The sequence below is a fragment of the Aristolochia californica genome, unplaced genomic scaffold, assembly GCF_029961685.1.
Source record: "Aristolochia californica isolate CCGP_79_NKW_82.1479 unplaced genomic scaffold, dmAriCali1.0.hap1 SCAF_6, whole genome shotgun sequence".
Lineage (NCBI taxonomy): Eukaryota > Viridiplantae > Streptophyta > Magnoliopsida > Piperales > Aristolochiaceae > Aristolochia > Aristolochia californica.
Window position 1 is genome coordinate 45,075,714 of NW_027182257.1, and position 71,294 is coordinate 45,147,007.

Consider the following 71,294-nt stretch of genomic DNA (forward strand, 5'->3'; position numbering starts at 1 on the left):
CTCCCTGTCTGATACAAAAGGCCGCACTTTCACTACTCTCCTTAGCCCTTCTTCCCCCGTTTATCTTCTCTGGTTTCAAGCTTCCTCGTCACTTCCATTTTCGCTTTTCCCCCTTTCTCTGCTTCAGGCGCTGAATCGCTCATACCTCCTCTTCCCTCTCGTTTCACTCTTGCATTTCACTTTTTTCTTTTTTCTGCTCTGTTGATCGGCATCTCTTTGGGACTTCATAATTGGTATGTTCTCTTCTTCTTTTGCTTATCTTGTTTTTTATCGTCTTGTTCATCCACCCACTCCAGCTTGTACATCAAACTGCAAAAGTTCTGATTTCTTTGCCCCTCTTTTTTTCTTTTTTCTTTTCTTTGTTCTCTTTTTCTTTGTTTCTTGCAGAGACAGTGTCTATCTTTTGATTCTGCTAGTAGCAAGACAAGACAACCCGGATAAATTTTGAATCTTCTTCCTTCACAACCAAGATTTTCTTGTTGTTATCAAAACTTTCTCTTTTTCTTTGCAGCTTCGTTGTGAAATCCCAAATCCCCCGTGATTGGGGCTGCTCACTATGTTCTCGACCCCGTTTGTGCTCTCATACACGCTCCTCCTCTCTTTGCCACTCCTTTTTCTCTTGGCTCCGCGCATACTCCCCCCTCGCAATCTCCCGATCTCGATCCCGGACGAGCTGGACGACCTCGCCCTCTTCCGCCGCGCTGCAATCTCCGCTTCTAACCGCCCTTATCGTCCCTCCTCCCCGACCCCCAAGATCGCCTTCCTCTTCCTCACCAACTCCGACCTTTCCTTCACTCCTCTCTGGGACCGCTTCTTCGACGGCCACGAACGCCTCTTCAACATCTACGTTCATGCCGACCCCACCGTTCCTATCTCCCCTCTCACTGGAGTCTTCCGCAACCGTCTCATCGCCGCCAAACGCACCCAGCGGGCTTCTCCGACACTCATATCTGCGGCCCGTCGCCTCCTCGCGGCCGCGCTGCTTGACGACCCGGCCAATGCCTTCTTTGCCCTCGTTTCACAGCATTGCATTCCGCTTCATTCCTTCCATTTCGTCTATCACTCCCTCTTTGCGCAGCATCTGTTACCTCCTGCAGCTGCTTCTTCTTCGGAGTCTTGGACGGGGGCTGTGGGAGAAGGCGGGGGGCGGCGAGAAGAGCGCCGGCGGAGGTACCTCAGCTTCATTGAGATCCTTGCGGACGAACCGGGGCTGTGGGAGCGGTACACTGCGCGTGGGGATAATGTGATGCTGCCGGAGGTGCCTTTCTCCCGTTTCCGGGTGGGATCGCAGTTCTTCATCCTCACTCGGAGTCACGCGCTGCTGGTCATAAGAGACCGGCGGCTGTGGAAAAAGTTCCGGCTGCCATGCCGGAAGAGAGAATCTTGCTACCCGGAAGAGCACTACTTCCCCACACTACTATCCATGGAGGATCCAATGGGCTGCACCCACTTCACACTCACGCGTGTCAACTGGACGGGGAGCACGGGCGGGCATCCTCACACCTACGGTCCGGCGGAGGTGTCGCCAGAGCTAATCACCCGCCTCCGGAAATCCAATTCAACCTACTCGTTTCTCTTCGCGCGGAAATTCGCGCCTGCTTGTTTGAAGCCCCTGTTGGAGATCACGGAGACGGTGCTTTTCCGAGATTGATGCGGATGATTTATGCTACCAAGGTTAGACCCATCGATTGATTCATCACCCCCGTGAAATGATTTATATCCCAGTTGCAGGAATCTGTAACTAATAACGGGTGTAAAATGGTCACTGAATCTATTTCTCAAGCGAATGAATTGATTGATTCCATCGTTAGCCGTTGAGTTGGATTCTGCATCGCTTGCTATCATCGCAAATTTTTTATGATTCAAAGTTTTATAGGATATTGGAGAATGTCTGTGAATCTACTCACTGTCCTACTAAATGTCTAACTTAGTCTGTCCTTCCTCTGTGGCACTTCTTATTTGCAGGAGTTTTTCAGAACAAATGTCACCTGGGTTGTGAAGTAATTCCGAGCTTACAATTACAAATGTACAATTACAACTTGTGTTGGGCTGAGTCTTTTAACTTTATACGATTGTTTGGAGGTGAGAATGAGACTAGTGTACCAAACTCCATTGGAGACGGAAAGGAAGCTGATGGTTATGGACTAAACTCGACCTGACTCTCGATATGGGCGAGTGGCAACCACTCAGAGATGGGGAGATACAAAGGTGCAGACAGGCATTCCGTCTGCACTGTTATGAAATCTTGGCTCGCTATGTACCAGAAAACTGGCTTCCAACTCGCAATGTGCATATACATACATACATGTAAATGAATTAGAAAGAAGAGAGATCTGAGTACCTTTCTTATCCTACCGCAAAAGCGAGAAAGAAAAGATGGGTGTTGCTTTTTTCTTCTCGTCTTTTTGTTTCATTCTCATTTCTCCCTCATCGGATTTACCTGGGGTATTGGATCCTGTTGCTTGGAAAAGAGAAAGCGCTCTCCAAGAATCATGCTTTCACCACCTCTGCTCAGTTGTCAATCCCCTTTCCGCAGCTGCTCTTTTTGTACAGCCCCAATGGGACGATGCCAATCTCATGTACCTCCGGTAACATATCTGCTCTTGCCAGCTTCATCTCGTGCCAAGATTACTAATAATTGATTACTTTTAGCTCTTGCCCAGCTGAAACTTGGTTATCTAACGATTCCTAGATCTATAAGAGATATTACATCGTTCATAGATGTATTGTTTCTGAGTCAAAGATGTCTTTGAAAACTGAGACCCGGCCCCTAATAGAATACGACCACCTACATGAAAACAACATGGAATGGGGCAGGAAACTGAACAGAACGAGGCAGCGCCACAATTGGTTTTCCAATTGCTAAACTGTCAAGCTTATGGGTCCCGCCTCAACCACATACCAAAGATCAGTCTTCATCAGTAATGATTGAAATCGTCGGTGAATCACCGAGAGAATCTCCTGCATCTGTTTAATCTTTATTCACTTTAGCCTCTTGAAAAACAGGTCATGTTTTGTTAATATGAGGACTCCAATAGGCCTTGTTTAATTGTTCAAAAGAGTAAAAATTAGATAAAAACAATGGTCTAGTGCAGTATATTTGAACTAGGGAAACATTTTATTTTTTTTCTACTTATTTTTTAATCAAATTGGGTTAAAACCCAAAACCGCATGGGTCGGATCAGGGTTTACTTTTTAAACCCGTTTAGTAAATGGGTCAAATTTGGGTCAATTTGTTTAAGAACAATTCAACGTATATAAGTTAACTCAATCTAGACCTGAACCAAACCCCATCCATTGGGTTCAACTGCATAAGGTTTCCATTCTAGGTTGTATTACTCAAAAACTCGAGAAACAGCAAAAAACTGGTTCAGTCAACTAGGTTGCTTGTTTGGATTGACTGATCAATCAAGGGAATTTTTTTATTTTTTAGAAATATTAATTATTATACCATCAACATTGATTCAGTAAAACCCGGTTAAACCGGGTTGGACCGAACTTGATCACCTCATCGGTGAGTGTCGTGGTACCGGGTACCGTTTTTATGACATTCCTTGGTTTAGGGTAGGAAGGGAAAAGAAAACACCGGGAGTAGGCTCGACCTCGAACATACCTTCTCGAAACTTCTCTCTTTGCTGCTGTTGAGCATCCAACGGAGTGCCGACCTTCCCTCATTTCTGCCCTGTCGAGGAGCTTTGCTCAGGGTCCCGAACTTACCACGTTGTTGAAAAGCTTCCCTCTCTACACGATCGTGCGTACAGTCACTGGCTTAGAGGTACTTTTCTCTCACTTCCGGACGTTGTTCTCCACTAATGTTACTCCGTTTCTCTTCTATCCTTGTTACTGTGTTTGCGCGGAGGTTTTCCTCGTTCATTATTTTTCTGGAACTTTGTGAATGTTATCGGGATGCCTCTTAATATTTATCGCGTATCAGACTATAGGTACGCCAAACCATGAGAACAAAAATCTCTGTTTCTAATATCCTCTCAAACTCGTTTCTTTGGATCCGAAAGAGACCTGCTGCTCTCTAACAGTAAGATACAAAGTCGAACACTACGTCCTGACCAACCTACCGGATAACTGTCCTCTGTGCAAGGCTCTTTTGCCTACGCACATAACGTTATACCTCACTTTACAAGATGTGAAAGGAGGGGGACGAGCTGTCAAGAGTTTGAAGTTTGACAGAATATACTTAAATAGTTTTCTGATTGCATTGTCTACTGAGAGACCTAGGAGATGGAATTTTGAAAAAGGCGAAAAGGTCTCACATGACAGTGGAGAAATTTGAAGACGAGTTTTTATGTGAGAGGGGAAGTATTCTTAACTTATTACTTGGATCTAGTCTTCCATGAAAGAACCTAATAAGTTGTGAAGGCTCAATCTTACATATCTGTTCTGAAATCTTAAGAAGGTAAGAGCACCGTCCCTACAAAAGGATTTCACCTCAGATATTGGCTTATACTTTGTTGTGGTGCCTGTTTAAAATGAGATGGTGAAACGCTGAACATTAGGAAGAGAGTAAGGAAATTCTTGAATCAGCTTTCCGTGGTTGGACCTTTTTTTCTTTTGACAGGTGGGAGGACCCTTTTGTTGTACAAAAGAAAGAGAAAGATGGGAGAATTTATGTTGAAGAAATGTATCACTATCCCATTGATTCCCCATTCTCAAGTGTCAATGAGTTCTGTTAATCCTTGTGGTAAAGATTTTACTGGTTTGGACTTGAAACTTCGAAGAAATTTCACGCATAACAGAACTACCATATTACACTAAGCAAACTAAATCAATTAGTAGCACTGGGACCGGTCCAAGCAATAGGCTAATCGTCGAGGTCTCTTTGAACAGGCAGAAAGCCCCTGGTAGGAGTTCAAACCAAGTTACCCTTTCCGGCTTCTATAATTTTTTGGTTCCCACGACAATGAGATGTCAGACTAACTGCAATCTGAAAAGCCCCAGCATGTTCTCTTGTCCTGGTTTCTCGTCATTTCACTTGTTGTGTTGCTTACAATTCTTTTGTTAGCTTCAGACAATCAATGTTTGAATGTTTTATGATATCTTGGCTGGTCTTTTCCTTTGTCGGACATTTGGTGAGGATCTGAAGGCTTTTATCAAATGTTTCCTTTTAGCAACAGTATTTGGTGTTGTGGGGTGTCAGTTGCCACACACATGTTGTTCTTCTTCATGTCACTATTTTGGTCTATTATAGTGTGAAGGCATCCCCCTTAATTAGAAATGTTTGTTGGCGATAATGAACATTTTCCTTTGATCTGCATCCGATAATTTTGCTGTTTAGCATAAATCATGCTGAAGTTCTCATCTTTTCTTCTTGACTGATCTGTAGAAATTGTCACCCTAAGTCCCTCCAACTTTTTTGAGGACAAAAAAATTTGAGCTACCGGGAGCTGGTTGTAGGTTTGCTTGTTGTTAACATGGTGGTAAGTACTTTCTTTTTCTTTGAAATTTCTTTTACTGGTAGCAGTCCTACTTCTCTTGCTGAGTAGGATATGAATTTTGTATATTCCATTTTTTTGCAGATTGAGAAAATTTTTAAGGATGAAGCTACAGAAGAGAAAGGAGAACGGGCCAGAATGGTGTGTATCTCATGTGCTGTTTTATTTCCTCGTGTTTTTTTTTTTTTTGGAAAGAGAGCGAAGATTTCCTTCTAGTTTTGATACTGGATGCTGCAAGTATGCATGAATTTTTGTGATTAGTGCTGAACTATGGTTTTTTTACTCCCCATCTTTTATCAACTTCTTTATTGTGTGCTTCCAAGAGTTGTAAGATCTTTTGTTTTTGTTTAGGCTTCTTTTGTTGGTGCAATGGCAATTGCAGATTTGCTAAAGACCACGTTAGGTCCAAAAGGAATGGTAAAATTCTATTTGTTTCTATTTTTTAAAAACCTGTATCTTTTTTCTTTTTATTGTTTAGTTTAGAAGATTGATGTTGGTATTGGAATGTCTTTGTAGGATAAAATCCTACAGTCAACTGGCAGAGGACGAAATGTTACAGTGACAAATGATGGTGCCACCATCTTGAAATCCCTTCACATTGACAATCCTGCTGCTAAAGTTCTAGTTGGTATCCTTCATATTTCTGATAAGTTTGGGGCACTTAATCTTTCCAGCAGTATGTGTAGTGTCTGTCTTAGATATTCTTTCTCTTTCTGATGCAAACTTGTGTATTATATCCTTAAGGTGGAGGGAGGAGGGATGGATTTAAATCAATTTCAATCCTGAATGCCTGAAACATTTTTTTGGCTACATGAATTTGAATTGGTAGTGTTTGAACTGATTTTTTTAAAGCATGATTCTGTTACGAGTTGTGATCTAAAAAGCTAGTTTTGACTATTATATACTGTGTACTTCTTTCTATTCTTTAATTTGAGAATCAGACATTTCAAAAGTACAAGATGATGAGGTTGGTGATGGGACAACATCTGTCGTTGTGTTGGCTGGGGAGCTGTTAAGAGAAGCAGAAAAACTTGTAAATGCAAAGATTCATCCAATGACAATTATTGCTGGTAGGATATTATCTTTCATTTCAATTTTATCTTATTATGATTTATTTTCCTCCTTTATTTATACTTTTCATGCCTGTATCTTACCTATGGTTAGCATTTTCCAGCTTCTGAATTTAATCTTCCTGCCATGATATAAGGATTTTTTTTCTTTCAAAGTAAGTTAATTCATTAGAAGGTAAAGAGTAATCTTGAAACAAGCTTCCTTCTCCACTAGCTTTAAGGCAGGGTTAGTGCATAGAGGAAGTAGCTCATCTAGATAAAGAGAGTAAAAGTTTGTTCTATGATTTTCAGAAATCATTTTCACGGTGCCCTTCACGTTGAGGATGACTCCATATCCATCATCAGCTGGTGCTGTGGCAATAGCAAGCCTCCTTGGAGGCACTGGTCTTGCTTTCATGACATCCTCTAGCTTGCCGACTCTTTTGTTTGTAAATAGAGTGTTGTTCCTAGGGCCACCAATTGTTTGGATGATGCCCTTGCCAAGGAAGGGGTCTCCCTCCAATGGCTCATTGTTAGTAACCCTTCCAGTTTGTAGTTTTTGCCTTTTGGCTTAATAAATTTCTCCATTCTCAAAAACAAAAAGAGTAAAAGTTTGTTCTAGTGCAATCTACTGTCTCTAGATAGTGTATTTTGTTTGCTAGTGTGGACATATGAAAGTAAAATGGAAACTTTTGGGACGCCTTATTTAAACCTAAGATTGACATTGAATGACATGATGTTACCTTATTTTGCTTGATCTGTCTGTATTTTGTTTTCCAAAATGTTGTTACAATTTTGAAATTCATTTCTTGGATGCAGAAACTCATAGTTTGCGGAATATGCCTTATCTGATCATTATTTATGAATGTGATAGGGTACCGGATGTCGGCAGAATGTGCACGTAATGCTTTGTTGAAGAAGGTTGTTGACAACAAAGAGGACTCTGGTATGAGAAAAAGTGCAATAGTATAGTCTATCACTTTGTTTTCTTGTGTATATTGTTAATCACTTTGTTTTCTTGTGTATATTGTTAATCACTTTGTTTTCTTGCGTATATTGTTAGCGGTTATCTATTTTTATTATTTTAAGGGTGTGCATCATCTTGTAAAAGACATTTTTTATCGCTCCTTCCTCAGGAATGCATATTACATAAAATTATTTATGTACACATGTCAGTATTTTTTTTTAAAAGGTATGTCAGTATGTTTTGTTACAAGCTTAATATTTTCTTTTGCTCTTTTTCTGAGGAAATAGAGAAATTCAAGGCAGACTTGATGAATATTGCCAGGACAACATTAAGTTCTAAAATTCTCTCCCAAGATAAGGAACATTTTGCCAAACTTGCTGTAGATGCAGTTCTGAGGCTTAAGGTGAGTGTCAAGTGATCATTCATATACGTTGGATTCTTCTGAATTTCATTTTTACTGCTTTTATGTATTAGCGTATTATGTGCATTTGCTATTTAGCAAAACTGGTGTGGATTCTCACAAGGCTCGTATGATTTACTTCTACTCTTTAATTGATGGCAGGGTAGTACAAATTTGGAAGCTATTCAAATCATTAAGAAACCTGGTGGATCTTTGACGGATTCGTTTTTGGATGAAGGGTATGGAAGTCACTTTGCCAACCTACATCTAAAGCATTTGGTTATGTACAATTTTATATGTATATATATCTTGGTAATGGTGAGAAAAGATGAATCCATTGAAGAGGTCCTGGGTGAGCAGAGAGTATAACGACTGAGAGCTATAATACAAGACACAGGAACCTAAGGAAGAGAAAAATGGGGAGAGGCCAATGGGGAAGAGGTGATCCTCACATTGGGCCATATAGCACCGTTTATCATCAGAGGAGTGAAGGTTAATTGGGGAGACTTGTGAATATCAGCTTTGTACATGTTATAACCGATTGGGAATAGTGATGAATATATCGTAGTTATATAATAATAGAGTATGTATTGTCTCTCTAAGCATAATTTCCTTGCAACATATTAGCTAAATGAACTGATATATCTGTTCGTCTATTATTTTGTCCTTTCATCCTTTATGCTAAGGCTTCTTCTATGCAGGTTTATACTTGACAAAAAAATAGGTGTTGGCCAGCCAAAGCCCATAGAAAATGCAAAAATCTTGGTGGCAAACACAGCTATGGACACTGACAAAGTGAAAATTTATGGGGCTCGTGTTCGTGTTGACTCCATGTCAAGGGTTGCCCAGATAGAGTCTGCAGAGAAGGAGAAAATGAAGGAAAAAGTGCAAAAGATAATTGCTCATGGCATTAACTGTTTCGTGAATAGGCAGTTGATTTACAATTTTCCTGAGGAACTCTTTGCAGATGCTGGGATACTTGCAATTGAGCATGCTGATTTTGATGGGATTGAGCGCCTTGCCCTTGTAACTGGAGGTGAAATAGCATCTACTTTTGACAATCCTGAGTCAGTTAAGTTGGGCCATTGCAAACTCATTGAGGAAATCATGATTGGAGAGGATAAGTTGATCCATTTTTCGGGGGTTGAAATGGGCCAGGCATGCACGATTGTTTTAAGAGGAGCCAGGTTTGTGCTTTGTCTATCTTTCTCTATCATAATCTGATGCCACTTAAAAGTAGAGTCATTAGTGGCTTCAAGAGGCAGTGCTTTTTTCTCTTAATTATTGTCTCACTATTAAAAAAAATAGTGCTTTTTCAAAAAAAAAAAAAAAGGGTTAATGGTTTCAAGAGGTAGTTTCAATGATTACTTTCAAGTGCACATTCTAAGTTTATATCTAAAGCTATGTAAAGTCATATATTTTTATAGCTTATGCTCCAAGTGCTGGCTTGCATTCACAGCTGTATCTAGATATTTAAATCTATGTTTTTTTTGTTTTTTGTACATTGTGTAAAATTTCATAAACAAAAAGAATAGGCGGAGAGCCGTACAAAAGTTAATGAAAAAAGAGAGGAAAAAAATCTTAAGATACAATAATTCCATGGGTTCCTCATTACTTGTTGACATGAGATCCCTTCTTTAGTGAGTGAATCAGCCAAATTTTTTGCTGTACAGAGTACATAACTCCATGAGTGCTGAATGGTCTTGTTATGTCCTTGGTATAGGCATGCTTATTTTTCAGCAGTCATATTATAGTCTTTTGCTTATTTTTAGAAAGTCAGTGCAGATAAGATTTCTACAGCTGTTTTTCTACTTTTAAGGTTAAGAAGCAGGCTTTTTTGAACACTTGAAATAGGTTTCAGCTGGTGCTTAATGAAAGAAGGTTGTCTATATAATATCAACTGAAATGTATAACATACAATTTCTTATTAATTAAGTATTAACAGGTTGCAAGCTCAAATCTAGCCAGGGAACAGAACTCTCTGAATCTGCTAACTCAAGCAGGTTACCTGTTTCTCAGACATATAGTGTATTGGGTGAGACATCTCAAATTTTCTAGAAGGCTGTATAAAGAGATTTTACATGGGGCATCTCTGTTGAGATATAACATGTCTTGGCTGATGTGTCATAGAAAACTGAGATGCCTGCTATGAGCTCAATCCAGCTATTCTGAATGGAATCAGAATGGATATTCTGTGAGGTGGGTGTATCTAGAACTTCATACAATGTTGTCATGAAACTTAACTGCCAGCAACAGCCTCCCTGCTCCATTGTTTGGGAAATCCCTGCCATGCACAAAATTATGTGTTCTGTCTGGTCTGGCATGTGGTCCAATGCAAAGCCCTCACTTTTGACCAGCTTTATTCTTAAAAAACCTTTTTAATCTCATCCTCTTTTGAGTACGCAAAATTCTCCAGTTCCAAACACCTTTTGGGATCTGAGACACTTGGAAGATTGTGGGCGCTTTAATGGATTTGACAATATGGAAGCCTCATGAGTGTATGTGTCCTTAATGATGGGTGGATGAGCTCAACTTTGATGGTAGCTATAGGTAGGGAAATGTGGCCTTATGGGAGATGGGAGTTTAGTCGTGTTTCTAAGGTTTTGATTAATCTGTTTTCTCTCCCCCATTTGGCATATTGACTATATAGAGGCCAAGGTGGGACCCTCGGAGCCCTCATGCATGGACATAAGCTGTTCAGAAATTCTCTCTGGTCCTCTAGCAACTGGGGTAATGCATGTTGGGGTGATCAGCTGGTGACTTGGCCTTTTGGCATATTGACTCTATAGTGGCCAAGGTGAGAGCCCTCGTGCATGGACATAAGCTGTTCAGAAATTCTCTCTGGTCCTCTAGCAGCTGGGATAATGCATGTTGGGGTGATCTGCTGGTCATTTGGTGCTCTTCTCCCTTGGATGCTTCACTTTTATATTTTATGATTGGGGAGTTTTTCAGCTTCTCTAGATGTTACCTATTGCTACATACCAAGGGATACCAACCTGTTGATGGATACCCTTGCCTGTGGCTTCTCTCATTGACACCTGTTGATCTTAGCCCGGGGTAGTGGGTTTAAGGTTCTGGGAAGTTTTTGCTTTTTCTCATCTTCATTTCTTTTCTTTCTTACTTTCTTTCTCTCCTATGTGCTCCACTTTCATTCTTTGATCTCTTTAGTGGAATTCTTTCATTTTATTTTTAAAAATTAGTTTCAATTGGTCGCATGACTTGAAGTCCATGAATTATTGTTGTGTTGTTGTTACCAATGTTTTACAAGATTGGGAAACAGCTGAGCAAAAAAGGAAAATTGAATCACAATGTGGCCTAAGAGTCTATGGGAAATGAATGATTTTGGGATGCAGAAACATTATATGATTCATTACACAGGCTGAAATCCCTGAATTGTTTTTGCTGGGCTGCTACAAATGGTTTACAAGATTTAGAAAACGACTGAAGCAAAGAAAAAAATAAAGGACTTAAAGATTTGGCTTCCAAAAACCATATCCTTAAACAATAGCAAAAGTGAAAAAAGAAGCAACGGAAAATGAAGAGGGAATTTAGGAATAGATAGAAATTTTGATAATATTGGGTGAATGAGTAAGAATTGTTTGTTAGAGAAATTTCAAATTATACAAAGTTGTTGTGAGAAGCCTTCTTACATTATTATTCAGAAGCTTATGAAAACACTGATGAGTTAGTAAATAGTGAAATAGAGATATGAATTCTTCATTGTTATGTATCTGTTTGACTAAAATTGATTTTTTGAGAAAGGCGAGCTTTATTTAAAAGCCAAAAGGCAAGAAACAACACCATGCATGGGCCTCCATCATGAGAGATTGGAGGAAGACTCCTTGCTTAGCCAGAGAATCAGCTAGCTGATTAGATGATCTCAGAACTTGACTCCAAACAATTAATTAACTCTCAGGGTTGGTGTTTTATCTGTTTTCTGTAACTTTTATCCTACTACAAATGACGGCTAGTTGTGTATTAGGGCCACTTTCCAGCTTTGGAAGACTTAAGTTACTTTTTATTCATGCTACACATTGAATGCTTGGTATTTGCAGAAAGAGCAGCAAGTTGCTTTGAGGCCGTACACACACACACACAAAAAAAAAAAAACGATTAGTATTTAGGAACAGCTTGAGTCCTCTCAGAAGCAAGCAGAGGAGTGAGTGCTAACATTACTGTCCTAAGCCCTTTCTGGTTGGACAAGTCCCCGCCTTCTGCTATGGTTGAGAGTGGTGATTGAACCTGTAGCAGATTACTTTTCATGTTGAGTTTTCCTACTTCTGAACATTTTGTACTGACGTGTTTTGTCATTTCTCTTTTCATGCCGATGTGATGAAATTGGTATATTATTTCTCCACTCTCTTTGCTTTTCAGAAAAAAAAAACATTTTCTCTCTTATTCTCGTTTGTTATGAAATGTTACTCAGTATTTGTGATATTTGTTGTTAATGTTGTATCTTAAAGAGATTATGCTTATCTATTGTTAATCGTCAGCATTAGACTGAGCTTGTATTAAGTTTTTGAAATTTATAATTCAAAAAAAGAAAATTCTTGAAATTTGTTATTTATGACTTCAGCATTATTTTTTTTGCAGTTTTCATGTGCTTGATGAAGCTGAAAGGTCCCTCCACGATGCATTATGTGTGCTATCCCAGACCGTGAATGATAGCAGAGTTTTGTTTGGAGGTGGTTGGCCTGAAATGGTGATGGCAAAAGAAGTTGATGAACTTGCTCGTAAGACTCCTGGAAAGAAATCTCATGCCATTGAGGCTTTCTCACGTGCGCTACTTGCCATACCCACCACTATAGCTGATAATGCCGGCTTAGATAGTGCAGAGCTTATCTCTCAGCTTCGTGCAGAGCATCACAAGGAGCAAACAAATGCAGGGATAGATGTCATAACTGGGACGGTAAGTAAACTGTTACCATCCTTTTTTTTTAATATATATATATATATATTTAATGATCTACCATAATTCTTGTATTTTGAATAACCTCAACGAAAACTGCCAAATCTGTATATGTGGATAAGTCAGATCCATCTGATCACATGAAAGTTTTCATAGTTAATCCCTTTCCACATTCTTATATGTGCATATTAACAAACCACTGGGTCTCTGGTTCCTGTTTCCAGGTCGGTGATATGAAAAAACTTGGGATATCAGAGGCCTTCAAAGTGAAGCAAGCGGTACTTCTTTCTGCTACTGAGGCAGCTGAGATGATTCTCAGAGTCGATGAGATAATTACCTGTGCTCCAAGAAAGAGAGAGGATAGAATGTGAACAATGGAAATGCAGATGATAACCCTAATTTTGTTGAAGGATGCGAATGGTGATTGTTGAGCTTTCTTTCCAAAATTTTGTTTTGAAAGAATGATGATTGTATTGATGTGTTAGCAACTCTGAATTTTGTTGAGTGAGTTAAATGGTGGTAAACCTTGCTTGCTGCACCAAACATCATAATCATTCATGGTACTGCCCCATGAGAGTGATGAATCCCATTTCAGCCATATGCTAATGTTATAAGAACTAGATTTAAAACGGTGGTTGGGAATTGGACGAGATTACAAGTATCTATAAAACTAACAAATATTTAAATTCAAGATGTGTTCGAGGGAGGGGAGAGCCTTGTTTCTTGTGTAGTCAACAAAGCGGTGGTAGTTTGGTGGCCAAATACGTGTAACCAGAAGCTACCAAACTGAGTTTATTTTCGGAATGGTCTCCGTGGTTTATCCCGGAGCTCAGTTAGGTTTCGTCATAGACGTCACTAGTGGCTTTACGTTTGGGTATCTGACCTGCGGCTACCTCAATAATACCCTTAAAGAATGCTCTTCTAATTATTTTATCTTCAATCTTTGGTTGGTTCCTGTGCTTTTTGCAGAAATGGTCCACAGACAGATCCTAACTCAGGGACAGAGAGGGAGCCAGAGGGATTTGATTCAAGGTGCAATAGTTTTTTTAAGTGGGGAATTCAGTGGATATATCTTCTTCTCCTGCAAAGAAAATAAAAAAACTTGTGGTGATACGAGTCTGTTATAAATCTCTCAATCCCACTGATGAATGAAAAAGCATTGGAGGATTTGCAGATCCACACTAAACGAGTTAGTGGGAGGCAGTTACGCTGTAGAATAATCCAGTAATCTGAGTAACAAAGTTTGAAGTAGACAAAAAAGAAAAAGAAAAATATGAATGCTTATGTTAGCCACCACTGGGGAGTAGGCGCATTGCGGGCTTTCCTCCGAGGACGAACGCAACTCTGCAAGTTTTCTCTGTCTTACTCTATATTTCTCCCCTCGTGCAAATTTCATTTATGTAAGAGACCCGAGCAAGCAAAGAAAAGATAGAGAATATCAATTCGGATTTTGAGTTCAGTTGGATCTGGTGCGTCAGTTGCATCTCCAGTGGCCAATGAAAGACACTTGGCCAGATCATTCTCAATAAGCAAAAGGAAACAGGATAGCTTTGCCTTCCCTGTGCTTGCTTTTGATGATGAAAATACGATTGCTTTTTCCTTTTCTTTTTTCCACTAGAGGAAAGAAGATAAGCATATGAGAATGAGAGAAGGGAGGGGGAACGGATGAAACCCTTGTGTTAATCGCCTCGCCAGTAACCATATCAATCTTCCGTGACCGCCAACACCTTCCTACACAGAGTACACATATGTGTTTGTTGTGGAAGAGGCGACGAGTGAGGGGAGTGTTCAACTATATAACAAGTAATAGTCGACTTAGACGTGCTCTGAGAGTTTACATATGATTTTATACTTAAATCGTCTTCCTTGTGTTCCTTGAGTGTTCTGTTTTGGTTTCATAGAATTCTAAACCATGCCTACTGGACTTTAGGGGGTACAGTCTTAAAAGACAGTTTATAGAGAAGGATATTTGATGCCCGATCGGATTGATCTGCTGTAGAGAAGGATATTTTTGTTGTTCTTACTCTTTTCTACTAGAGTATAAGAAAAGAACGTCTTCTTACATAATGGATACTTTGCTTTAAAGAACACTTTGTTATATTTTATATGTTTTTATAATTTTAATATTAATTTTAAAAATTTTAAAATTTTATTTTCTTATAGCTTACCTTTTGAATCTTAGATTAAACATATTTGTTGGCTTAAAATTTTAATGGATACTTTGCTTTAAAGAACACTTTGTTATATTTTATATGTTTTTATAATTTTAATATTAATTTTAAAAAATTTTAAATTTTATTCTCTTATAGCTTACCTTTTGAATCTTAGATTAAACATATTTGTTGGCTTAGAATTTTAATGGATACTTTGCTTTAAAGAACACTTTGTTATATTTTATATGTTTTTATAATTTTAATATTAATTTTAAAAAATTTAAAATTTTATTCTCTTGTAGCTTACCTTTTGATATTTTTAATATTAAAAACCACTAATTTAATATAATAAATAAATATATATTTATCAATAACATAATATATTATCACAAAATTTAAAATCATTGGTTTAATTAATTATAGTAATGGGATAATTAAAATATATTAATATAGTAATTATAAAAATATTAAATAAATAGAAATAATTATTAAATAAATAAACAAATAAAATTATTGTTTTTACGACGGTTTAATTTTTCCTTAGTTAGGAAAAATTAAACTATCATCTTCCTGCGCGCATCGTCTTCATCAGTGGCAGGAGACTACGGCGACGAAGGCAGTGGGCAACTGTGACAGAGGCGGTGGGCCAACAGGCAACAACGACGAAGGCGGCTCTCCAACGGTATGCCGAGAGGGAGAAGAGAGGGAGGCCAAGTGAGAAGAGAAGTCGAAAGTCGCGAAAGAGAAATTTTTTTTTCTTCGAAACTTCGTTCGATAGGGGTTCCTCCCCGATCCTCCCCGACAACGATGTATTTGAACGATGGTAAGTGAAATCCGAGCTCGACCCCTCGGATTTCACTTACCATCGTTTTATGCCTGAAATGGGGGAAAACAAAGTACAACTGTATTTTACTTTTCCCGTCATTTACTGAGTCCACTAACGGGTTTTGGTCTACTAACAGCCCTAAACATATTTGTTGGCTTAAAATTTTAAATACTCTTCTACTCTATTTGCGGATTATCCATTTTAGATTCTTACACGTTTACTCTTTCGCATCCCAAGAAGCAGGGAACACCCGAGAAGTTGACTCTTCACTAGTTGTCGGTCAGCTGCAGTCCAAAGTGACGAGAGCATAGAAAGAGAGTCGCTCGAGTAAGTACAGATAAAAGCTTGTAAGTACTTGTACCTAAATAATGATTGTATATACTTTCTGAGACGAATACAGGTTTCTTCTCCGGAGTCCAGACTCTTTTTGTCTTGAACCGGAGCTGCTTAGATCCTTCCATTTATAGCAATACAGGGAACCAGAATGGGAAAAGAGCTGGAGTCAAGGTATAATTATAAACAAACAAAATGTCTTCTCTCAAAAAAACAGACAAAAGACCACATGGGAAACAATTCTGTGGATCAGATATCCAGGTGATGGGAGATGCCGGCTTGCCTGATTGCCAGGAAGGTCAGATTAATCAAACAATTTTAACCCTTTGTACAGAAATGACCAATTCAACTGAAAAGCAATGAACATCCCATAAACCACCGAATCCGGGCTTATAAATGATGGGATTTCTAGAAACTCAGTCCACCGGAGAAGTGTCTTGTGTAGGAGTAAAGGGTCTTGAGTCGTTCACTGTAAGGCAAGTCCCATGACAAATCAGAGCTTTTCTCGGTGGACTTACTGTTTAGAATGAAAAAGAGAAAACAGTAATGCGACCAAGACTCACTTGTTTGCTACACTCTTGATTGCTTTCCTTTTTTTCTTTTTCTGTTGTCTTAACTCTTTTAAGTATAACAGGTCAAGAAGAAGAGAATTTTAAGCCAGTATGGAGTCGAGCGGGTGGGAGAAGTAATGGCTTCTCTGGATGAAAATAATTAAATCGTTCAAGTACAGTACAAAAGCCTGGCATGAAAACCACTCCGTTGGCTGCTCACTCGTATTTTATCACTCACCTTAACCTGCCTTACTCTGTCTCTCTCTCTCGCGCGCGCGCCTGGCTGAGCCTGCCTGCTATCGTCTCAACATGGTTTCTACCAATTGGGAATTTTCTCATGATGGGTATATTTCGAGTCTGCAATGTGAGTAACCTTGTTCACTCATGATGGAGCTAGAGTGACGACTATTCATGTTGAGATCTTTAACTGGTGAATCTTGAGATGATATTACACGCTTCGTCATCTTGGCTTCACTTCTCGTTTCCATCATCTCGTTTTCTACCGGTTTTCCATCTCCAGAATCTGGATGATGCTCTCTTTTTTTTACCTAGAGGTGATATCCTCTACAGAACTTCCCTATCGATTAATTTGGTTCATGTTTTTGTCTCTGTAGAGGTTCTCCTTGTCTTTCTGCCTATTCTTATATAATTTCAGGTACAGAGTTCTCAGATCTTGTCGTTTTTGAGAAAAAAACTTTTGCAAATTAGATGCATGGTAGTTAGGTTGTAAGGAACTCCAATAAGCTTGAAATTTCTTAGAGACCTTTTGTCTATGTAGATATTTTGTATCTTAGTTGCTGTTCTTTCGTAGGTGAGAAACAAGTGGAAACTTGAAGGAAAAAAATCATTTGTATGTTAAACTTAGGGGGGGTTAGTCAACTCGAAGGACGAGATGATCTTCAACCACATAACGCCCTAAAACACTTGAAGTCATTAGTGACGCGCAGATGAAGCTTCATCTCGATGCAGGATATGAAGGGGTCCTTCATCTCCACGGTTTAATTTCAATCATGTGGAACAAGGCCCTTTTTGATCTTCTTCGAATTGAAGAACGAGTGACGCTCAAATTTTTCCCTCTCTCTCCTCGCACCCCCCATCACGCGTCGTCATTTTTCTTTTTTCTTCTTATCTCCCGCACTCCCTTCCCTCTCTCGTCTCCCTGCGCCCCGACGTTGATCTCGTCCTTCGTCTCCCTGCGCCCTCGACGATGATCTCGTCCTTCGTCTTTGGCCACCATCTCAATTCCCTCTCGTCTCCAGCCTCAACACTCGGTCTTCTTTCGGCCTTGCCCTCTCTCTCGCACCCCCTCTCTCGTCTCCGTGACTCCCTCTCTTCTCTCGGACTCGCTCTCTCTCGCTTATCTCTCTCTCTCTATTCCCTCCCGACCTCCCTTTCTTCTCTGTCTTCTCCCTTTCGGCCTCCCACTCCCTTCTCTCTCTAGCTAGTCTCCTTTCCCTCGAAAATACTTTCCGATTTCGTTCGATTTCCCCATTTCTATTTCGATTTTGGACATTTGGGCATCAATTGCTTAATATCTATTTCGATTAGGCATCGATTTCACCCTTCGGCTTCGGATTTCCCCAAATTTCAGAAGGTATGCCCAAACCCTAATTTTTTTTCATTAAATTAGTGTTTTATTTGATTTAAATTTATTTCCAGTGCATAATTGGGGGTTATTTGTGCATTATTTTGGGATTTAGGGTTACGGTTTATAGTCTAAATTCTTGATTCGTGTATGGATTATTTTTAGGGTTTGCTGCTCGGTATTTAAGGGTCTAGTAATTAGGGTTTAGGGTTTATGGTTAAGGATTTAGGGTATTTTAGGGATTAGGGTTTATGGTTAAGGATTTAGGGTATTTTAGGGATTAGGGTTTTTAAGGTTTATGGGGTTTAGGGTTTTTAAGCTATAAGGTTTTTTGGGTTTAGGGTTTAGGGCTTTTAATGTATTAAGTCCTGGAATTAGTGTTTAGGGTTTAGAGTTTAGTTTAGGGTTTAGGGTTTGATGGTTTAGTTTTTTTGTTTTTTATGGTTTGTGTTTCGGGTTTAGGGTTTAGGTTAAGGGTTTAGGGTATTTTAGGGATTAACATTTTTAAGATTTAGGGGGTTTATGGTTTTTAAGGTTTTGGGGGTTTTGTGTTTTAAGCTCTAGGGTTTTTTAGGTTTTTTTTAGGGGGGGGGGGGGGGGGTTAGGGTTTAGGGTTTTGGGCTTTTAAGGTATTAAGTTCTGGAATTAGTGTTTAGGGGTTTTTAGTCCAATTCAAGCAAGGTTGAGTCGCCTACACGGGCATCCATTAGCCAACGAAACCCGACCCCCATCACTGACGAAGTACAGTTCATAGTGACTGTGAAGTTATATGGGGCTCTACCAGGGGTCTTCGGTGAATTTGGATTTGATGTGTGTGTATTTTCATTATTTAGTGCATATGCATTAGTGAAAATAATTTAATTAATTTTGAAATGTGTGAGAATGTTGTTGAGAACTTTTGAAGTGCTATGAAATGTGTTTTTCCATGTGGTGAGGAGATTCGGGTATTATACATATCCACCACATGGTATTTTTTTTATGGTTTGTGTTTCTTGTTTAGGGTTTAGGCTAAGAATTTAGGGTATTTTAGGGATTAGGGTTTTTAAGGTTTAGGGGGTTTATGGTTTTTATGGTTTTGGGGGTTTTGTGTTTTTAGGCTCTAGGATTTTTTAGGTTTTGGGTTTGGAATTAGGGTTTAGGGTTTTGGGCTTTTAAGGTATTAAGTTCTGGAATTAGTGTTTAGGAGTTTTTAGTCAAATTCAAACAATGTTGAGTCGTCTACACGGGCGTCCATTAGCCAACAAAACCCGACCCCCATCACTGACGAGGTACAGTTCATAGTGACTGCGAAGTTATATGGGGCTCTACCAGGGGTCTTCGGTGAATTTGGATTTGATGTGTATGTGTTTTCATTGTTTAGTACATATGCATTAGTGAAAATAATTTAATTAATTTTGAAATGTGTGAGAATGTTGTTGAGAATTTTTGAAGTGCTATGAAATGTTTTTGCCATGTGGTGAGGAGATTCGGGTATTATACATATCCACCACATGGTATTTTTATTATGGTTTGTGTTGGTATTTTTTTTATGGTTTGTGTTTCCGTGACGAGTAAAGGTTGTCTGATAAAGTTTTTTCTGTGAGGACCGTCTCGGATTTAGATTATACATGGCTGCAAGAAGACAACCAAGTGGTCGAACATATGATATTTGGACATTCGATGATGATAGCAAAATGCTCGATCTCTTGGTCGAGCAGGTCAATCTAGGGAACAAGTTGCCTAACGGGGTGTGGAAGCATGGAAGACATACATACCAAACGGTAACAAGCTGTATCAACACTAGTGGGTTTGGTTGGGATGCAACCACACAATGAGTTATTGCATGTACTGTATTACTTGATTACACAAAGGTCAGTAAATCTGTATGGTCGACTGATGTACTATAAAATATTTTTTATGTTTTTCGCATTAGTATAACTCTATTCCAAGACGTCTAAATGATGTTTTATTCTTGCAGAAGCATAAAGATGCTGAGAAATACAGACGTGAAGGCTGCCCCCTGTACGACAAATTAGTTGTGGTGGTGGGAAACACAATAGCGGTAGGGTCAGGAGCTGCAACCTTTGTAGATCAGGGCGATGAGGTGATCCGTGAATCAGAACATGTCCCGATGGATGAGCCAGAGGATGTTGATATAGTTAGGGATACTCCATCACCATTATTAAGCATGGATGAGTCTCTAGGTAATCAATCTTAAAGAAGTAAATGGTCATATTCAAGTCGTCGTAGAACGAGAACCGAAATGCCTGATAACGACACTAGTAGCAGAATCTTTGATGCAATAGATCAAATTGCTATGACATTTGAGAATTTCATGATGAAAGACGATATTGTAAGAGGTTGTGTCAAAGCCCTCAGGGAAATCCCGGACTTGCCTACAGAATTGAAGTATCGCGCTCCTTCATGGTTGGATACACCAACTAAGAAGGTCATGTTTATGGAAATGACAGTGGAAGAGCAGGTCGAGTGGCTTAAATTTTGTTTTGAAAACTAATTGTAATGCGTTATAAATACACTATTTTTTTGAAATATTATTGTGTAGTAGACATGATATTTGAATTATGACGTTGCAAGACTTATTAGTATGGTTTGTATTTAAATTTGATATGTTGTTGTGTTTATATATTGCATAGATGAATATGGTGTTTTGAGTATGGATGTGGAATGTGGATGAATGTAGGATGTGGAATGTGGATGAATATGGATGAATGTAGGATGTGGAATGTGGATGAATGTAGGATGTGGAATGTGGATGAATGTAGGATGTGGGAATGTGGATGAATATGGTTGTTTATAGGTATGATTGCAAATAGGTTATGATTGAAGATTGATGTTTACTCGTGTTTATGAATTTTAGGCGATTGAATTTGTGGATTTCCTTGGATACTATGACAGACGATGAAAAGGTTGCAACTATGGTTGCATTCACAACTTTGTTGGTCGTCATGGAAAGATATTATCTGTACCATTGCAACAGACGTATACCACGTTCTTGTGGGATGAATGGTCCATTGAATTTGCAAAAGGCACTAGACAAATATCCAGTTAAATTTTGAAAAGTGTACAGGATGAACCAACTGGTATTTCACAAATTCGCAGATATACTTACTAGTAAAGGGTTTTTATCAGCCACAAAAACCATCTCAGTTGAAGAACAACTTGCATATTTCCTCCTAACTATCGGTCAAGGACAAGTGTATAGTGTCACGACAAAGATGTTTGATAGATCAAACTGGACGATAAGTAAGTATTTCAACAAGGTGTTAGATGCAATCCTCAAACTTCACTCTGATTACGTCAAACGGCTTTCAGAACGCACACACTCGAAGATTTTAACAAATTCAATGTTTTATCCCTACTTCAAGGTAACATCACTTCCTATAACTAAATAATTTTATATTAATATACAAAGTTAGTAAATATTAATTGAAAATGTATAATTAGGATTGTATTGGAGCTATTGATGGAACTCATATCAAAGCCAACATTCCACTTGAAGATCAACCAAGGTTTTGGAATAGAAAAGGTTATCTCTCACAAAATGTGATGGCAGCATGTTCATTTGATATGCAATTCACTTATGTACTTGCTGGATGGGAGGGGTCAGCAGCCGATTCCCGTGTATTGAAGGATGTATTGACTCGTCGAGATAAAATCTTTGTACCTGAAGGTAAGTAATATATTTTTATGCAGTAATTTTTTATCTATTTTATCTTCAATTATTTTATGTGGTATATAATTTTTATTATAGGAAAATATTATCTAGTCGATGCTGGTTATGCAAATCTTCCGGGATTTTTGGCTCCATATAGAGGAACCCGATATCATCTGCTAGAATTTGGAGATAATATTCCTAGAAATGAAAAAGAATTATTCAACCGATGACATTCATCTTTACGGAATATTATTGAGTGAACTTTTGGTGCTTTAAAAGCTCGATTTCAAATATTAAAAGGCACTCCTCCATTTTCTTTTAAGATCCAGGTGAAAATTGTACATGCTTGTTGCATATTGCACAATTATATACGTGCAGAAGATTATGATGGTATATTTGAAGATGAAGATGATGATTCGGTTGGCGAACTCGGTGGAGGAGGTGATGCAGTTCAATTAGGTGCAATGGATGATATAGACAGTGACGATTGCGATGATCTTGAGGATGTGGGTAGCCCAGTAACAAGCATTCGGAGGTAGAGTGCATTAGAATCTACAAGAGCCGAACAATTTCGAGATGCCATATTGACATCCATGTGGAACGATAAATGATGGTTTACTCTTATTACTTTTAAACATGCGTAATTTATATGTACTAAACTTGTAACTCATTGATTGTAATATTAAAGGCACGAACTCGTTATTTGAATAATTTTTTTAGGTTATTTTAAAAGTTGTATATGTATTTATTTATTATTTTATTTTATTTTATTACTACATTAAACTTCATATTTAAGTCTCTGGTAAATAAAATATAATTAAAGTATGCATTTGATTAATATATCATCATTAATTATGTTAAAATATATTATTAATTAATACAATGTAAATCTATCTTATGTTATTAATATAATATTTTTTATTCATTAATCATTTTTTTTATTTACTCTATTGTATTAGTGATTTAATAGTGGTAATTAAAATATTGTTAACTCAAACACTTTGGTTTAATTAGTTCATTTTTATAATTATTAAAATCAATGATTTTAAATTTCTAAGATGAAGAAGAAGATGAAGATCAAATTTTCATTTTGTTGACTAACCCCCCCTTAATGTCCCTTCGAAGCTGTGCCAATAAGATTTATTGTTTAGGGTAATTAAGGTGAGTCTGGAGTGGTATAAGGTCACTCGTGCTGAAACTGAGGCATCAACAGTTAAGTATAGCAGAATATTATTTCGGATCTACCTAAGATTACTCGACTGTCTGAAGGTCTTGTGTTTATCTTTTAGAGTTCGTCTACAATGCAAACCATGTGCCTTAAGGAACAAAAAGCAGTTTTCGACAATCTGGTTGCTCCCGTTCTTTTCGTGCCCTGGTGGAGTTCAGTCGGATCTCCAGCCATTCATGATGAATCTCTTAGCCAATTTAAGAGTCCCTTTGGGGACCAGAAAAGCATAGAAGACCAACGCTTGGTTGCTCCATGTCAAGGCCCCATTCTGGTCATCCCTTTCAAAGAGGATTACAACACGATCAAATTCTCTGAGTCTCCCGGTATTCATTACCCTTAATCTTGGACAGTGGTTATTTGATTACTAGAAGTGACCTTAGTAGGAGTGTTTGTTACAGGAAACAGTTTTGGCCCTCAAAGTGCTTGAAACTACAAGAGTGGAAAGTATGTTGAAATGCTGGAACATTGTCAAAGAGTCAAAAGTAAAGGGACAACAGAATGCTGAAAAGTTATTGTGAAAAGGTCCATGACTTGGCACATTTTAGTAGAAGAGCTAGGAGGAGGAACAGAACGAGGCACAGCAATCTTTGGGATTGAAGTCTTAAGAACTGGGTCTTTAGTATCTGCATTCGGGCTCAGTCTGCAATTTTTATCTGTTCAATATGAAGCAATGGGATATTGGCTTAATGTCTTCAATGAGATTTGAATCGTTAGCCCATGGAAAAGAGTATTACTTAAAAAGAAAGTGTACTTTGGCATTAGTTAAGTGTAGCACCAAGCTTTAAGGTAGAAGACAGATCTTTTATGACCTATGACCACTTTCCTGCATACTAGTGCACATCAACTTAGGTTCAGGTTGCAGTAGAAATTTCTCCGCTTGTTTAACAGTGTATATAGCTGTCTAATGTCTGGTTAAATGTATTTACTAGAATGGGTGTAATGCCAAATGTAAGCATAGTTTGATCTTTACCTCTATTCTGGACAGAGTCAGAATATCTGCTCAACAAATTTGCCTCTAACAGTGACAGGAAACAGAGATATGATAAATTAATTTTGTCCATTCCTGAACATTTAATTTTTCTTATTCACTCTCTGGAAGTTAGTAAAGTTGGCGAAACAATCCGTTGTCAGATCTCCATTAGAAAAATGAATGCTTTGATATTCGTGATTTTGCTTCTGTTGTTCTTCAGAAAATTTCATCTTAAATTTTTTTCGTGGTTATATTTGTATCTTAATTTTTTTTTATGGTTATATGCTTTCTATTAGAAATTAAACGAGTAATGACTCTGAACACTATAGTCACAGTCATTTATTTTAAAAACGAATGTGCTCTAACTGTGAGGCTTTGTTTCAGGTCGATTGCAGAAGGGGCAGAGGGTTCAAAATCCCACGTACATCTCCCTCCAGTCTTCACCCCCTACTCACCAAGCTCATATTGATTTTGGACTAGGTCGGCCTGCGGTAGATTTTTTTGATTCTTTATATCCTTTCTGACTTGTTTAGATATATTTCAAACAGGTCCTTAAGCACTGAAGTTCTCTTCAATTGTTTCTCAAGGTGTCTGCAAACTTCAACTGCATTGATCCATGCTATAATGTATTTTCTGTTTATGGAGCTCAAGCAATGGTTGGTTTCCCTTTTCCTCTCATTTATGACATTACTAAGAACTGCTTTGAAATTTTAACAAGAAATATTATCATCTTGAAATCTTTGAGGATATCTTTGACATAATTGTCATTAATTTTGTCCTTCTCCTCTCATTTCTGACAGTACTAAGAACTGCTTTGAAATTTTAACAAGAAATATTATCAGTTTCAAATCTTTGAGGATATTTCTGACATATTTGTCATTAACTTTCACAACTAAATCTTGTAGCAACATTTTGACCCACTCATTTCCTTTTGTTGATGAAGCATGGCTATATGCTCTTGTCATTGAACATGACAGAAGATGGGCCAATATATGTAAATGCTAGGCAGTACCATGGAATCCTCCGTAGGCGACAGTCTCGTGCAAAGGCTGACCTGGAGAATAAAATTTCTAAAGTTAGAAAGGTATGATTAAGCTCTCAAATATCAGGTTCAAATTTTTTTTTGCATTTCAGTTTATTTTATAAACTGTGCTCTTTTTTTGGTGAGTCCTTTCCTAATCAGAACCACAATGACATATTTTTTAGTATGGCTAGAACAGGTGTTCAACTATTAATTATTATTAGTAACTAACAGAAGGGCAACGTGGGTAGACATAGCACATGGTAGAGCGGAATGAGCAGGAGATTCGTGTTTAACTCCAAAATAGTTGACATAAGACTGTAATGATGATGATATATTTTGCAATACTGATTCTATTTGCTCTGAATATGGGCATTCAAGACTGATGTGAACAACTCCAATGAGTTATACCTTAAAGGATGGATAACACTCTGCCCTTGTGATTTATTGACAATAATCCAATGCATGACTGTGACACAATAAGCATTTCAGCTAAGAAAATGTTGAACTAGCTAAAACTCATACACTGTACAGGTTCTTCTTGGACGATTACAGGTGAGGAAGCTTCAAGAAGTACCTTGCTAATATGAAAGGGAATTACAAAATAAAACATGTAGATTCTTGGCTAAGGATGCTACAGTGGTTTAACAAAGTTATCTTTGTTAGGAATTCTTTAGCTCTGAGTTTGTCTCTATTGTATCCCTTTGACGATCATTGAGACTGGACCTCATACCAGGGATGTTGGAACACAAAATTTACTGCTTATACAACATAAATGGGAAATTAGAAAAAAACCTCAGTGTAAAGAAGGTCTCTGTTTCGGTTAATTTAATGGACGAAGTTTGACCCTTCTTTAATGATGACCCTATGGCAAGGTCATGATTTTTTTATTTAATTGCTTCTAACGGTAAGTTTGCACCCCTCGTGTAATTTCACCAAATTTCTTGTTTTTTAGACTCAAATTATAGTACTATGTCCAGATGCAATGTTGAAAAATAAATAAAATCAAAACTAAAAACATAGTTTAGAAAAAAGTAGAGATCCTAATTGTGTAGACTTAGTTTTCAATTTGGAGCAATTTTTGGTTGATTGAAAGAGATTTTGTATCCTAGTTCACAATCTTGGAATTTGTTTGTGAAGCTTTGACAAAATTCTTATACAAATATCAAGCTTCTTGATTTAGATATGCACTTGAGTTATATGACTTGTGAGGATTTAATGAAGTACAAAACTTAATTCAGGTACTTGTTGCTATAATGGAAGGTAGAGTACTTTTGTTTATTTGGATTTTTTGACAACAAAATTTCGCCTTTCGTGTCATTCACCATCATCTTATTTCTTTTCTTTTCAAGTTTTTGTGGATCCTTGTGGAAACCGAAACTTACCCTTTCTTTTCCGGGTAAAATTGATTAAATATATGTTTTGAACTAACAAGTTTAGAAAGATTAGTTAGCACTTTGTGCATTATTTCTGTTTGAAGCAAGAAATGAACTTAACCCCTTTCTTCGTCCTGTTTTTGATAAAGGTCTCAAATGGGGGTTTTCCCAAAGTCTTTTAGAATGCTTGATCCTCTCTGTCTTCTGATTTGAGTTCTATCAACGTGCAGCCTTATCTTCACAAATCACGCCATCTACATGCAATGCGTCGAGCAAGGGGATGCGGTGGGCGCTTCATGAACACTAAGAATGTAAAAAGTGTAAAGGCAGCTTCAGACAATGACAACAAGAAAGATGGGCAGCTTGTGCAGCCTGTTTTCTCTCCATGTTCTGAACTCCTAAAATCTGATTGTGGAAATGTCGACTCAGGAAAGGAGATTTCTGGTGGATACAGTCTATCCGGTTCAGAGGTGACCAGCATTTACTCTCAGGAACTGCTAACAGGTTACAATGTTGATCATCTCCGCCCTGCTTTACCCTCTCTTGTGAGTGTGATAGATAGCACCCAACGTGTAATTATGAGTAACAAGTGGTCTCCGCAGCTGATGGCTGCTGTGACCTTCTCAAGGTCTGATAGCAGGAATATATGAAAGGGTTGTGGATTGTAGGAATTGGGCTACGGAAGCCTGGTTACAGCTTGCACAAACCTTTTCCCTAGCGCAACCAAATGGATGAGCTTGTCATGTGGTCATTTCTGACCCTGTGGTGAGGTCGGGTTGAAGGATTGTTCCCACCAACATTTGGTTTGTTGTAAAAGGCAAATCATTCTTGGCTTAATCATGTTGAGGTCCTTGTCATTGCTTAAACCAGTCCCAAGACCACTTGCAGGCTTGGTACAGTTAAGATGGTGTCAAAATCCTCAAGGCGTTGTGAAAACAAAAAAGTAAGAGAAAATAAGTTAAATGACTCCAGATGGGCTTGTTGTCCCTCTGGATGTTAGTAAATTGTGAGAAAGTTTATGAAGTTGTTTTTTGTTTTTGTTTTTTGTGTGTGTGTTTTTAATTTTCAAAGATTGTAATCATTGGTTTGATTGGAGGAAGGAGTGAAACCTCTTGTACTAAGGGTAGAGAATCTCTCCCCGTTCAGATGTAGTCGTTCATGATCAAACTGCGCTTTGCTGTTATAATTTTGCTTCCAAGCATGCATGGATTAAGTTAGGTACTAATTCATGATCGGATAAGTTATCTCTACTTCTCAACGTTTAATGCATTAAATGCTTAAATCAATGGGTTGGACATGGAGAGCTTGCAAGTTCCACTTACATCGGGTTGCCTTGCCATCAGCCAAACAGAGTTCTTGCAAGCGCTCTCCAATCTTGCCGTTTGCAATGACTATCAGTGCTGGATTACAACAATCGATGCTGCAATCCAGCGTGGAAACTTTAAAAAAAAAAAAAAAGATCAGATGAAATTGCCTTGTTAAAACGGGTGTTTTAGATTAACCAACTCAAATGCTAAGAGGATTTAGGATTGTGAAACTGTCAGATCAGTTTAAGAGCTCAAATGAAAAGGTACATATTTTCAACGTCCACTTCATGTCTCCATATATTTACTATCAAGGGGGAAGAATTTGAAGATGCACGCAAGATTTACTGAAAAACTTAAATAGAAATAAGAAAAAGTATATTTATCTTCCATTTTTTCTCTCATTTTCCTTTGGCATCCAAAAAAAAAAAACTTCTTTTATTTTATTTTCTTTTTCTCTTTCTCGTTTTTCTTCCCTACCATTTCTTTTCTCTCCACTTTCTGTGTCCCAAGCACAGCGTAAGTTTTTTCCACATAGATGAGTTTCCCATTAGGGCTGATGACCGGTGGATGTTTTGAGAAAAAAAAAAAACTCTTTTTTATGCCTGTTTTTTTCGTAATTCAGAACCAATGATACGTTTGAAGGTGAATACGCACTGCGGATTCCTTTCCGAAAAATTCTCACTATCCTTGAATGTGACTAATAATTAAATTAAATAGAAACTATACACCTTGTCATGTGTATATATAAGCAAGTAATGCAGGCCAACCACAGCAAAACCATACGGGAGCAATAATAAGCTAATATTCTTATTATTATAAAAACAAAAGTATATATCTAATTATGTAAAAAAGGTCAAGTTAGAGATGAGAAATATACATTTGTATTTTGCAAGATAAAAAAGGTTAATTATTTACTTGTAATCAATTACCACGTCGAAATTTAAATTATTAAAGGCTTAATTAATAATAAATTTATTAATTCTAGTATATATTAAGCATGAATAGAAAGAAATAAAATTGTCATAGTAAACAAATTTGCATTTAAGTTAGTCATTTGATTTAAAAATAGTAGTTTAATTAGTTAAAAGAAAATAAAAAGTTGTGAACATGGTTTTGAACTTATATGCTGCAGTATTATAAGATGGATTGAACCGCCCAAACTAGACTTAGTGCACTGTGTAATTTGCTTTCATTGGGGAAAGTGTTCAAGTGAAAAAACGAGTGAAAGTGAATTCACTCTATGAGACGAGTGATCATTTCACTCGCAATTGACTGTTCTTTTCATTTTATGCTTGGTTTCCCTCTTCTTCTGGCTTTGGCTCTCCTCTTTCCTCTTACATGCTCTCATTCTCCGCTCTCTTCTACCAGCACTTGCTATCCATAACGCCGTCCATCAACCCGACATTGGTTGCCTCTCATCTTCCTTCTAACCCTCTCTCTGGTTCTCCTCTATGTCCTTGTCCCTTGGCTTCTCTTCATCTCTATTTCAACCCACTTCTTTTTCCATCGTCTCACTTTTCTTTATTTTCCCTAGTTGCCATCCTTCTCAGTTTCTCTTGCCGCCCCTCTCTCATTACCTAACCCTGATTCAATCATCTCAACTTCACACACCCTCTTTCTAACCCTAATATCTCTCATTTCATCCTAGTCACCACCCCTAATCTTGAACCCTCAACCCTAAATTTCTCTCAATTTCTCTAATCGAAACCCTAAATCTATTATTCCCACCCAAAATTTCTCAGCTAACCCTAAAATTGTGTAAGCATTTCTTATTATTTTATTCTTATATAATTAATTAATTAATTAATAATCGTAATCTTAATTTTAATTATTTATTAATTTATCATCATTTAAGATCTATCTTTATTTATTAATAAAAAATTAAGTACAACTATCTTATTAGAGTTAATAGACTAATTTTATATATTAAAATATCATTTATATAAATTAATTATGGTTAATATTATATTTAATTACTAGTTTAAGAGTGATAATTTAGATATTTCAAAATAAAATTTTAATTAACTATAAAAATTTAAGTAAAACTATCTTATAAGACTAATTTTAATTATTTAACTATTTTATAATCAATTAATTAATTAATCTTTATTATGTTAACTATTTTATATTTAATTAATCTTAATTTAAAATTTAAATTATTTATTAATTTATCACAAGTTAAAATCTATCTTTTAGTTTATTAATAAAAAAATTAAGTAAAAGTTTTAAATGTTAAATCTATATGAATATTTTATTAATAAAAATTTTCTTTGTACTTTAATTTTTACTTTCCATTATGCACACATAAAAAAAACTTTATACTACACTTTCTATTGTGCATATTAACAAAAAAAAAATACTTACCTTTTCACAATAATAAAAAAAAATTATACTATACTTTCCATTACGCACATTAATAAAAAAAAATTATACTACACTTTCTATTTGGCACACTAAAACAAAAAAAAATACTTTTACTTTCGTTTCCGTACACTAATAAAAAAATAAGTTCACTTTCACTTTCACTTGTACACTTTCAAAGTTCACTGACCCCCCAACCCCTAGTCTCTTTGGTCGGAGTTTAAGTGTGGGGAAAACCCAAAGGAAGGGAAAAATTGACCGACTAGCATGGAAACTCGGTCTTAATTGGGCTGAGGCTACCCTCTTCCACTTTTCATGCAGGTGAAGACAATGGAGGTTCCTCTCCAGTTGGTTGAAAGTTGGGGTAGGCACAGGCTCCGCTCTCTCTCTCCTTTCGATCAACAGCAGGGGAGAAACATATTCATCGGTTCTCTTATTTTATTTTTATGTATTCTTAAAAAGATACTACGGCAATGAGGGTGAATAGCAGTCAAACCAATTGAATCCAGTTGGAAAGGATTTGATTAACTTCTCAAAGTAAGTGATATGGTCGATTTTCTTTAACATTAGCGAGTAGATCATTTTTTTATTATTTATTTTCATAAAGCAGACAACATTAAATTAAAGCTCTTGCTCGAAGTTGTGTTTTTTAAACACTTTGACGAAGGCGAGTGGCTTATGAGACATGAATCAATTATCCGCCGAGAAGCATTAATCGGATGCATTACATGTATTTATATACGAAGGAATCACGGAGAAGGGAATGCTCAAACACCATGCAGACGATGATCCTGTTCTGTACTCTGGAGTCCGGTGGGAAGGAATTAAAAGGAACAAGGTGGATGGAATGAAGAACGGAATAATAATTAATATGGAGTATCTTAATTAGTTTAGGACAAGTGTGTACGTGATTACCAATGTGAGCATTCTGGAAGTGACGATATTCTATTGCCTGCAGTCGTGAAAAGCACCTTTCTGGTTTTAACCTGTCCTGTCTTCTCCCGACTCCTGAGTCGAGGGAGGACGGCGAACATGGAATCTCTCGAGATTGTAATTAGGCAATAGCTTTTCTTCTTATTTCTCAGTTCTGAGTTCACGCACCCTGAAAGTGTGGGAGTGAAAAGGCATCTAAATTCTAATTCTGGGGTACAGGCAAGGCAAGAAAGGAAAAGAAAAGAAAGGTAGGACGACAAAAGAAACAGAAGACGCCCGGATTCTGGGTCCACCCAAGTGGAAAGATTTTCTACCTTCTTCCTGTCTTCGTCTCTCATCATAAAGAGACACAGATTACAGATTACAGGCACTACGTGAACCAAACAAATCAGGATCCATTTGTTTTGTTTGAGCAGTTGTGTTAATGATGATGACAGTTGTCCAACTCTGGTCTACTACTACTTGTGGATAACACTTGTAAATAGAAATTCTAGTTGAGGTGATGAGAAAATCGCTGCAACTGCACAGTATTTTCAGTTTCCTTTTAGTTTGGTTCTGCGATCGTGCTCTTCTTCTTGATCGCTTCTGTGTCCAGCAGTGGCGAGTGGGGAGAAAGTAACAGTCAAACACACAAGGCCACGGCCGATGGGAGGCGCATGGCATGGCTCCTGAGACGCCAAATAGAGCCGAAATAAAGAAACCCAACCGGGTCGGTTCACAACCGGGTTTCTGAATTATTTTCCCGTTTCAAGTCTGAATAAGCGCCGTCATGTTCCTGATCTGATGGCGTTGAAGCGTCATCGCTACCGGTCCCCCCCGCCCCAGCGGTCTTGGATGGGCCTTATACCAGTGACCTCTAGTTCATTCACGCAACATAAATCACAATACACAACGAAAAACAATCGAAAAGCGATCACACTCACAATCGACCATTCTATTCGGCTTTGACTTAGAGAGAAAAACTCCTTATTTTTTATAGCGATAAAGAGAGGGGCAGGGGGATTGGCATTTTGGGTGGTGCTCCGCTTTGAGGTTTTCTCTACTTGTTTCGTTTATTTCTCGGTCCTTTCGAGGAAGCGAGGAAATAGAGAGAGGGAGAGCAAGAAAAGAGTGTTGTGTTGTGTTTTTATAAAATTCCGTTTTTCGTTATGACTGCATAATTTACTTCCTCTCCCTTCACATCCTCCTTCCCCCTTCTGTTCTTTTGCTTCCTCCCGATACGTGGAATTGATAAAAGAAAGAGTGAGAGCAAGCAAAAGCAGCTCGGTCGATTCTCTTGTTCTTCGCTCTCTATCCGACATCTGCCCAAGAATCAGCCATCCTTTTTTATTCTTCTTCCTCTATAATTGTTACTTTCTTCTTCTTCTCTTCTCATTCTTCTCCGCCTCCCCTTCCCTACTCATAGCCTTCAGCCTAGCTGACAGACAGGCAGACTCCGACGGAAGCAAGATAGGGCGGGCCACCCAAATCCGACATGTTGACGAAGCACAGAGGAAATGCGATCCTCCCCAATTTGTAGCTCGCTGACCGCCGCCCCTGCTGCTTGCCCGATCTCGATCCAGCATGGATGTGGATTCGTCCATGGTGCCGGAGACCGATCCCGATCCCGATCCCGATCCCATCGCCCATAATCATCATGATCTTTCCTCCGCCCCACCAACCTCCGATACCGAGTCACCGCCAACCCCCTCCTCGCCCCCTACTCCCTCTGCTTCCTCACCTCAGCATCCCGTTCCCGGCCCTCGCCCTGCTCCCACGTACTCCGTCGTTAATGCCATCATTGAAAAGAAGGAAGACGGTCCTGGTTCTAGATGTGGACACACCCTCACTGCTGTTGCTGCCGTTGGGGAGGAGGGCACGCCTGGATACATCGGGCCCCGTCTCATTCTCTTCGGCGGGGCCACTGCTCTTGAAGGGAATTCCGCTGCCTCCAGCCCCCCTTCTTCTGCGGGTAATGCTGGCATAAGTAAGTTCTTCCATGCCATTTCACCTCTCTTTCCAACCCTAGTCACTTACCCAAGCCAGAACTTGTTATATTGGTCACCAAATTATACTGGACATTCGAAATTTGTTTTAGTTTTCAAATGAAGATAGCAGCTACACCAGGAATCAGCTTGGATTTACGGTTAATTAAGTTTCTCTTAACCTCAATTTTTCCGATAATGACTCGCTTTCAATTGTTACCCTCCAAATTACAGGGCTTGCCGGTGCAACTGCTGATGTACACTGTTATGATGTGCTGTCTAACAAATGGACTAGGTAAACTTAGTGTCTTTCTCTTATTCATATTTTATGTTTGGTTCATCTTTCGGGCTTCTGTGCATTCTTGGCAATTCATGCTTTCCGTTGCTATGTAAGCTCGCTGAGTAATTAGGGAGGTTTGAATTCTGAAAATTCAAAATGCACTGTTTCTTTGATGTGTTGGTCTTCCTCTTTATGCATTCCTAAAATAATTTCATGCTTAAAGACATGCTTGAGATATAAATATGGACGGTCTTTATTTATTTCATTCTTGAGCTTCTTATCTGTAGGCTTTTCTTCTTCTGTTTTATGTGACTCATGATACCACTCTGTGAAGGCTTACTCCACAAGGGGAACAGCCCTCGCCTAGGGCAGCGCATGTTGCAACTGCTGTGGGGACCATGGTGGTTATTCAGGTAGTTATTGGGCTTGTGTAGAGAGCACAGTCTGCCAATATCTCTGTTTTGGACCTTTGTAATTATTCGCTATGTCTTTTACAGGGAGGGATTGGTCCTGCTGGTTTGTCAGCTGAGGACCTTCATGTTCTTGACCTAACACAGCAACGTCCACGGTGGCATAGGTAATCATCAGACCCAACAGATTTCCTTTTTTTCCTTCACATCCTTTTACACCTTGCATTCTGAACCTTGTTGATTAAAATAATTTTAAATTGTAGGGTAGTTGTTCAAGGCCCTGGCCCAGGACCTCGGTATGGGCACGTCATGGCTCTAGTAGGACAAAGGTTTCTTTTGGCAATTGGTGGCAATGATGGTACAGGATACCTGCTAATGGTTTTTGATGCTTTTAGTATGTAACAAAATGGATCCTATGCTGATCTCATCTCACTACATATGACAAAAACTATGCATGCTTTTCATTAGGGAAGCGACCGCTAGCGGATGTTTGGGCCCTGGACACAGCTGCAAAGCCTTATGAATGGAGAAAGTTGGAACCAGAAGGGGAAGGTCCACCTCCATGCATGTAAGTGCATAATTGAATTATTTTTCTGTTCATGTTCTATGACATACTGTTTTTTTTGTAACATCTTGCTTCTTCTATTTAACTGTATGAATCAACTTAGATCTTCATATCTTCTTTTGTTGTCTATTCTTTTTTACTAACACGTTTAAAGATTTTCTCATCTTTTAGCTCTAGGAAACTAGTATAAGTTTCCTATAGTATGGGAATTCAACCCGTAATTTTTCTCATTTTATAGGTTTAGGAAAACAGTTTAAGTTTCCCAGCAAGATGCTGTACCCTTTTTCTCCAGGCATGGTTAAAGTTGTTAAAATTATGCTTGTCATCATCGTCAGATCCTTAAGTATTAGTTTGAGCTATATGAATCCTCTGCCTCTATTCTGTTGGATCCATACTAGGTTTTAAATCCACGTTCCTTCCTTGAAGTCTCTCCACACACTTCTTCCATCCATGTCATTCTCTTTTTTTGATGAAATTGCTTTTTTTTTTTTTTTGAAAAAGGATGTATATATTAATAAAAAGAATTACAAAGAAACCGGGAGCACCATCCATGTCATTCTCAACCTTGCTTTATTTCTAATTTACCCTCAACCAGTAATAGTTAGATTCTCTATAACAGGGTGAGACGCCCACCCCTGACATGCCCCAACTCATGTATGTAAATTGCATAGACACAGATTAAGTGTTTTCTCCATCCATCCATCTTAGTAGTTGAGAGGATACTAGTAACTAGTGAATTTGTTAAGTGCTAAAAATCTGTGGTATGTGCGTCTCTTAACATGCTTTGTTTTATTTCCTTATCAGGTTTAAGGGATCTGAAATGTGATAAGTCCAGCAATGAATTCATTGGCTACGATTTGCCTCTTAAGTAGTCATTTCTATTCTTTTGCACTGTCACTTTACTGTTTGTTTCCATGTATTTTCATGAAGTATATGCCATAGTTTGTAATGTTATGTTAATAACTTCTCTCTTAGGGTGATTAGCTGTCATGTTTGGGTTTAACTTTAAATGTGAAAAATTAGGTTCTTGGGGGTTAGTGAGTCTGAACTTTGAAAATCCTTATGGATTTATACATTCATAGATTTTATGAGGTTTTTAAATCCTGTGCATATGGATTTTAAAATCAGTTGTCAGCTTCTTTGGGCTACCTCACTTCTGAAATTCCCCCACAAAATACTGGAAAACATTCATACAATTCACGGATCACCTTGCCCTTAGATGGATATCTGGAACTGAATTTTGATGATTCACTTGGTAACCCAAGGCTGCAGGCATTGGTGGAGCTGTTAGGGATCACAATGGTTTTGTTCTCTTGGCTTTTTCTTGCCCAGCTGAGCAGTGTGACTCTATTGAAGCTGAATTCAGAGCATTGCTTTCAGGTCTGAGGCTATTTGCTCAACATTAATTGGGTCTGTTGGTTATTGAATGAGAATCTTCCACCATAATCTCATGGATGTCAAAAAATATCCTCCTTGAAGATTGTGCTATCTCTTTCTGTTTGATGAAATCTCACGCATCAGTTTCTCTTGGTTAATAGAGTGGAAACATTAACTCTTTTAAGCAAACAACTTATTAAATCAACTTGTCAAAGAAGGGGTCTCTTGTCAGCTCCTTGATCTTGGGAGCTCCCTTCCTCAGGGGTTTGTTTGTTTCTTCCCACCCCTTGGAATTCTTGGGACTTGGGGTATTTGCCTCCCGTTTGCTTCTCTCTCTCTCTCTCTCTCTCTCTCTCTCTCTCTCTCCTTTTTTTTCCTGTTTTTCTTAATCTATAAAAAGCTTGCAGTATTTAAAAAAAAACAGTTGTCAGTAAGATGAAACTAAGTCCTTGATTTTCAATGTTTGTTTTGGAAAATAATTTTTTAAGATGAGGGGGAGGCTGGTGGGATGACCCTTCCTTCCCCCCCTTCCTATATTTATTTCCCTGGACTAAGGGAGTCTGGATGGGAAAGCTCCGCTGGGCGGAGGGAGGGAGGGAGGGAGGATCTGTTAGAGGGGAATGGAGGACAGGAAACTCCGCATAGCCCTCCATTTTTTTATTATTCATTTTAAAGTTTGAGGGTGGATTGTAAAGTGATACTTTTGAGGTCTGATTTTTCTGTTTTTCACGTATTGTTGATTTTTTACTTTTTATGATTCTTAAATGTCAGTTAAAAACTTTCAATATACGCTCTATTCATCCAAAAAAAAAATGTCAGTTAAAAACCAAATCTTATTGACGTCTAACTTTTGATATCTGCCTCAAATCTGTAAATTTTGCAAATCTTGAATTTGACTAATCTCATTACCCTCCCTATTAAGGTCCCAACAGTTCTTATACCTGTTAGTTTATTTATTTACTTTGAAATGCTTTATTTTAAAGAGGAAAGGCTCAGCCTGCTAGATACATAGGGAAAGGTGTCTCTAACAAGCAAAGATGGCAGGAAGCCACCATCCTAGTTGATTGTCAGGAATTCCGTTTGCAGATCTTAGATATGCTTCAATGAGAGGATAACAAGGCTGCGAAGATTCTCAATTACTTCTTAGCCTACTAACCACTCTAGCTGAATCTCCTTCAACAATGATATGGGAGAAAATACTGCCTAAAGAGCTTCTTCCCTGGCAAGAACAGCGAAATCAATGCTTTGACAGAATCACAAACACCAATAGAGCCTGAAATGCTATGCTGGATATCAAAAGTTGTCTCTCATAGCACCTTCCTACACTGTGGATCAGGGGCTGTCAGAAGAACTGTTGTCATAGTTAAGTTTCAAACAGCCCAAAGGGAAAGGGATCCAAGAAGAAGGTTCTTCGAGAGGCTGGACATTGAAAATTTGAAATTATGCTCTTAAATTATGGAACTAGGAAGGCTAGGAATGTTGAAGGCGCTATGCGTACTGGCCTGCAGCAAGATGGAGTGAATGATGCATTACTGTTGTTGCCCAAGGAGCTAGAAGCCCATTAAAAGCTCTTTCTTGCACTTATTCCCTAGTTCCCAATGAATAGCAGCAAAGGCTGCCTTCCAAAGGACTTGACCTGTCCTTAGAAAATTCTAATAATTGCACTGAATGTGGAAGTCATAGTAGGTGGTTGAAAGGTAGATGTGGACTCCACAATTGTCAAAGATGCCCCCTTGACTCAAACAGTTAAATTGAAGAGGCAATGCACGATGATATGATTAGCTGTTTCCATCTCTTGGAAACTTCATTTGCTGAGCTCATCAACACAAGGATCTTGTTGTGTACCATGCACCAAATGAAGTGAAAAACCTTGGGATTGAGAGGCCAGAAGGAGCAGCCCCAACAGATGCACTGATGGACTTTGCTCAAGATGATTCCATAGAGGGAGGCAATGTGAACTAGCCAGAAGGTTCTAGAGACTAGATAGGCATGTAATCCACTAAGAATCTGATATAGGTTCCATGCTATTTTGCAAGCAGTTCAGCCACTTCCACGGTTTCTAGATTGTCAGAACCCTCATAACTCACTCAATACAACCCAGAATCTTATCAAACTTGAACCTTGTATCTCTAACATGATTTTTTATTGGTGCTTCCAGAGATGAATACCAGAGGTGTGAAATGGCAAAAATACCCTTACATTAATTCTAATAAGGATAAGGGAGGAAGTAACTAGGGACATCTTCCAGCAATGTGAAGTCATTAGCCTTTCTGACTGGTCAAACACTTTTTAAACTTTAATTAATGAGGTTCTTCATTGGCAGCCATGGAAACAGTGAAGGCTGAGGTAAGTAGAGGGAAGCAAAGAATGCTACAGCCAAAATTTTTAGCATGGGAGCTTATTCTGTTTGAGCCAAGTTTATCCCCTTAATCCCTGACTTTACCCAATTACCTCTTTGACCAGAGATGGGATTGGAAGGGTGAGAAGAGATGTTGTATTTAATACTTCATCAATTAACCCATCATAGAATCAAATAGTGGCGTCTGCTAAGGAATATGGAGTGAGAGCTATCTACTCCAAACCCCAGAAGCCAATCCTCAAGATGATCTGTGAGAAAGAGAGACAAGAGGGCCTCATGCACCCCATTGAAGAAGAGAGAAAAGAGGGAATCCACTTGCCTCAAGCTCCTAGAGCTTTTGAAAACCCTGTTCACAGTGTTGTTTATGAGAAGACAGAATATAGGGAAGTAACATAGATGATAGAACCCCATCACTTCTGCCCAAACCCCAAACTTAGGAGAAGACGGTCAAGAAAATGTCGAAGTGGTCAAACACTTACCTGCAATTTGAACTCTGTACATGTAATAAGAGGATTAAGCAATATGGTGAATGGCTTTTGTTTTGTCAAAGTTTATTTTTAGTTCATTTTATGATGAAAAGAGCTCCATGAAGTTTTCTGCAAATACTTTGTGCCTCGCACATTAAAGAAAGTGGGGCTGTGCTCATGAGTTACAGTCACTCAATATCTAATTTTACTCAAGGAATAAGGATATAGAGAAAGAAAGGAGAGGGCAAGAACAGCTGACAGAGGATAAAACAAGAATACTTCTGTTGGCTGGTTTGATAGGAATGTCTTCTAGACAACTTGGTACTCCGTGGAGTATGATGGGTTACTATGGTTTCTAATGGCTCACTAAGAGGTTTGCTTGGAGGAATAGATATAAACTTTGAGCTAACAATTTATTGGGTTTTATTGTGGTTGACAATCTTTGTTTCTGGTTGCTTTGTTGGCGGGTTCTCTTGTATGCCACTACATGTAGTTGTATCATATACATTTTATATTCAACCCGCTCTCTCTCTCTCTCTCTCTCTTGAGCATGCACCTGCACACACTTTTTCACTGTTTGTATATTTATTTTTAGAGAATCAAGGAAAGGACGTTGTTCAAGGTCATAATGAAGATGGTTACATGGGCTTGGAAATGTGTCTGCAAATGTATTAGAGAATTCTTACCAATGAGTGGCCACAAATTTGTGGTTCCATCTTCCTAGTCTAAGCTATATTCTTTACCGGTTTGCTATTGTTGTGAGGCACTTGAGATGATCTAGTTATGTTAATCTTCTTTCTTCTGTATGCCATTACTGGGGTGCTTAAGGAGGCCCAGTTGTCTTGCATTGCTCCTCTCTTGCTTTCTCATGCTTAGTTGGTGCTTATGAGTAGGTATGCAACTGCAAGTGCACGCTCCGATGGCCTTCTTTTGCTTTGTGGAGGAAGAGATGCGAACAGTGTGGTAAGTTGCATCGATACTCTTGAGTGTCTTAAATGTATTATTTATGTTTGAATTGTTATGGTGCACATTTTTGAAGATTAATCAGCTTTATCTAGATATGTATATTTGAATGAAATGCTCGGTAAGTTTCTTTGAACTTCAGCAGCATTTAAAAAAAAAAGTTTCTTCGAATTTTTTCAAAGAATCAGATTTTCATTAGCTATTTGTATCATTTTTTCAAAAATAAGCATTTGTATGCAAATGATTAAGCATGTCATCTCTGTCTTATTTTCCTTACCGCCAGGCAAATGGAGGTAATGCTCTCTCTCTCTCTCTCTCTCTCTCTCTGGTATTTTATATATTTTGTCTGATTTAATTCTTGTTCTTTTATGACATATTGTGTTTGTGAAACCAACATCTTTGGATTCACTAATTTTTGGCATCTTAACTGCTCTTCTCATGTAGCCATTGGCAAGCGCCTATGGTCTTGCAAAGCATCGAGATGGTCGTTGGGAATGGGCAATTGCTCCTGGTGTATCACCATCTCCTAGATACCAGCATGCTGCAGTATGTTCCAAACATTTCTTGTCTTATTAAATTTCTCTTCGTGATCATTGCTTATCACTATTTAAACTTTCTTTTTTCTTTTTTTTACAGGTATTTGTTAATGCACGACTTCATGTTTCTGGAGGTGCACTAGGTGGCGGCCGTATGGTAGAGGATTCTTCCAGCATAGCAGGTGCCTTCTTATGGTCCATTTCTTTTCCTCCGTCTCTTTTCTCCGTCTCTTTTTCTCTCAATGATGATATTAGTTTAACAGTGACCACATCTGTTAAGAGATGTGGCATTGTTCTTAACATTCTTTGAATGTAAGATATCTTTTTGCCAGGTTACATTATACGTAACCGTCTGAAACAGTGATTATACTACATAATTTTTTTCTAGAATGTCTTAGAAAATTTTTAGGGTATTTAATCTCTCACTTAATGTAATAGCAACATGTGCTTACTATACTTTTTTGATAAAAAAAGGATTGTGTTATTCTTGAACTTAAGTTCAATGCATCAATTTTAATTTTGCTGATAGTAAAATTAAAGAGGACACTGGGGTTTATAGTTTGCTTAACCTATCCAGCTTTGTCTTATAATGCATGTGATTCTCCCCCCTCCTCTGACGATAATGCTGAGTATACTTGGGAAATGTGGTAAATATTTTCCCCTCTGAATAAAACTTCTCACTATTCAAAATTGGTGTTCCAAAGACAACCTCTCCCCTTGGCGCCACTGGTCAATCACTGATAGTATTGCTGGCATTGTATCTTCTACACATTATGATTGAAATCTCATTGCTAGATCAGCCAACTCTTTGGCTGATAAATTGGCAAAATTCGGAACTGTAAGTGTGGGTCCTTGGTCCCACTTAATTGACTAGTCGTTTGGGGTTGTATTGGTTAGGTGCTTACATGGTATCAGAGCAGGTTTTGCACGTCCCGCCTTTCAATCCCCGCGCGTTTGTTTGCATTTGGTTTGGCGCGGGGACTTTGCATTTGTATTTGTATTTAGAATTTGTCCTGGGTTTAACCCGGGGGTTTGGTTTGCGGGGGAGTGTTGGAATATGTTGGTGATCTGTGTTAAGACTTGGCTTTCCGCACCTTAATCGACTAGTCTGTTGGGTGCAGATGGCTTGGTACTTGGCATTTGACACTCCACCTCTTGTTCGAATCCCCTAGGGGACTTTGGTGTGTTTGGATTTGGTTTGGTCTTTGGATTTGATTTGGTCTTTGCATTTGGCGGGGTGGGTGTAAGTGTGGGTCCTTGGTCCCACTTAATCGACTAGTCTGTTGGGTGCGGATGGCTTGGTACTTGGCATTTGACACTCCACCCCGTGTTCGAATCCCCGAGGGGACTTTGGTTTGGTCTTTGGATTTGATTTGGTCTTTGCATTTGGCAGGGTGGGTGTAAGTGTGGGTCCTTGATCCCACTTAATTGACTAGTCTTTTCGGGTTGTATTGGTTTGGTGCTTACAGGAACTTCCCAACAATCTCTCATTGTTTGGGAAGGATTCCCTCCTTAATAATATACTCTTTTGAGCTTTTGTCTTAATAAAAATCAACATCATTTAAAAAAAAAGGACATGTATTTACTTCCATAAGCTGTATGATTCAACTGTATCCTGGGCATGACCAAAGGGTTGCTAAACAATCCCATCGATCATGGTCTTCTGTTTATTTAGTTTCAGTGCACTGGAAGCCTAGCCATAGACATTAAGCATATATACATGGAGGCTTAGGTGGCTTTCCCCCAATTAATAAATGCATGATAATCGAAGCTTATAACCAATGTGAGACTATTCTCCCAAACAACAGCTATCTCCTTAAACTAATTGCCCAAGGTGTGGAAGACATTGACAACCACAAAGTGGTGGGATGTTGTGTCCACCAACAGGCCTAAAGTAGAGTCCAAATGTGGAAATATCTTTAATATCTTCTAACTTAAGATTCTACTAAATTGTTTTCTTTTTTACTAACTGATGATTTTCTTCTCTTGCTTTAATGAGTTTTTCCCTATTTAAAGAAAAAAAATTTCTTTAATCCCATGCTTATGAGAACTTAAGGGGTAGGTTGGATCTCTAGCCATGGATGTGGTCCAATGAACCCAAAAGAACAACTTGATATGGTTTTTGACGTGTGTCCCCATGGATCAGAGTCAATACTAGTACTATCTTTGACACTCTTCTAATTGAGGGTGCCATGGCAGTTGTAGTCAGCTGGATGTTGACGGGCTCTCCCCCTCCATGGTGCCTTCTTCCTATCTTGAGGAAATCATGGACCTTTGTTGTCCTTGACTGTGTCTGGGGCTCATGTTTCTCGAGGCATCAGTCATCTAGGTGATCCCTTGGCTGGTGGGTTGGGTATCACTGCAACATCATGTTGTGGTAAACTCCTTCCAATTAGGATGATATTTTTCTCTTGTATTTGTTTGATTTTTCCTTTTTATCCTGCTTTTGAGTGGCCTTAAATCACCTTCTCATTAATGCAATCATCCTTATTTGCTGCTTTCCAAAAGCGAAAATATAGAAAAAAAAGGCTTTGAAAGGTCTGTGCGTATTACAAGGTTAATGTCCCTAGCTACTCTTCTCAAAGAAATACAAGTTTTGACATGACACCTTGTTACAAAGTTGAGAGACCAAAGATGTTCAGATGCTTTTTGTCATATTAGAGTAATATCTAGAGCAGAAAATCATTGCTTGCATACTAGGGATTGCTATTTACTGTTTTTTTTTTTGTGATGCAGTGTTGGATACTGCAGCGGGAGTTTGGTGTGATACAAAATCTGTGGTAACAAGTCCACGGACGGGCAGGTACAGTGCAGATGCAGCAGGTGGGGATGCTTCAGTTGAGCTGACTAGGCGTTGCCGACATGCAGCTGCTGCTGTGGGTGACTTGATCTTTATCTATGGTGGACTACGTGGGGGTATGTTAGATGTAATAACATGTATACATGGCTGGTTGAATGCTTAGTTTATCCCTACCATCTGAAGCACAAAGCCCACTGTCATTTGCTGCATACCTGCTTCATTCTCTGCCCATGTGAAACTTTACTTCATTGACAAATCATTCTTATCTCCAAGGATGATGTTTTGGTCGATTTTATTTTAGATGATATTAGTTTTGAATTTGATGCTTTTAAAACTTTGGTCCTTAACATTTTTCTAGTTATTGATCTTTCTAAGGGGGAATGGAGGCTGGACTCAAGTCCAACCACCTTTAGCTATACCCCACTTTACCTTCGTAAGAAATGTCATATTATTAAAATCATTGATTATTATACATTTACAATAATGCCATTATCTTCGTTGATCATTAAAAAATGATAAAAATAAAAAAGTCACAAATGAACATATATGAATGCATGGAATTATAAATAAATGTTGAATAAGAAGAAATCATGTTCGAAATCATTTAATTCCAATTGATAATTAAATTTCCTAAGGTAGATGGACTTAAGTCCTTACTCCTTTTTTCCTTTTTCTTAGTGACGCCTCGTACATGGCTAGTATTTGGAATGGAACCGGGCTCAACCCGATAGTGATATCAGAGTAGGATGTGTGCATGGGACAAAGCCCAGTTTGCGCCCCACATGTTATTTGCGTGTGGTGGGCTCTATGAGGTGGGAGTCTATATGTTGTGGATTCCATGAGGTGGGTGTATATGTATGATGTGTGTTTGTTTGGGGTTTGTGTCCACGTTGCAGGTCTGTTATTTGTAAGCTTGGACGGGAGGGGTGTGTTGATTGGAAAAAAAAATCCAACATTGAGAAGTGTTAAGAAAAATGATTGTATTATAAAGTTGAACAATAGTCCTCATAAGTGGCTAGTCATTTTGGGATGAAACCCGGCTTAACCCAACAATAAATGTTCAACTTGTCTCATTTATCTATTTTTTATGTTAATCTTTTCTCTTCTTGATATTACCTTTCGTTGATTCTCATTTAAGAAGATTTTCTACTTTGTAGGGGTATTGCTAGATGACCTGCTTGTTGCCGAAGATTTGGCTGCTGCAGAAACAACTAGTGCTGCTTCCCATGCGGCAGCAGCTGCAGCGGCTGCTAATGTACTAGCAGGCAGAAGATATGGATTTGTTGATGAAAGGACAAGACAACTAATTCCCGAAGCAGCAGTTCCTGATGGTGGTTCTGTTGTGCTTGGAAACCCTGTTGCTCCTCCTCTTAATGGAGATATGTATACTGACATAAGCACTGAAAATGTCATGCTTGCTGGACCAAGGTATATGTTTCCTGTAGTTGCACTAAATCTAGCCTTATATGTTAAAGTTTCTTTTGGATATTGTTTGCACACTTAGTTGTGCATATTTTAATCTAAGATCTCCCATTTAGTATACCTCAATGTACCCCGCAGGAGCCTTTCCTAATGTTTTTGTTTGTATGCTGTGATTATTCTGTCAAGAAAAGATGCTTAATGTAGATAATGCTGCAGATTAAGCAAAGGTGTAGAGTACTTGGTTGAAGCCTCAGCAGCAGAGGCTGAGGCTATTAGTGCCACATTAGCAGCTGCTAAAGCTCGCCAAGTTAATGGAGAGGTTGAGCAACTTCCTGAGCGGGATCGCGGAGCAGAGACTACTTCAAGCGGGAAACAGATATCAAGTCTGATTAAGATGTCAGATTCTGTCATGGCAAATAACATGTCTCCCCCTGGGGTTCGGCTGCATCACAGAGCTGTTAGTATAAAATATTACTGTATCCCTGATTCACAAATAAAGAATATCTAATTTCATATTGGTGATTGAAATTTTCTTTTAATGTAGTGGTGATATTTGGAATATGATATTATTTTTGTGTTAACAAATGTGTGCAGGTTGTAGTAGCTGCCGAGACCGGTGGAGCTTTGGGCGGCATGGTCAGGCAGCTTTCAATTGATCAGTTTGAAAATGAAGGTAGAAGGGTTAGTTATGGTACTCCAGAGAGTGCAACTGCTGCAAGAAAGCTATTAGATCGGCAGATGTCTATCAACAGTGTGCCCAAAAAGGTTAAAGATTATGCCTGTTCAATTGCAAATATGATAATTATCTTTTGTTGAAAGAGTTCACATCTTTATCATTAAATTTCAGGTTATAGCACATCTTCTTAAACCTCGTGGGTGGAAGCCACCTGTCAGACGGCAGTTCTTTTTAGATTGCAATGAAATTGCAGATCTTTGTGATAGTGCAGAACGGATTTTTTCAAGTGAGTCAAGTGTTCTGCAGATTAAGGCTCCTGTCAAAATCTTTGGTGATTTGCATGGTCAGTTTGGAGATCTGATGCGTCTCTTTGATGAATATGGGTCCCCTTCCACTGCTGGCGACATAGCGTAAGCTATTGCATTTGATTGTCCTTCATTTTCTTATACATAAAATGATTATAATGTCTGATTGCCTCGTCATACTGACTGCATTTTTTCTCCAGTTACATTGATTATCTCTTTTTAGGAGACTATGTCGACAGGGGTCAGCATAGTTTAGAAACCATCACTCTTCTCCTTGCTTTAAAGGTATTAACCACATCAAAACTGTTGTCAATAATAACCCACCTGATTAGAGCATATTTTACTGTTTGGGAACCTTTGATTTTCCCTAAGGTTTTCTTTGGATGTCTGTCAGGTTGAGTATCTACATAATGTACATTTAATTCGTGGGAATCATGAGGCTGCAGATATCAATGCCTTGTTTGGTTTTCGAATAGAATGCATAGAACGCATGGTAAGTTTTCTCTGCCCTCGGTATATTATTTGTAGGTTTGGTCTCTTATTTTACCAATTCATCACTTGATCCACACTTACCTTCAGGGTGAGCGAGATGGAATCTGGGCTTGGCACCGGTTCAACAGACTGTTTAATTGGCTCCCTCTGGCAGCTTTAATTGAAAAGAAAATAATTTGTATGCATGGGGGCATTGGTCGTTCCATTAATCATGTTGAACAGATTGAAAGCCTTCAACGTCCTATCACAATGGAAGCAGGATCAGTTGTCCTTATGGATTTATTATGGTGATGTTTCCTTGTTCCATCTTTCACGGCTATTTTGCTATTTTGCTATCTTCACCATCTTTACCTTACCCTTCCCCCCGTTCTTAAAGTTAATTTTGCCTTTCTTTCACAGGTCAGATCCAACAGAAAATGATAGTGTTGAAGGATTGCGTCCTAATGCCAGAGGCCCGGGTCTAGTAACTTTTGGGGTATGTCTCACTTTTCTCTTCTACATGCCATTGCTCATCATTTAAGCTTTTCGTCGCTTTTATCACAGAAATGATACACTAGAATATTACGAGGGGTCATTTAAAAAAAAAAAAGAATCAAATTAGGGGTTGAGGAAATGGATCGAGTTTCACTTTGTTACTAAACACTGTTTAATTGGTAGAGTACTACTTGGAAATTTAGTCAATATCAATTTTAGAAGGGATAATGTGTTAGAAATGGAATGAAGCACCAACATGGCTGCTTCCCAGTCAATGACTCCTGGGGAGCATAATGAGGACCTGTCCCATCTTGTGCATAATTTTAATTTATGCTTCTTAGTGATTGATAGAAAGTGGCCGTCTGCTGCTTACCAAACATGTTTTAAGAATTGCTGAAATATGTGTACTGGAATTCTAGTGCTGGAATACAGCCTTTTATAATGGATATTTGGTTATTTTATGTCACTGTTACTGAAAGGTACTTTGTCATTTTATGTCAATAAGAAAGAGTAGGTCATAAAGTACCTTTTCCATTTTCCGCTGTACAATAATTGAGAGAAAAGTAGTATTTTTCCATTTTATAGGATGATTATTATATGGCATGTACAAAGAAAAGGTTAAAATGTGCATTTCCATCATTTTATGTGAGTAGTATACAAATGGTTACGAGGTACTTACATTATATTTAGTGAGGTTATAGGGGTAAATTCGTTTTTATGTGTGATGTGTATGACTAAGATGAAAAAAATGTATGTTACAAGCGTATCTTTTCATATCTTGTCAGTTTAGATTACTTTAACAAAAGCAAAGGCAAGCCTTGTGGGTGAAGTATATGTCTTAGGCAATGCAATCCTTGTTTATATCTGACAAAATGGAACTGGAAAATTTAGAGTTTTAGTTTGATTCACTGACTACAGGTCCTCTCCAACATCTGCCTCATCAAAAGAAATATTTTTATGTGATAATGTAGAAGTTATCTTCTTACTGGCTGACATTCATGTGATTCAAGTCAAATTGTTGCCTTGTTTCATCTAAAGAAATACTTGCTTAGTGTTTTGTCGATAAGGTATTCTTTCTGCGCTATAGAGATGTTCTATTTATTCAGGAAAAAAGGAATACTGAAAAGCATATTATGTTATTTTCATGTTTGTATACATCTATTTGTTCATCAAAAAAGAGCTTCTCATACAAATTCTTCAAACATAAATAGATGTATACAAATATGAACAAGTGCATGTACCAAAGCTCTTATTTTGGTGGAATTGGCTGAAGCTGATGCTCATGGTGCTCTGTACAGCCTGACCGTGTCATGGAGTTTTGCAATAACAATGATTTGCAGCTGATTGTGCGTGCGCATGAGTGTGTTATGGATGGTTTTGAGCGATTTGCTCAAGGTCACCTCATCACACTCTTCTCAGCCACCAATTACTGCGGTAAGTTCATCCAGCAGTGGAGTTTAAGATAAGAGGATGATAAAATGACATGGTCACTCATTTTATGTCTCTTTCATTTTACAGGTACTGCAAATAATGCCGGAGCAATCCTAGTGTTGGGAAGAGATCTTGTAGTTGTTCCAAAACTCATTCATCCCCTGCCCCCAGCTATCACCTCTCCAGAAACATCACCTGAGAGACATATAGAGGACACATGGATGCAGGTAGGTTTGTGATGTAAGATAAATCTTGTTTTGGTCTTAGTATATATGTGCTTATTCTATTTCTCGTTCCATGGTCTGATTTTTCTTTGTTCAGGAGCTTAATGCCAACAGACCTCCAACACCAACTAGAGGTCGTCCTCAAGTTGCAAATGATCGGGGCTCTCTTGCTTGGATTTAGACAGTCTTCCTTGTTGGCAATTGAGTTTATTTCATTCAAGCTGCCCCTCTTCACTTTTGCCCGTGATTGAGTTGGACTAGTGGATGCATTCTTGTTGCTTTTAGCACAAAAGGGGTATGAAGAGAAGTTGAGTTGGGGAAAACTGGGGTGGGGGTGGGGGTGGGGGTGGGGGTGGCATATTCAACTCTCTGAGGGTTGGAGGGGATTCTCAGAAGATTCTTCTGTTGATACTGTTGTTTTTGGCCATTAGAAGCAGGTGGGTGTTGGGGGTAAAAGTAGTGAAGCCTGTTATTTAACTTACACGGAGCGGCTGCCTGTTGAGCCTGGGTGTCAATGGCTTAGTGATACTGAATACTTTCGTAAACAGAGTACGCCCTCCGAGGTTGCGCGTCTCTGTATATTGAGCCACATGCTGATAGGATTAGTTTTCTATTCTCCAGGAAACATAGTACTAATATTTTGAAGTATTCTTTTAAAAAAAAAAAAAAAACTCTCGTTGCTATTTACTAGTTCTTCTTAAAGGGGGAAAGAGCGGGTGGGGTGGGGTGGCCGCATAATGGAGTAGGGCATATGATGAGGTACAGAGTTTGGTGGGGCCAGTTGTCATGTATCATAGAATGTTACTTTGCGCAGCACATTGGCTTCGTGTAATTTTCTTTGTGCTGATGTACAATGTAAGTTTTTGTGTGAAGAGGAAGATTTTGTCTTTATAGGTCTGAGAGCAGAGTTTTTTGTTTTTTTTGTTTTTCTTTTTCCGATTAGGTTCGTAACGTCATACGTTGGTGCTGTTAGGTGGTCTGGATCACTTGTTAATTGATCTTTGTAATTTGTAAACACGATTTTCTTCCATCTTACCTTGGGCGGGGGGTGAGTACATGTGTATTTTAAGAAAAAAATTAAAAAAGAAAAAAGCAAAAGTTCTTCTGATTGGTATTCTCAGTTGGGCTCCTGACAATTTATAGTTGTAGAGCGCTCCACGTCCAATTCATGCTTCCAACATCCATAAAATGATGTTACATTTGCGAATTGGTCTCATAGATTCGCCCGGTAAATTCAGTTGCAATAGTATTTTCAACTTTCTACTTTTTAAACTCAATTTTCTGAACGAAGTATTATCCATTTTAATGAGTAGCAAACCATGCATACGTTCCCTGTACTCTTCTACGAACAGACGAGGTATTTTAATAACCATCAGGAAAAAAAGGATCAAAATAAATGCAATTATAGATATATATAAAAAAAAAGAGCAAGTTGGTCGAGTATTCTGGACTAATGTTTGGGTCTCATTTTCTGTTACTGAGGATGATCGGTAGGAGAATGACGAGGATGATGACGATGAGGACGATGATGGCACGTCCACTTCCTCGTGTTCTTCTGGTGCTTGCGGGCGTGTTGGAGCTGGTTTGTGCCACCGCGTACAAAGGAATGGGCGCGAGCAACCTGGCTCTCTATATCGTCCAGCTGCTCCCCCTGTGCCTCCACCAGCACAGCCATGTCCAGGAACACCTGGTGGAGCTCCAGAAGGTTCTTCTCGATTTCCTTCACGGCCATGTCTCTCTTGAATCTCGGAGATGGTGTCTACGATCTGTCCCCGACCTTGATCCTGTATCGCATTCTGCAGGAAAGTCTCGCTCTCCCCCGTCGAGATCAACGCTTCCACCGTTCGCTTATCCGGCGTCTCCCCCGTGACCGTAAAATATCTCCTCCGGACGGTGTCCATATAGTCGGACGCGATCCACTCTCTCAGAGACCGGAACTTGTCCATTGACTCCACCAGCTTTTTTCAGAGACCGTTGACCACCGAGGTGCGCATCCAGTCCGAGGAATTGCGCGGTAGAGTAGTTCCGCCCACAGGTTGGCCTTTTGGGTGTATTAAGCTATACGTTTGACATGGTATCGCATGCCACGTCCCGCGTTCGAATCCCGTTTGACATTGCCTCGTCCGCACCGGGGGAGACTGCAGTTGGCGGCGTTTGCCCGATTAAGGGGCTGTAACTAGAGCTTGATTACCTTGGCGCGCTTCAGGGCTTCTTCCACGTCCACGTCTATCCGTGCTCGGAGCTCCTTCATCGCCTTGGCATTGTGTAGAGTCTTGCTCGACTCGTTCCATTCCTCAAGCCTCCCCTGCAACTTCTCTATTTTCCGCAGCTCGACCTTGGTTCCTTCCACGTCCTCGAAGAACTTATCGGGGTTGGCTACTCTGCCTGTAGAACTCATCTCTATTGTGGCGCACGCGTGGAGGTGAGTTAGGGTTTACTTCCCGAGAAGGGTGAAACAAAAAAATAAAAGGAGCTCGGTTAGGGTTTTTAATGTTTCGAGAGAAAGGGAGATAGAGAAAGGGAGGATAGAGAAATGGACAAGGCGTGCGACGGGAGGAAGAAGATAGCGATGAGAAGGAGCCTAAGAATGTTCCATTCGACTCCCACTCGCTTCTCGTTCCCCATTCTTTTCTTTTCTTCTCGTTTCGCCCCTCTCGCCTAACACATTCTGAACCCGCTGCCGACGGCTAGCCATGTGGCCTCCCCTCGTCCTCTTCCTCGCCGTCACCACTCCTATATTCCTTCTGTTTTTTTCTCTTTGTTCCTCATTTCCCGCACATTTAGATGTTTCAAAGGCAACCAGGTGGAATTTTCGGATAAATCTAACATTACCATTGTTAATAGTAATTAACAACTAAAGGTTAATTAATATTTAATTTATAGTAAGTAACTGAAGTAGTTTATAAAGTAATTAATAACTGATTAGTGGTTGATAGTAGACACCTAAATAATTCATTAATGAAATCATGGTAATTATTGGCTAAAATTAATAATTAATGATTGGTATAATAGTGAAATGTGTATTATAATTAATGTTGAATTTATGGTAATAAAAATAAAACATAATAATTGTAAAATAAATTACTAAAATATGTTTACTGATTAATACTTAAATAGTTAATAAATTATTTAAGTAGTTAAAAATAAATAACTATTATATTGTGTAAACATTTATAGCTTAGGTATTCCCACGTGCAACACGGGGGAGCGAGTGCAATTCCCTCGCGCCTCCCTACCGTGTTTGAGTTATTTTGTATTATTTTTTTTGAAAGTCAGATATATCAAAATATTTTATTTAATAAATAATCTATCTGTCCTTTACACCACACTTTCTATTGTGTACACTAACAAAAATAAATATTTTATATTATACTTTCCATTGCATATACTAACACGAACAAATACTTTATATTCCATGTCACTTTACTTCACTTTCCATTCTACTTTCCCCAGCACTTACATTGTGCACCAACCCCCTCCCTATATTTTATCTAACTCTAGTGATACTACCCCCATGAATTGAATTCCATTAATGGAAGATATGAATCGATCCCTTGTCCTGAATCAAAAAATTCAACAAAATATATTTTTTAAATGGAAGAGGAATGTTAAATCAAGAGCTCCGTAGACGAGTCCTCAAAAAACTTGATAAAAATCAGTGGGAACAATTTGAAAAAGACAGAAACCTAAGAAAACAAAGGTGTTATAGACTTCCACGGTCAGATGACTTTTGGACTTTTTTTCTTCGTCTTTTCTTTTAGTGGGCTGCAGGCTTTCCAAAATGGTCTGTTATTGAGAAAACTATGAAAGAAGGTAGACATTAGAGACTTTGTAGTTTCGTCCGTTTTCTTACTCGGTCAAGGCCACCTAACATATTATATATATTTCAGCTGGTTTGGACAGACTAGTATTTGTCCGTCTCTTGTATCTATTGATAATAATATTAGAGTCAGACCTGCCACAATGGTTTTGTCCTACTATTCTTGGCAGTCCTTTTTATTAGGTAAGTGGACTTATATTTTGTGCCATGAATACCATATAATTCTCTAGACTACACTTTAGAAACTAGTGTTCATTATATAAGTATGTTTTATTAAGTAAACTAGCCAATTAAATCCGAAGTAATCGGACTTGATCCCTTATTTTACTAGTCTTAGCTCATTTGGATCAAACTGAGTTGACCAATTTTGATTTAGTCGTTCCCTACACCCTAAGCAATCAACCCCAATTCTGGTTTACTCTTTAATTGAGCATCTACTTTCACATCCTTATTTACTTAGTATCTTTTGTGATAGAGAAATTGATCTTATACTTAGACATCAAAATATGCACTTTAATATTTAATTTCGATAGGTCATTTGCATAGTTATTAGAATTTGGGGGTAGAGTTTCAAAAATCCAAGTTCTTAAATGTTTTTAGTTTGAAATTCTTAATGATTATAGTTGGTTGAGTACATTGAACAAGTTCCATAGTACTTCAAAATCAATTATTATATTGAGTTGCTTTGTGTGCTTTCCTCCTATTTGAAAAATTAATTTAAGATTTACATTGAGCCTATATCACAACAAAAAAGGGTCCTGCCATAAAAAAAAAACAGAGTGAATTTAATTTTGTGCAGTAAATCGGGTTTTTGCCCCCGTATAAAAAAACAGGAGGATGTTAAGTTCTGGTTTAACCAAGTTAAATCAGATGGTTTAATTTGGTTTTGACAACTTTGTTATTAGATAATCGGGTAATCAGCACATGGCTAGACTTTACCCGAATCTTTAACTGAATAAGATTTTTATTTCTTACCGACCAAAATATGAATGGATAAAATTAGGACCCGTATATGAAAATTTAATAATAATGTTGATGGTGAAGAAAGTCGTTAAACTTTGTGCCATCTCTTCGGTTTTCGGAAGAGCAGAAAATAGCAGAAAGATGAGTTTTCGCTTCGGAAAGGAAGGAAAATCGAATTGTATAGCCCTCAATTTTAAATAACACCATCTCAGATGACATTGTTTGCCGATAAATTTGTTTAGTTCTCCCTTGCCCTTTGAGTCTTACTACCTCCAACATGTGTCTATGATGACCAGTAACTCTCGGTCTTTCTCATGGCTTGTCACATTTTGCTTCCCCATTCACTTTGTGTTGAGATGCTGCACTTAGTTATGTATAATTAAATGTTTTATTTTAACTTTAGCATCAAATGTACCTTCTTCTAATGCATGGTTGTATTTGATTCTTTCATTTTCTTATTATGGTTTCCTAATGGATGAATAGTAAAGATAACCGTTGTAGTTTATGTAGTTGTGAGTGTGGCATATGCTGAATGTCATGCAATAATATGGTATTATAAAAATTATTGACAAACTGATATTGAAGGGAAGTAATAATGGTATTAGAGCACTAATGGAGTGGTTTAAATGTTCAAATGACACAAATTATCATTATGGGGGTTAATGCTTTTGGAAGATTTGTTAACATCTTAAGGGAAATAAGTCATCTTAAGGGTACTATGTATAGTTTTGTAAATGAGCAAATAGCAAAGTTCATCTGTATAGTTGATCATAATTGGAAGAACCATTCAATGAACTTTCATTTTCTTCCTAAACCCTAAACCCTAAACCCTAAATTCTTCCTTCTGGATAAAGTGTTTGCTAATGTCTCAATCATAGAGACACAATAACAATAGTTGAAATAGGTCTGGGCCCATATAACACATACTAAATAATGAAAATCCTTTAAAATGTCACACAAAATAATCCGATGCGAGTCCATTTGAAAGTTATGCACCAAATAATACGTTGATTGAGTAATAATAATCCGAGTCAATAAATGTGTCAGTCCGAGTCGCGGAGATTGGGTTGAGATGATTGAGTTAAGCTCACCCATATCGAGTTGACTCGGTCCATGTTGAGTTGAACTGGCCCGAGTTGACCCGACTTGATGGGTTAACCCGAGCGGAACAGAGTCAACCTGGTTGCCTGCTTGATGGGTTAATGATGTAAAATTTAATTACATCGACTTTAATACCTCGCAAACGTACGAATCGTTCATGTAATTTAGCTGGAAGCGAAGGTCATATCCACAGGGAGGACTGAATTTTGTGTATTCTTCAATCAACTAGCCTAACCAAATATGATGAATTAATATGAACTAAACACTAATTATATCCTAAATTATCAAGCAATCATCTGGTTAACTACTTGCACAATAGGAAACGTCAACTCTGGATTTTACAGTGATTCGTGCCTCTCTCGAGCGCCACGTAACCACGGATCCGATTTCTCAATCCTTGCGTCTATCCCCTCTCGGGCGCATAAAGTGGAAGACAGAAATCAGATTAAAATACCAAAATCCAACCTCAATTATAATCCTACCCTAATTAGCTAATTTAATCAAATATCTAGAAAATAAATATTCAATAAACATTAATTATCAAATCAGATTCAATAAACATTCAAAACCTAAGTTCAAACTATATAAAAAATTAAATTCAAAAATGACGAATTACTCCCCTTCTCCTTCCTCTCGCTCGGGCAGCAACTCGTTCTCACGGGTGCTGCAATTTCCTGAAATCAATGGCTTCGGGTTGGCAAGAGTGAGTGGCCGGAGGTAGAGACGATGCCGGCGACGAAGGTTGGAAGCCGACGGACGGAGGTAACGTCCGGCGAAAAACCAAACAGAGCATACGTTCTCTAACCGGCTCTCTCGAGTCTCGGTTGGAGTCGGAATAGCTCCGGGACTGGTCGGAAATATGTAATAGATGTCGGAGGATAGTCGGAAAGCGAAAGTGGCACCGGAGAAGCCCTCTCGGATCTCTTCACGGTCTGGCGAGCGACGACTGTCGAACTCACCTCGACGGAGACTCTCTCGAGCTCTCCTCGGGGTTGTTCTCGGTTGTTGGACGACGGTGCACGGTGGTGGACGACGGTGGCGCGGCGAAAGATAATAGCTCGGCGAATGACGGTAGGAAACTTCTCTCGGGTCTCCCCTGTTTTCGGTGCTCTGTTCTGGTCGACGCACCCTCTGTTTTCTCTTTACGCTCCTCCTTCCCTTCGACCTCCTCTTCCCTTTAATACCCTCTTATTTATTTTAAAATGATTTGACCTAAAAATCACCTCCATTTCACTAAGTGCATTTTGGTAAATATCTCCTTCTCCACCAAAATTCTCCTGAAAGCATTTCAGGAAGAAAGAAACCTTAAAAACTGCATTTAAGGAAGAAATAAACCTTAAAAACAATGAAATATAATTCAGGAAAGAAAAATATGCAATATCGACAGTGATTAATGCCAAATTCAATAACTGCTTATTTCATTTGAAAACCGATAAATAACCACCTATAACACAATTATAAAGGTTATTCTATTATAATTAACCTAGTTCTCATGTCAGAATATGACATCTATCAGTTAACCCGAGCGGAACAGAGTCAACCTGGTCGCCTGCTTGATGGGTTAACCCGACAAATTAAATGAACTTCTTCTTTCTCCATCAATGTCTACGGCCTTTGAGTCTCCACGCCTCTGTAATCTCGACTGGGAGCAGGAACTCATATTCCCACTAGGGTAGCTAACATTGTTCACCCAATTCTTGCTCTTGAAAGACAACAAAAATTTAATTTCAGATGAACCCTCAACAGTGGCAATTCCGTCTTCTTCACCAACAGTATCGAATATCACCTTCCATCTTTGTTGAAGTCCAATTTCCCAACAACGATGGTGGATTTCTTGGAGGTGGCTAGTCAAGTGAAAATAGCAACTGAGAAATCATGGCAACGATTGCATGAAATTCGAAAGTTGTAATGGACTGCAACGAAGCTAGCGTTAACAGGAGATGGAGACGAGCTAGAGAAGTTTCTCGTAATAAGAAACAATACCGGGAATCAATTAGAAAACCAAAGATGCCCAGAGGAGAAGTTTTCGAAAAAAAACCGCTCTAAGGAAATCAACAACATGATGAAGTTTGAATAACAATGATTAATAAAGCTATGGAGACGTCCAAAAAGACAACAAAGATATTCACATGGAGGGGAATAATTCCATAAATAATTCAATCTAGAAATGAATAAGCCTAGAAATCAGCAATGTCACCAAATTTCTATTTGCAAATTTAATCATGATAGATTTCAGAGTGTTGTCAATGATCAGCTGGTGCTTATTTTGAGCAATGATTCGATTGAAAAACATTAATGAGGGAAGATTACGCTAACTTCAACTTGGGATTTCGCTACATTAAACTCAGTTGCACATACAACTTTCAAAAATAAATCAAGTAGCAATGCAACAAAACTCTGTTTATATGTGATAAAATTAAGAAAGCCAATCACGATCTTCTAATCAAGCTCCAATCGAGCAGATAGAGTGATTTTTGAAGCAGAACAATACGACTTCCAGATTAAACTCACCCATGAGGATTGAACTTGAAAGGAAGATGTCAGAGGCAACACAAAAAGTTATCTTATTCCAATCCAGTTGGAGGTTTTCCGTGCAACCAAAAACCTAGCGAAAGTACAAAAGTTTAGAATTCCTACAAGGAGTTCACCTTGAATGTCTATTTTTTTAACGGCTATTATTCTTCTCCTTGAGTTAAATAGATTGCTACGGCCATTAGGATACTATGCTTACTCATGACCCAAAGCATATGATCAAGATGAAGAAGATCTTCGTATCTGGAAAGAGACCATGGGACTCTTCCTCCTCTGTGCAGATCTAATGATGATCCATATGTTGTGTGGAATTTATGCATAGAAGCTTGTATCACACCTTACTTTGAACAAAACCAGAGGGCTTGCGGAAGTGGATTGCTTCCATGGCAAACTTGATTAACTATTGCTCCTCCACGTCTTGCTGATTTTGGGCATTCTAACAACATATTAGAGAAAGACATGAAAATATGGTAGCGCAGGGTTGAGAACTATTGGAATCTATTGGGACAAATGGTTAGGTAAGATACTCTAAGAGATATGATGGTCATTAAATATGTTGTAAAGATGAGCATTCTCTTAAGATGGTTGCCATTGAGAATCCAATATCAAAATACTGGTAATTGGAAGAACTTAAAAAAAAAACAATATGGGTAGGCCAACTTTGAATGATTAACCTAGACGGCAAGATAGAAATTCTAAAAAACCATACTATGAGTCCTGATAATCAATGCTCTGATACCATGTTGATTTTCAGGACTCCATGGATTTAGTTCATGGAGAAAAGGAGACATGGCATATTGGGAGAAAACAAGAGGAAGAAAGAGGTTATAGACTTGCTTCCTAACCCTCCTCCCGAGGTTCAATTTATAGATTAATATAATAATACCCCTAAAAATTAAACTAATTACATCAATCCCATCTTTTTGAGATGAATGTTTATGAAATAACTCTTTATTTACCATCATGCCACCATTGTGTGGGCCTGTGGATCTTGAGCCTATCTGCCACCTGTCTTGGATGTGTTGGCCTTTCTTAGTCTAGTGGGTTTGAGCCCATCTTCCACACTTGAACGTGTGGGTCTTCCTTGGTCTTGTGAGCTTGGGCCCATCTTCCAATAGATTTGAACTAAGTTTTAAAATGATACTCGGTCCTATCTTGATCTATAAGCATTCTTTGTTGGTTTTTATATATGACTTGCTACAACTATCAAATGGAGCTCGCAACTCTTCCAAGAGGTGTAGACATTCTATCGCTCCTTGTGTGGTGGAGTTTTATCGCTCCTTACTAGCAGTACAACCTTTGTCGGTGCGAAGAGAAATGTATAAGATAAGCGGTTTAGTATTTTTCACATTTCCTATTAATAGGGTTTGGGGATTCCCTCAAAGTCTAACATAGCGTGTAGGATTTGCTTCTCTATTTGGAATTTGAGCTGAGTTTTAAAATATTAATCGGTCCTTTCCAGATTTGTAATCCTACCTGTTGATTTTGATCTGTCCCTTGTTGCAACTACCAACCGGGTTTCGCAGTTCTTCCTAGAGTTGTATGTTCCGGTTTCAAGATTAGATCTAAAAGAAAAGTGTTCGTCAAAATGTATCAACAACTGATTAAAAGGCTATGGCTAGAAATCTTCTCCGATTTTTTCGTATTTCCTTTCCATCGGTGATTCTTCTTCTCCTCCCTGTTTTTCTCCATCAGGTCTCTAATTCCAAACTTCTTTCACTCTTCTTGAATCTCTAGTCTCCTTCTTTTATTCTCCATACTTTGAGAATAAAGGAGACTTTGATTTCTTGATGGTAGACAAAGATCCAAGTGTAGAAGAGGACTCCTTCCTTTGATCCTTGGCATTTTCTTTGTCATTGCTCTGTTTAATATGACATCAAAGCTTTTATAGACTCATCCCAGTATTGTGGTTGACGAGTTCCCTTGTGATATCGGGGCTTTTATGCAAGTATATTTTGAACTACTTTACTTTTTTCTTCCAAAGTATGGGATATGATATTTTGATTTATTTTGGTGGAGTTTTTTTATAATCGAATGAATCACTACTGGAACACTATAAAATTTTGTAAGCCGTTTGTGAATGGTCAATTGATTCTAGTGTTGAAATTGACCAACTGTGGAATATAACTAACTAATTGAAAAAATGTCTCATTTCATATATCCTTTTAGGGGCTTTTATATGGAGGAAACAGTACATTCATGGAGTCGACTTGCCTTTATGGGCTAGTGAGTTCTATAGATGTCGAACCCTGTTCTTTTTATAAAGTTATAGGTCATGATCACCACCAAGACATGTGATTACTATGTTTTTATAACACAAGATGTAGTTAAAGATTCTTAGTCTTGCTTGAAGAGTTCTCGTCTTGTATATTGACAGAAAAACTACATGGAATCAATATCCAATTTCCCTCATGCACATTATGATTTGCATAAGTGTCAGACCTATTATTGGTTAAGGGGATCAAGGTACATGTACTAAAAGGAAGTGACCCGAACTAATAAAAGAAGTATTGAGTTGGTCAAACTTTTTTATTGATTTTTAAGTAACTCATATCTAGTTTTAACTATGAAAAATATCGATGTTGAATTATACTTAGTGTACCTTGGTCACTAAGTACAAATAAAACCCAATAAACATTAATTTGTGTTGATACAAGTTAAATGCTTTAAAAGAGAAATAACATCTACTATAAAGGAAAGAATGAAACAATGGTTGATTCAAATACTTTTGCTGAATTGTTGGGCAACTTAATAATTGTTTTTACTTGCTAAAAATGATTAAAGTTGGTGTTTTAATATGGCTGGGCATCTAATCATACACGTCCAAAGGTTAGTAGCATAAAATATTAAACTAGTTGGGAATGTCCACTGACATATGATAACATTTCTTGCAGCCATTTAAACATGTAAAAGTTTTGAAGGGTGAAAAAGTGAAGCTGATATTTCCCACAAAAAAGAAAAGCAAAGAAAAGAGGAAGTAAAGGAGGTGTTGGTAATCTCCATTAGGCTACTTTTCGAGTTCTTTGTAGCCATGCAACATAGGCTTCTTGAAGATTTGGAATTGTTTGTGGAGGAGACTTATATCTAGAGTTAATGGTTAGGAGCGAGCAAACTAAAGAACTGATAACACACCTATATCTTATCAATGACCATTGCTATATGATAAATGATTCAAATTTTGGTACGCTAATTGTGTTAAATTGTGGAGCCTAATCAACACCTTACGTTGATATTAGGGGATTTCACTCTTGTATTATGGTTTCCCTAACTTTTTCTTTATATTCGGGGGGGCGCTATTAGGGTTTATCATCACGGAGAACGATCTCGAGTTGCAGCCCGAGAGAGGTTAGAGAAAAATACCTGTGAGTGTGTGTAATTTATCTTGTAAATTATTTCATCTTCATAGTGGATCTTTGATTTTTTCCTAGTCTACTTTTATTCCCTTATTGGTTTTTCATGGTTAATCTTTGTTCCAAAACTTATAAATTATTTTCCATTTTTTATGTTCAAATGAATTATTTTTCTTTATATTTAAATTATTTTCCTAAACCCTAAATGAATCTAGTGGTATATTTGAGTTATAATGAATGAAAAGTAATCTTCATCATGGTTGAATATAACTTCATATAACAATCCCTTAGATTAGAGAAAAAGCCAAATGTGAAAAAACAATAGGGACCTGGTCATGCTACCTTGCCATAAGAGCAATAATTACATCTCTACTTAAAAAGGCTACAATTAATTAAAGATGTAATGAATAGTTAGACATACAATCCTTATTACGTTACATTAAGGATAGTGGTGGAATAAGGTAGAACGATAGGAACATTTTGGTAAAGGGTTTTAAAAAAACACGAGAAAAGGAGGGATGAGAAGAAGTAGAAGAGATAGGGGTGACACCAAGCCCAATGGAACCATTTGAGCTCGGCTCAGTTCAGTTTTTACTTGAGTTTGGCACGAACTCAAACTTGAAATAAGGCCTGTTAAGTATAACAAATCACACTCGAGATTTTCCATGTTCAACTTGTTAACTCATGAGCCGATTCGTTAGCACATATTTTCTTACAAAAAAATATCCTTTATTCTTATCGCTTTCGTCAATTCCCTCTTTAGTTGGTTAATAATTACTTTTATTTACCTAAAACCTTAAAGAGAATTGATAATTCAACCCTTTTGAGTCCCTCAATATCTATGTTGTTATTTGTCAATGGAATAAACACTATTTTTAAAAATTTAGGGTTTCATAAATTGTTCGATATTATACTTTTGTAATGTATGTGTTTAGTGTTGACATTGAATATTTAGTTTAATAAATTCTGTTAATAATGAAATAATAAATTTATTGAAATTGGATTGATAATGAATTAATTTCTGTATTTAATTGTGTTAGTTTATATAATTTAAATAAATTAGTTGAATTTAATGTATTAATTGGGTTTTTGTTAATAGTTGAATATTTACTTTATATTTAATTTCTGTATTAGTTTATTTAACTAATTATGTATGTATTTAAATGTATTGATTTAATTGATATTAAATATTTGTATATCTTTAATTTTTGTATTACTTAAAACGTTGTTATGGTTTAATTTCTGTATTTAATTGTATTATTTAATTTAATTTCATGTTATGATATAATTTAAATGAATTAATGTTAATTGATGATTTGTTGAATTCCATCCTTGTTAAATTTCATTAGGGATAGTTGAGAAATAATGAAATAAATGGAAAGATAGGGGCATTTTGGTTCTTCCATAGAAAGTGATTTAAAAAAACATGAAAAGGAGGAAAGAGAAGTAAAACGACAACAATGGGAACTCGGGAACGCGTCGACAACAATGGGAGCCCGGGAAGGTTCATTCGACTTTAGGGTTTGGAGAGAGAGAAAGGGAGAAAAGGCGCGCGACGGCAGGAAGAAAATATCGAAGAAGGCAGGAGAGGGGGAAGGAGGTCGAAATTTGTCTTTTCCTTTTCTACACTCCTACACTCCCTCAACTTTCCTTAAGGGGTAAGATTTCGCCGGATTTGGAGTTTTGATTTTTGGTTTTATGGAAGATTTAAGCATGCGATAATTGTTTTTAATAAGTGGGTGAAGATTTTCCTCTTCGTGAATAGACCTTTTGGATGGAATAGATGGGTGTATTTCCTGCTTCATTTTCTGTTTGTCTACTTCCAGTTAATATCGTTTGAAATTTTTAGGGTTTAGGGGTTTATACAACGTCCCCGAAATGCCCTTCTAGGCTCACCGTCATCTTCGCCGTCTAATATTTCCTCTCACACTTGCATCCCGCCCGTGTTCTTCCCCCTCGCGCCAGCCACAACGCCCCCAAAATCAATGACACAAACAAACCAGCAAGACATTGGTTTCTGGTGGAGAAGCTTTGTGTGTTGACTCGATTGGTCGTCCAATGTTTTTCGATATTTGGTAATTTTCTTTGTTCACTCTGTATTTTATTTTGTGTGGAATTTCACCCTGTAAGAACCTTACTTCTTTCTGGCTCCATCATTGTTGTTGTGCATCCGATTCAATAGGATTTCATCCGTAACATTCAGAGCAATAGCTTCTTTTATATGTAATAAAAGATTATATGCAAAGTCAAAATAAAATTAATCAGTGATGTATATTTTGAAAGAAATAGTTCTCAATTCGTGTGAAATAACGACTAGTGGTGACAGTCAGCTGCATCGGGAAGAAAAAGGGTGATTAGGGAAAAAATGGGATGGAGTGGTATCTTGAGACTCAAGCATAAGCAACAGAAGCCGTAATATTTTGGAATATGTCAATAATTTTTACTGTAAAGAATTGAATCCAAGGAGACAGGAGAAAAATACCACATTTAAATATCAATCAAGGAACAGGTGCATATTGGTGAAACAAATTAAACTATTGCCGGTAAATCCTAGATCCAAATACTCTCCTGACTTGCTAGTCTCCTGTTTGATGATATTGCAATGAGTTTTTATTGCTTGATATTGCCTGTTTTTGGGGTTTTGTGTGAAAAGGCTTTTTTCAAGTCATTGTGAGATAAGGGGCTACCTACATTTATTATGTGTTATAGGCTTCAGCCTGGTGAGCTTCGCTTAGTGATAATCAAACAAAAAACTTAATAAGTTAGTTAATTCATTGATAAAACTCATCTGATATTGGCAGGACTAGAAATTGAAGTTTGTAACACACCTTTAATTCTAATGGTTGTATTTGGCTCCTGTTGTGAGCATTGTACATCCCAGATTCATGTTTACTCTTTTTTAACCCATGTGAAAGTATGAGCTCCTTGCTTCAAACTTAAATATTTTTCTCACTCAATTGTGGTTAGTGAAGTTCTTGATAACATGATTGCAGGGGGGGAAGTAATCCAACTAATTTGAATCAGCTTATCTGAGGTTAATGTATTAGTAGTGACATGTTTTTATTGTGGCTATTCTTGTTTAGAAATTGATTATTTAGAGATCTCAGGTCAGTGGCTCCATAATTTATGGTTGTCCAATGCCAACAGGTTTTAGTGATGTAAATAAAAAGTGGGAGCTATTTTATTGTGTCCTTTGGTTTTTGTTCAGATGGTAATTCCATGGAAAATCATATTTTCATGAGTTAGAGGATACACTGTTTGGAAACTGAATTCTTCTATATATTTTTTATCCTTTCTGAGTCAATTGGTAGATAATTCCAATTTATGTTTGTGAGGACTTGGTATTCTAATAGTGTCCCGAATGGTAGGCAATTCCAGTGTAAGCACTAGCATTTAAGCTTGTATTCCTGTACATTAACAAAACTTCTGCTGCAACACACAAGTCAATAAGAAGAGAAAAGGCAAACTCAGTATTAGTATATTTTGCTTATTTAGCGTAATTTCGTTCTAAATTCTACTAAGAGTTCCAAAATTGATCATTCTGGTGAATATGCTTCAGTTCTCTCTAGCTGTCTTCCAATTCTTAAAATTTTAATGACAAGATTCAGGAAAAGTATTCCTTCAAAAAGGGGAAGTTTAGCACGGACCTGGTTCTAACTAGTTATGTGTTTCACTGTTTTGTTTGCCAGTTGTAAAAGGTGAAAGATGTTCTTCAGTGCTTTGACAGATTTGCCTTCTCCACATTGTCAGTTTTCCATGCTTTTATTGAAGTGGCTGAGAGGTTTATAGGTATTCTTAATTTAAGTTATTGGTTGGCTAGATTTCATTCTAGAAGCATTTAGTTAAAGTTTGACACCCTATGGAATCATGATTGCTCGGTTGTATGGTGTGTGGGATGTAATAAGGAAGTTCGATAGTGTAGGAAGCATTAGAGTTAGAGACATGGGACAAAGTTTACAGCCCCTAGTCCATGTGAAACCATATGAATGCACACTGTTTGGATTGACCCCTTGCATGTCACAGAAGCGGGCCATGACAAGAAGTAGAAGAGTACAAGACAGAAGTAAGAAAAAGAGGGCGCATGACCTTGAAATTGTCACAGAGAAATGGAAAATCCTCTTCAAAGTATTGTTTGTAATGGAGGTTTTAAAGAAAGAACCGGAGCAGATTATAAAACTAAGAGAACTGGAACAGTACAGAAGGCAGATTAATCTCCGTAAGCCTCATAAAGTTTCTGATTTTATCCGAAAATCCCCAAAACTATTTGAATTATATAAGGATGAACGAGGTATCATATGGTGTGGATTTACAAAGCAAGCTGAGGATTTGGTGGAGGAAGAAGAAAAACTCCTAAATGAGTACAGTGAAAAAGTTGCAGAATACATTTCCAGATTCTTAATGATGTCCATCAACAAGAGAATTAAGATTGACAAGATTGCACATTTTAGGAGAGATTTTGGTCTTCCCTCTGACTTTCGAATTAGTTGGGTTCATGAATATCCTGATCTTTTCAAGGTAGTCAAAATTGATGATACTGAGTATTTGGAACTTGTATCATGGAACCCCAGTTGGGCTGTGACTGAGTTGGAGAAGAGGAGAATGGTAGGAGTGGAGGCTGACATTACAACTCCTGGGATGCTTTGCCTACCCTTTCCCTTGAAATTTCCACCAAACTTTAAGAAAATCTATAGATATGGTGGAAAAATTGACCACTTTCAAAAGCGGCCTTACCTTTCTCCATACGCTGATGCTAAAGGATTAACTGCCGGGACTCTAGAATTTGATAAAAGAGCTGTGGCAATTATGCATGAGATGCTAAGCTTTACTCTTGAGAAACGGCTAATAACTGATCATCTTACTCATTTCAGGCAAGAATTTTTATTACCTCAAAAGTTAATGAGGCTTCTTTTGAAGCACTTTGGGATTTTCTATGTTTCAGAAAGGGGGAAGAGATTTAGCGTTTTCTTGACTGAGGCTTACGAAAGTTCGGAATTGATTGAGAAATTTCCTTTGGTTCTTTGGAGGGAAAAGGTTCAGAGTCTCATTGGGTATCGAGGAAAGTTAAAAAGACCTGCTACTTTTAATGAGTTTTCAGACATGGAGAATGTTAATCTGTCTGATGATGATAGTGATAAAATTGCATATAAATGGATAGAGGATGAAGATTCCAACAGGACCGTGGAAGATGAGGGACTTACAACAGATGAAGAGATGGTCATTGGAGAAGTATATGATGCTTATAAGGATTGAGGACCATGATGAGGTGGTAATTTCCGAACTTATTTGCTAAAATAGTCGTATGTTCTATTTGTTTTTTATGCATGGTCGATATATTTTTCTAATGTTTCTTGTGGGAAACGATAACCATGATGTCTTAAAAATTAATAATTTTGGTTTTTGGTCCAAATTGCTATTATTTTTTATCCAACACCTTGTTCAATGGGAAGTTCATCTTGGATTATTGGTAGCTCATACCAGGTCATAATGCTAAGTAGGTCAATTTGACCAAGTATATAACTTTTGATAGTATATTAAGTATTAGTTTATCCCTAAGAATTGTCTCACCCATAAGACTCACATTAGAAATCTTGTAGAGTACTTCACTTCTATTATATTTGTTGGTATGATAGAAGTGAAGCACTCGGTGCATTTTGTATTGTGACACAATACCTTATTCCTCAAGAAACCTTGCAAAAGGATCAGGCAATTGTCCTCTTTCAGTGTACCTTCTATAATATTCACCACCTCTATTTGACCTCATGATTTTGATTTGTTTGCTGAATAGACCTTAAAAACATATAGTGTTTTACTTCTTCTATCATAAAGCAGATAGTGATATATATATCGTGTATGGTCATCAATAAAGGTAATAAAATACTACTTGAAACATGCATCATAAGGACTTGAAATATTAGTGTGTATGATTTCCAAGACATCAGAAGTCCTCTTGGTACCTTTCTTGTACTTGTTGGTTTGCTTTCCTTTAATGCAATACACATATATACCAAAATCAATAAAATCAAGAGTATCAAGGATTCCATCATTAATTAATATTTTAATTCTATCAATGGATATATGACCTAATCTCCTATGCAATAACATGGAGGAATTCTCATTTATAACACTTCTTTTAATACCAACATTAATACCATGCACAATAGTAAAACTGTAATCAAATGTAGGGTGTAAAAGTAGTTTGAACAATCTTACTTCCAAAATGCCATTTCTAACAAGAATATGGTCTTTATACAAATTAAGGAAATTTTTAAGAAAATTAAAATTGAATCCAAAGGGTTAAAGTTTGGAAACTTAGGTAAGGTTTCTAGAAAAAGAAGGAACATAAAATGTCCTTTCAAGTACCCCAAAAGGCCTCATACCAAGAGAGATGATGTTCATACTTATATATCCATGATCCTCTCCTTTTTTAGTCAATGTGGGATTTTGGTCGTATACCCAATAATCCTTCCCTTGAACAAAGGAGCACTGAGTTTGCCATCTAACAATTATCTATCCGTTCACTCTTTACCAACCCGGCTTTTCCACTCCAATGCGTTGGAAGTACACGCCTTATATGGAGAACCACCTGTCTCAAGAGCATGCTCTATCCAGATAAACTCCTCTTCATCGTGTTGGGACTAGGACATGTCCATAAAGAATCTGGAGCACGTGTCTAATAGAGCACATCCATGGATCCCTTTGGTGATCTAATTCGAGGCCTACCACCTTCATTCGGTATTCAGAGGATTCATCCACCATTGCTAACTCTGGGGCATAGCTCTGATACCATTTGCGATTCATTTTATGGTATCAGTTTCAAGTTTTTTTTTTTTTCGATTTTGACCATGGCTGATTCGTCTTCGTCACCTCGTACTCTTCTGCTCAACACAATGGTGCATATGCTCACCATTAAACTGACCTCCTCCAATTATCTATTGTGGAGAAATCAGTTCGTTCCTCTATTATCTAGTCAAGAACTTTTTGGTTTTTTGGACGGTAGCATCACGACTCCTTCTCCCATGATTATTGGTTCTGATGGCACCCCAAAGTCCAATACTGCAGATACCTCTTGGCTACATACCGATTAGACACTACTCAGTTTACTCTATTCTTCTCTTACAGAGGAATCTATGAGTGAGCTATTGGGTTTCCGTTACTCCCATGAGGCATGGCATGCGCTTGAAGTTTTATTTTCGCACCGATCAAAAACTCGAGAGCTTCAACTCAAGGATGAACTCCAACTGATGCATCGTGGCTTCCAGTCCATTGCTGAGTTTTCTCCCACCTTCAAAGGTCTTTGCGATCAATTGGCTGCTATAGGTCGTCCCATTGAGGTCACAGATAAAGTCCACTGGTACCTACGCGCATTGGGACCCGACTACAAGATATTTTCTACCACCACGATGTCACAACTTCCTCTACCATCCTTTGCAGAGATTGTTTCGAAAGCTTTGAGCCATGAAATCTTTGAACGGTCAGTTTCCCATTCATCTTCCAACTCTGCTTATTTTATGCAGCAAACTTCCAAAGTGGGTGGTCATAAGAAAGTGAAGCATCAGTCTTCAACCTCTCTTACACCGTTTGCCAATTCGAAGTCATCCTCCAACTCCTCCGTTCATTGTTAGTTGTGCGACAAAGAGGGTCACTTGGCCAAACGTTGCTGGCATTTCTTGAAACTCAAGAAGAAGCAATGGGCTAACTTTGTTGAGGCATTTTCTGCTTGCTCGATTCAGGATTTTAATATCACTGAATGGTTCCCTGACTCTGGTACAACGTCCCACATGACTAGTGACACCGAGGGTGTGGATCAATCGGCTGTCTATTTTGGTAATGAACGTGTCATGGTTGGCAATGGTCAGTCTTTAACAATCTCTCACACTAGTTCCATTTCATCTATTGTTCCGTCTAGTCTTCTTTTTTTATCTAATGTCTTAGTTGTTCCTGGAATTAAGAAAAATCTTATTTCTATTAGTCCACTTTCTAAGGACAATAATTGTTGTGTTACCTTCTCTTCCTCTGGTTTTACTATACAGGATCGGGTCACAAGAGCGGTACTGGAGTCGGAAGATGTGAAAATGGTCTCTACGCGTTGGATCGTCGTCATCATGCCTTTGAGTCCACTACTTCTTCACCGTGAGCATCTTTTCGTTTATGGCATGCTCACCTTGGTCATCCACATTATCGTACTATTGCTTTTCTTTTTAAATTAGGATCTATTTCTTGTAGTAATAAATTGGTGAACAATGATTCTGAAATTTGTGTTGGTTGTAGACTCGGCAAATGCCACCATTTACCTTTTTCTCTAAATGATGAACATTGTGCCATGCCTTTTGATCGTTTACAATGTGACCTATGGGGTCCGTCACTAGTTTCTTCTTTTACTGGATATAAATACTAGGTTGTTTTCATTGATGATGGTACCAGATTTAGTTGGATATTCCCTTTAAAACATAAATCCGATTTCTTAGATACTTTAATTCTTTTACAACGTTTTATTAGGACACAATTTTCTGCTAAAATCAATTCATTTCAGTGTGATGGTGGAACTGAGTTTACTAATAATAAGTTTTGCTCTCATTTGCATTCTTGTGGCATTGATCTTCGTCTGGCATGACCTTACACTCCTAGTCAGAACAGAATTGCCGAACGTAAGCATCGTCATGTCACAGAAACGGGTCTTACTCTTATGTTTCATGCTCATGTGCCGCTCTCCCTATGGGATGAGGCTTTCTCTACTGCCGTCTTTCTCAGTAACCGACTCCTGTCACTGTCTCTTGCTGGCAAAACACCTTATGAGCTCCTGTTTGGTAAGCAACCCTATTACTCTATACTTTGTATTTTTGGGTGTCTTTGCTTCCCTTATTTAAGAGATTACTCACCTAATAAATTGTCTCCAAAATCTGCTCCTTGTGTCTTTTTAGGATACAGTACCTTTCATAAAGGATTTCAGTGCTTAGACCGTAAGACACATCGTGTCTCTGTTTCTCGACATGTGCAGTTTTATGAACATATCTTTCCTTATACTTATGATTCTGTGCAAAATCTGCCATCTAACAGTGACTATATTCATTTTTCTGAGTGTCTGGAATGTGTTTCTAGTTCTTCTAACGTTAGTTCTTGATGAGGAAACTCTCTTGGATTATGTCGTTCCAGATTCTACCATTCCTTCCCCCGTTTTGTCCTCTCCTTGAGTAACCACTTCTAGCCATCCGATGATTACCCGAGGGAAAGCTGGTATATTCAAACCACGGTTGTATCATGTTATGAATATCTCATCTTCTTCTTAGTTGTTTCAGGCTCTTCTTGCTTTCAAAGAGCCACAGGGCTTCAAGTCTGTTGCTAAACATCTTGAATGGCTCTCGGCTATGTATGATGAAATTCACGCATTGAAGAAAAATGATATGTGGGTTCTTGTACCTCGTCCTCAGCATCATAATGTGGTTGGTTGTTGCTGGATTTTCAAAACAAAACTTCCCTCTAATGGGTCTATTGAACGTCATAAGGCATATCTTGTGGCTCAAGGATTTTCTCAAGTTCCCATCTTGTTTCTTGAATAGATGGAGCATTCACCTGGCATCCGTTTTCTTTGGTTCAAGAAACCCTGCATAGTGTTAGCAATATGAATTGTAGTACCAGAATCAATCCACCAAGTGTTATAAGAAGCATGAGTCATATTATATTCAAAACACACCAAGGAACATATTTGGGTTATCAGGGTGCTCGTTAATGCCTTATCGGAAGTTGCAAACTATTCCTGAATAGTTTGAAGATATTCATGCATAGCTTTGTTCGAGTCAAACCTGAGTATGATAATCGTGTCCAGCCCAAAAAAACATTTTTCTTAAATTTTAATTAGTTTTGATACATATGTAATAAATGTATTCGTGTATATATAAATAGATTATTACTTAGTTTCTTTTTTTTAAATAAGTATTTCAATACATATTGGTACAAGCTACCCTGAAGTTTTGGGTTAAACTTGTATGCATTTGTTTTTAATATCAGTTGATTTGTAACTTGATATTATCGTAAAGTAGTTAAATATGTGACATTGACAATGATAAAAATAATATTTAATTATTAATTTTTAGATTATATATTAAGATTAAGATCAAATCAAATTATAATTATGAATATTTAATAAAAAATTAATACAATTAAACATTAATTAAAAAACATATACTATAATTATTCTACAATATTTCAATTAATATACCATAATTAATATTATATCAATAATAAAACACCAAATCCATGTATTAATTTTAACCAAATTTTGATGATAAATACGTAATGTCATTAAAATAAAAATTAAGTTAGATAATATAATGTAAAACGGTAGGTAAGAAATATTGTATCAGCTTAGTATTAATTAGTTGATCATTGTATTATAATTTTTTATTAAATATTATATTTAATTTAAAAGCACATATTTAAATTAGCAGTAATAAATGCAAGGGTATAATTATTAAAAATATTACATATGTTTAAGAAATAATAAAAAATTAGAAAAACTTAATGGCAAACGATAAACCCTAAACCCTAAACACGCTCCTCTAGAAAATGCATTGGGATTGGCGAGTTAGCACCCTCCCAAGGTTGAGTTCCACCATGGAATTACTATTACTATTTTGCGGCGAGAAGGGGTGACATGGAACCTGCTTATGTTTGAGCCGAACCTGATTTAAATATTTCAAACTCGAGCTCGAACCTAGACTTAGCCTAAAATTGTTATTGAGTTCGAGCCCAATAATTTTAACCAAGTTCGAACCGAGCTCGAGCATCAACATTCATTTAAAATTTTTCAAAAATTACATGTCTTGAGTTCGAGATCTATCATACATTTAAATTGTAAATAAAATTATACATTCATTGTACATAAATTTGGGCATTCATTTTACATAAAATTGGGCTTGACCTCTTCTTAAAATTGAGCATTAGGGTGACATCAAATCCAACTGAGTCTGAACCTTCCTACGTTTGAGCCGAGCTTATTTAAAGATTTTGAACTCGAGCTCGAGCAGACCTAGCTTCGAGCCTAAAATTGTAATCGAGCTCGAGTCTAATAATTTTAACCAAGTTCGAGCTCGAGCTCTAGTCGAGTTTGAGGTTAACCTACATTTAATACTCTACATGAAATGTATGTCAAATAAATTATCTATAAAATTATGCATACATTTTTTAAAAATGAATGATAGGGGAGGTTCAGGATTGAATCTCAATAATGGATTAAAATCTACCAATATTAATCTTTTTTACCCCAAATGTTGTTTAACTTATTTTGTAATTTTTGAATCTGATCATAAATTTACTATGACGTCCTTAGTGCCCCTGATTGAAATTTTATATTCCAGAAAAAACTAGAAATGTTTTTCCTAGGATACACTTTTCCAAAAAAATATTTAAATAAAATCTTGTAACTATTAGAGACTTATTAGAAAATTATTAGAAATATTTTAAAATTTTCTTAAGAAAGTTAAATGGACCTTTTATTGCCTCTTCTAGGGAAATAAATAAAAATTAATAATGAATATAATATATTACTATATTTATCGATAAATTTTTAATCAAATAAAATGTCAAACACAAAATTGCTATGAAAACTGCCTCATGCTAAAAGTATTATAGCATCAATTGTCAAATATTTATTCAAAAATTTTCTAAACAGTTTTCTTGCCCATTTTGGCAAGAAAATCTAACTTAGAAAAATATATG

The 71,294-nt window shown here is 37.7% G+C and overlaps 4 protein-coding genes and 2 pseudogenes across 16 annotated transcripts in view; 5 read left to right on the forward strand and 1 right to left on the reverse strand.

Moving 5' to 3' along the window:
• LOC137934443 (glycosyltransferase BC10-like) overlaps window positions 1–2,398 on the forward strand; it is a 2,411-nt gene extending 13 nt beyond the window's left edge. Inside the window, exons 1-3 of one of the 2 annotated variants that reach the window (XM_068778774.1) lie at window positions 1–233; window positions 388–1,674; window positions 1,966–2,398. The exon at window positions 1–233 is cut by the window's left edge and continues 13 nt beyond it. In XM_068778774.1, the coding sequence (XP_068634875.1) occupies window positions 557–1,651 (1,095 nt within the window). In that variant the 5' untranslated portion in view covers window positions 1–233; window positions 388–556 and the 3' untranslated portion in view covers window positions 1,652–1,674; window positions 1,966–2,398. The remainder of the gene's footprint in view (window positions 234–387; window positions 1,675–1,965) is intronic. The other variant, XM_068778776.1, reaches the window with a different exon arrangement.
• A 1,175-nt stretch (window positions 2,399–3,573) lies between these two features.
• On the forward strand, window positions 3,574–13,280 carry LOC137934534 (T-complex protein 1 subunit beta). Its single transcript, XM_068778938.1, has 12 exons — window positions 3,574–3,775; window positions 5,339–5,432; window positions 5,532–5,588; window positions 5,799–5,864; window positions 5,964–6,075; window positions 6,389–6,517; window positions 7,371–7,442; window positions 7,751–7,866; window positions 8,026–8,102; window positions 8,565–9,050; window positions 12,457–12,772; window positions 12,997–13,280. Exons 2-12 carry the CDS (start codon window positions 5,427–5,429, stop codon window positions 13,141–13,143), a joined length of 1,584 nt encoding a protein of 527 aa, XP_068635039.1. The 5' UTR covers window positions 3,574–3,775; window positions 5,339–5,426; the 3' UTR covers window positions 13,144–13,280.
• Window positions 13,281–20,462: 7,182 nt separating this feature from the next.
• LOC137935521 (nuclear transcription factor Y subunit A-10-like) lies at window positions 20,463–27,104 on the forward strand (annotated as a pseudogene).
• Window positions 27,105–32,009: 4,905 nt separating this feature from the next.
• LOC137935190 (serine/threonine-protein phosphatase BSL3-like) lies at window positions 32,010–48,144 on the forward strand. The gene is made up of 21 exons (XM_068779881.1): window positions 32,010–33,037; window positions 33,270–33,330; window positions 33,650–33,728; window positions 33,813–33,892; window positions 33,989–34,083; window positions 34,194–34,293; window positions 39,387–39,456; window positions 39,901–40,002; window positions 40,093–40,174; window positions 42,729–42,908; window positions 43,950–44,220; window positions 44,431–44,671; window positions 44,809–44,979; window positions 45,062–45,300; window positions 45,396–45,480; window positions 45,590–45,688; window positions 45,775–45,974; window positions 46,087–46,162; window positions 47,460–47,595; window positions 47,680–47,819; window positions 47,914–48,144. Exons 1-21 carry the CDS (start codon window positions 32,635–32,637, stop codon window positions 47,995–47,997), a joined length of 2,994 nt encoding a protein of 997 aa, XP_068635982.1. The 5' UTR covers window positions 32,010–32,634; the 3' UTR covers window positions 47,998–48,144.
• A 1,077-nt stretch (window positions 48,145–49,221) lies between these two features.
• Window positions 49,222–50,214, reverse strand: LOC137935191 (syntaxin-121-like; annotated as a pseudogene).
• Window positions 50,215–61,043: 10,829 nt separating this feature from the next.
• Window positions 61,044–69,397, forward strand: LOC137934492 (protein WHAT'S THIS FACTOR 1, chloroplastic-like). 12 transcript variants are annotated; one of them, XM_068778868.1, is made up of 5 exons: window positions 61,044–61,240; window positions 61,432–61,657; window positions 63,272–63,371; window positions 63,606–64,848; window positions 67,613–67,974. In XM_068778868.1, the coding sequence occupies exon 4, from the start codon at window positions 63,615–63,617 to the stop codon at window positions 64,830–64,832; it is 1,218 nt and encodes a 405-aa protein (XP_068634969.1). In that variant the 5' UTR covers window positions 61,044–61,240; window positions 61,432–61,657; window positions 63,272–63,371; window positions 63,606–63,614; the 3' UTR covers window positions 64,833–64,848; window positions 67,613–67,974. The 12 variants fall into 12 exon arrangements, 4 of the variants coding, with proteins under 4 accessions (XP_068634969.1, XP_068634968.1, XP_068634965.1 ...); XR_011109177.1 differs by lacking the exon at window positions 63,606–64,848 and having other exon boundaries at window positions 67,613–67,967; XR_011109173.1 differs by lacking the exons at window positions 61,044–61,240; window positions 61,432–61,657; window positions 63,272–63,371 and adding exons at window positions 68,208–68,386; window positions 68,501–69,397 and having other exon boundaries at window positions 63,378–64,848; window positions 67,613–67,712.
• Window positions 69,398–71,294: the final 1,897 nt, after the last annotated feature.

Coding starts and splice junctions, on each gene's coding strand:
- LOC137934534 (XM_068778938.1), top strand. Junction 7,443..7,750: donor TGACAACAAAGAGGACTCTG/GTATGAGAAAAA, acceptor CTGAGGAAATAG/AGAAATTCAAGGCAGACTTG. Junction 9,051..12,456: donor ATTGTTTTAAGAGGAGCCAG/GTTTGTGCTTTG, acceptor TTTTTTTTGCAG/TTTTCATGTGCTTGATGAAG.
- LOC137934492 (XM_068778867.1), top strand. CDS start 63,450: ATGATTGCTCGGTTGTATGGTGTGTGGGATGTAATAAGGAAGTTCGAT.
- LOC137935190 (XM_068779881.1), top strand. CDS start 32,635: ATGGATGTGGATTCGTCCATGGTGCCGGAGACCGATCCCGATCCCGAT. Junction 42,909..43,949: donor CTATGGTGGACTACGTGGGG/GTATGTTAGATG, acceptor TCTACTTTGTAG/GGGTATTGCTAGATGACCTG. Junction 44,980..45,061: donor TCAACAGTGTGCCCAAAAAG/GTTAAAGATTAT, acceptor ATTAAATTTCAG/GTTATAGCACATCTTCTTAA.